The 53,843-nt window shown below is 37.7% G+C and overlaps 3 protein-coding genes across 4 annotated transcripts; 2 read left to right on the top strand and 1 right to left on the bottom strand.

Moving 5' to 3' along the window:
* Positions 1 to 1,618: 1,618 nt before the first annotated feature.
* c9h9orf85 (chromosome 9 C9orf85 homolog) lies at positions 1,619 to 6,650 on the bottom strand. Its single transcript, XM_004072473.3, has 4 exons — positions 6,427 to 6,650; positions 6,127 to 6,233; positions 5,115 to 5,228; positions 1,619 to 2,128 (listed from the first exon to the last, which is right to left on the bottom strand). Exons 1-4 carry the CDS (start codon positions 6,526 to 6,528, stop codon positions 1,894 to 1,896), a joined length of 558 nt encoding a protein of 185 aa, XP_004072521.1. The 5' UTR covers positions 6,529 to 6,650; the 3' UTR covers positions 1,619 to 1,893.
* Positions 6,651 to 6,964: 314 nt separating this feature from the next.
* Positions 6,965 to 24,652, top strand: abhd17b (abhydrolase domain containing 17B). 2 transcript variants are annotated; one of them, XM_004072472.4, is made up of 4 exons: positions 6,965 to 7,443; positions 9,578 to 10,054; positions 21,943 to 22,122; positions 22,463 to 24,652. In XM_004072472.4, the coding sequence occupies exons 2-4, from the start codon at positions 9,588 to 9,590 to the stop codon at positions 22,680 to 22,682; spliced, it is 867 nt and encodes a 288-aa protein (XP_004072520.1). In that variant the 5' UTR covers positions 6,965 to 7,443; positions 9,578 to 9,587; the 3' UTR covers positions 22,683 to 24,652. The 2 variants fall into 2 exon arrangements, with proteins under 2 accessions (XP_004072520.1, XP_020561690.1); XM_020706031.2 differs by lacking the exon at positions 6,965 to 7,443 and adding an exon at positions 7,930 to 8,066.
* A 1,595-nt stretch (positions 24,653 to 26,247) lies between these two features.
* tmem2 (transmembrane protein 2) lies at positions 26,248 to 52,875 on the top strand. The gene is made up of 24 exons (XM_004072659.4): positions 26,248 to 26,570; positions 29,153 to 29,499; positions 29,596 to 29,736; positions 30,181 to 30,748; positions 31,955 to 32,124; positions 34,510 to 34,701; positions 37,433 to 37,599; positions 38,789 to 39,001; positions 40,234 to 40,439; positions 41,645 to 41,714; positions 42,116 to 42,244; positions 42,878 to 42,966; positions 43,760 to 43,891; positions 44,755 to 44,790; positions 44,885 to 45,040; positions 46,425 to 46,602; positions 47,983 to 48,198; positions 48,287 to 48,498; positions 48,587 to 48,769; positions 48,994 to 49,213; positions 49,294 to 49,395; positions 49,510 to 49,655; positions 49,758 to 49,864; positions 49,966 to 52,875. The coding sequence occupies exons 2-24, from the start codon at positions 29,172 to 29,174 to the stop codon at positions 50,163 to 50,165; spliced, it is 4,161 nt and encodes a 1,386-aa protein (XP_004072707.1). The 5' UTR covers positions 26,248 to 26,570; positions 29,153 to 29,171; the 3' UTR covers positions 50,166 to 52,875.
* Positions 52,876 to 53,843: the final 968 nt, after the last annotated feature.

Raw genomic sequence — 53,843 nt, 5'->3', positions numbered from 1 at the left:
TTTTTAACAGGGAGACAGATTTTTAAAAATTAACTTTATGATATAGAATTCCCGACCATTAAATAATCTGTGAAATAATTAATAGATTTATGACCAAAGTTTAGGTGCTGGCTTCTCATTCATATACTTGATACCCTTTAGGTGATGTACTTTTAAAATGTATACAGGTTTAATTTAACAATCCAGCTTAAAAACATGTTAAATTCAAGATTTTAAGACGTCTTTATGAGGGTGCTTAGAGTATTTAGCTACATGTGTCCCTGTATGAATGGTTGTACCCTGCCTTCATCCAAAATGTAATAGTCACCTTTTAGTGTAATTGTACCCGTTTTTTCTTTTTCTATAAAAATGAACACGCTAACATTTTTAATGACTATGGAACATGAAATTCAGAGATTTTATAGAGGAAAAGATTCTTCTTTTTCAAATAATATTGTATATGCAGAAAACAAGCCCAGTGAGGTGCATTAACAAGGGAATGTGACCCCTCTGTGACCAACACATTCATATTTATGAGAAACACATTGAAGTTACAACATTGTTATATTTATAAAGTCCACATGACTAATGACATGAATTTATGATGATGCTAGCATGCACCAAAGGGATGATCTGCACAGAACTTATGGTTATCCTGTGACTTGATGCAGAAAAAGGAGAACTTTCTCTGACATTTCTTATTTCTGAGTAAAAGTTACTTCATGGAAAACATTACATCATTTTTTTGGAAGGTAAAAGTTATCTGACTTTATGTGGCTGAACTTTCAGCATGGCACCCAGTGGCACCCAACTATAGCTCAAAATCCCCTTCACTCACAAATCAAAGTCACATAAACGTTTCAATAGTTTCAACACCTGGGCAAAAATGGCAGACCAATTATTTAAAAAAAATGTAAGAAACCTTCCTAAATTAAGAGTAAGCATAAATCTATTTAGAACTTAAGTCTCCTGTTGCATCTTGGCAAAAATAAAAAAATTCCCCAAAATCTTAAGATTTCAGCAGCTCAGTAAATATTAATTTACAGCAATACAAATGGGACATTCATGACGTCCTTTTTGATGAAATGCATATGGATAGTTCTTGAACTGGGGTAAAAAATGTTGCACCACCTTAAACAGATTACCAGTGAGGCAGTTCCAGTAGGTAAAAGCCACCCAGTAAAGAAAAATGTACATCTGAGCATAACCTTTCCATAAAGGCAAAAACCACAGCTGTGGGAACATTTGGCCAAAAATCGTACAAACCTCACTATAAGGGATCCCTCTGATCTCGAGGCAAAGTCAAGTACCTGCTGAACATAAGCAGATGGTTTGAGAGCAAAAACAAATTGTGACTTTGTCCTAAGGCCAAAAAAGAAACACTACTGTACCAGACTACGCTAGTTTTTCCAAACACAAACGGTTTGCGTGCAGAAGCCGCAAACAATCAAGCTTCTATTGCAGTTTGGTACACAAAGTACGCTATGAGTAAACCCAGAGTTCATGAGTTTTTTGATGCAGTTAGTAACCTCAAAATGTCTGAGGTTTTTAAGCGAAAAATAATTATTTTTCCAAATTCTCTTAAAAAAATGTTTATTAGATCTAATTAGACTTAAAATAAATGATTTGACCATCAGGCTCCTTCTTAGAGACATTTTATTTTAAAATAAGGATTATTTGTCAAGGAGGGGATTGAATTGAAGTGTCCTGACTTCTCCCTAGAGGCACCATTGCCTCTAAGGTTAAGAGATTAAAATAATTTTTAAAAATCCCTCAAAAGGACAAGACAGTTACAAATAAGACACATTTTAAAAGCATTTCATTTCAAAGACATAACGACAAGCAGATATGTTTTAGTTATTGAATAGATTCTTGAAAAGTATTTCGAAATCAAACGTGTTTTGAATTGGATCCTTAATCTTTAATATCAAGCAGATTCACATCTGGGAGCACAAAAGATTTGTTCTTTGTCACTTCTGATTCTGAGCTGCAGTCCAAATCTTCATCGTTATCGTCGTCTAAGCTGTCAGCATCGTTATAATCATCATCATCGCTGTTAGAATCATCTTCGTCTTTCCTTCCTCGTCTGCATTTTCTGGTTTTCTGATCATCATCTTCTTGGTCTGTTGTTTCCAGGTGTGAGTTTACCCTACAAGACAATGGAGAAATGGTTCAAGTATCTGTAGCATATTGATTTTTTTTTAACAAAAAGGAACATTGTGTTTTTCATTTGGCATGTCTTAATTTTAATAGTAACTCTTTGTAACATAATTAAAAATACCATTTTGAAAGGAAAATGTATGTAAAAATTGTGCTTCATGCGCTGAACACAGTTTTCCACATGTTCTGGTTCTACTCAGTGTTGCTAATAATACTACAAAAAGGTCTAAGTATGTGGCAAGAATGGCAGGGCATCTTGCAGCAAATGAGGCCAGGGACCCAATATGTGGACTCTATTCAAGGCAGATAATGCCAACTATAATTATTTCATGCAAAACCCACCCTAATGCAGACATGTCACAATATTTGGTATTCTGTCAACAATGGTTAGTTTGCATACTGACCAAAAGACACACACAAAAATAAAAAATATGTCATTTTTATACACATTCTTAGTCAAAATGAGACCTTGTCATATAAATGTATAAATGCCAGTATGGTACTTTGATTTTTCTCTTCTTGTAACTTGAATAATTTCAAAATGAGCAGAAATGAGTGGAATTGAGTTTTAACTAAAGCTCGCTTTCCCTTGTCCCGCTTTGGGGACAGCAAAAAGACACAACATAAACAACGCAGCAATTTCTGCTTAAAACCAGTTTAAAATTATCCAGATCAGTTAAAACAATTCTGATTGTTGGTGCTAGAGATGGCCTGTTTGGCACGGACGCTGCGGCGCTTGTTTCACCTTTATGAAAAAGAGTGGTTCGGCACAATGTTTCGGGGCGTGTGTCAACTAGCGCAGATCACGTAGTTGATGACGTATAAGGTGCCAAATGCATCGTTTGGTCGAACCACGGTTCAGATGTCACTTTTGTTTGGACAGTTGGGCGTGCTATTCTCTGGAAATACAAATGAATCCCGAACGTTTCCCGAAAAGTTCTTTTATTTCCCCTGTATTGGAATCAGTGTCACTTCAATTTGGTGCTGTGCAAGGAATTGTGGGATACCATTCCCTTTGCCTGTCTGGACGGATTTGGGTACAAGTGTAAGTTTTTGTCTAAATATGTTTAGTTGTAGCTGTTTTACTGTTTTGTCGAGTTATTTTGTCCTGTTATGTTTAATTCTTTCTGAGTGAGAGGGAGAGGATGATGAGTTTATTTAGCAGCCCTAGTGCAACAGTATAGTAAAAGTACTTAAGTTACAGTCTGAGTCATGATAAATAAATGCCGGATATATAGACTGAATCCACATTGTTTCATTTATTTTAATTTTATTAAAATGAGAAAATCTGCAGCCTTTAACTTAGACAAATGAGAGTTCAAGAAGTACAAGAAATTAAGATGGAAAAACATTTAATTGAATTGGAGTAATATGACATTTAGTTAGATAAATATGTACATTTGAGTTGTAAAAAGAATTTTTGAGTTAGATAGACGTAAGAAATTAGGTTGAATAAATTTACTTGTTACCAATTGAATCAATTAATCTAAGTTTTATAAGTTGTATATATATATATATATATATATATATATAGATCAAAATGTAATTGGAAATAAGATCAAAAACTCGTGTGTTTACTTTGTCCGTTATTTTTCTCCAAGCATAAACTATTTCCATTGTTGATGCAGCCGTATTACTTTTTTGATGGGCGTATAATCTTCATACGCCGTTGTTAAAATCTTAGACTCCGTCACATTGAGGTATAGCGCTCTCTTTTTTTTCTCCACGCGTTTCCATGGTTATTCCGAAAATCGGCGATCTATCGAGAATGTCTTTATGTACAAGCCGTGCACGCGCAGTAACCCAGGGTTACCAAGTCGATATCCAGTGATATCCAGTCTTTTGGAACCGACATACCCAGAGTAAGCAAGTTCAGGCGGACTTCAGCCAGAGTTCAGGGTTTAAGTCAGGGTAGTTTAAACATGCTTCCTGGAATACCCCCCAGGATCGTTTCAACTCTGTTTCTCCTAATAAGACAATACACTATGAATGTTATTTATAAGGAAAATACTTCTACCAATTTGTGATGGCAAAAAGCCATTGGAATAGTAGAGATAGCTCAGTGGAATAGTCACGGTGTCTACATCCAGAGATCCTGGGTTTTATTTTCTTCATGTGATGGGTGCTTCTCACAGAAGATGTAACTCGTTGTTTTGTTTTATGTTTTTTCATCATCATTTTCACATTGAAGTGTTGCGAGGAGCTTAGTTGAAGCATACGATATACGTCCAGTCCGCCACCAGATGCCGCTGTTCTGTGTGGTTTCAAAGCCCTGAATGGTTGGTTCCTTTTCTCGGAACAATTACATGAACCCCTAGGAAAGCTTCATGGGGCTTCAATTCCCATCCCTAGTTGTTGCTGACTGCAGCAGACCAGTGCAGGAGGCCTGCGCTCACAGGTGATGACAATCAGGCACCAATCAGACACTTAACTATCTGCACCTGCCGATAAAAGCAAGGGTTAAAAAAAAAAAGCCTTTTTGACATTGATAAAAAATAAATTCCTTGATTTCGCATACCTAACTGTGCTGCTCCTCCCAGAAATACATGTTCCTTTACAACTAAGGAACCATCTAAAAGGAAATTAAACATGTCCCCCAATATTATAAGACGTACTGCCGCAGAACACGTTTGAATTAGGGGAAAAAAACGTTTAGACACAAGCTTTCTTACCATTTGTGTTTTACAATTATGATGTTTAATACTGTGAAACACTAAAAATATCAAAAACAGCAAGTGTGTTAGTAGATTACAGTACTTTGTTTCTACTACTTGCAACACATCATTTCATCCACAAGAGAGCAGTATTACAGTAGTATTTTTATAAACTAAACAGAGATGAAAATAAAAATAAAGTCTTAAATCATCATGAAATAATACCAAAATTATAACTGATAAGCTTTTCTTTTTACCCAGTCTGTGGACAAAATAATTAAAAACTATTTGCAGATTCTTTACGCGGATTTCTATACTTACGGAATAACGATCTCCTCCTTCTTCCCGCATTTGCAGCAGATCTCCAGCTGAAGTGAACAGGGCTTACAGACAATGTGATATGCATCTTTAACCGTCTTTTGAGAACATTTGACACTGTAAAAGAGAAAAAGGCAAACAAAAAATATCACTTTTCAGCACACATTAACATGTTTTTGTGGCATATATCGAGATAATTAAGATTAAAGCTGTGTTTCTGAGTATTTATTTATTCCAGTACTTGTCAATCAGGAGCAGATGAAAAACTGTCATTTGAAAAAGCTTGTAGCTGTTGGGTACAAATGACAACCGGCAGGCCATAAGCTCCCTGCTCTGCTCCATTCCTATTAATCTACTTTTAGAAAAAATAGATCCATTAAAGTCTTTGTTATCCTCATCTGAGCTGGCATCTGGCTCAAAACCGTACAGCTGGATAGCTTCAATATTGCTCACCATTTTTGTTGAACTGCTAATGTTAGCTGTTGTGAGGAGCTGTAATAGTAATGTAGTGGGAGAGTGTGTAAACAAAGGGCTGACGGAAACTGAGTGGTGGCTTGCTCCGTGCCAACTGTTTCTTGGCCCCAACTCTGAGACAGATTTCTGATGTACTACTACCGCTCTGCAGAAACTATGTCCTAGAAAACAAAATGAGTATTTTTTTAAATTTGGCTAAAAATTGTATAAATATAAAATTATTAATTACCACTGACATGTATACTGTCATTTATACTGCCAAGAAGCTTGATCAGAATCTGGGCGATAAAATGCTTTGTTAAAGGACAGAAGAAGTAAAAAATACAAACGTGGAGAATACTTACTGTGAAACTTTTACATAGTGTACACAAATTCAAATGTAATCAGTGCCTGCACGTATTTGTTTTAAGTACCAGTTAAATTGGATACTTTGTGAAACATAGTTTAATTCATTGTTTTAATTAACTGTTGAAGTCATGGAACAGTAAAGTTGTGCAGATCCCTGAACTTTACTAAATTGAAGCTCCACAGGTAAACTTACCATTTTTTGGGCTGTGTCAGTGGCTTATATTTGCTGTATTTGACTTTCCACTCCAGAACACCTTTACAATGTTGACAAAGGCCATCATGGACTTTAGCAATTGCCTTCTGCAAGTAATAGACCAGGAACAGAAAATGGGCATTAAACTCTCTTCTTAACGAACACACACTAAACACAAAGTCACCTTAAATACGCACAAATAGACAAACAATAAGACATGTATTTCTGAGTGTTTTTCCTCCCGTTTAAAATCAGTTTAGCAACACATGACATCATCAGGCTAGTTCACGGTGCACACACCTTCACTTGGACAGTTGCACCATACTTGTCGTTTTTGAAGGCGGTGACATTTTTATGCTTCTGGGGTCGCGATCGAGATATATTTCCTTTCTGAGAACTCATTTCAATGTTATTTAAAACAATAATCTTAGCTAAACAAACACAAACCTTAGGATTTGAGGGCTAAACACATGCTAGACAAGGCGAAGAGTTCTAACCCGGAAGAAAATACAACCACGTGATTAAAACGTCATGTGGTCAAAGGAGAAGTGATGAATGTTAATTAATTATTAATAAGTTGAAAAAAGTAGTGTCAAAATATTTGATATATAGAAAATAATAAGGGAAGAACATTTTAAATACTAAAAATGTACGTGTAATCTTAATAAACAGTTTACTTGATGATGTCATCAGCTTCCCTTTCTGGGATTGGTCATGTCCATTTCAATAGTAATTTTCGATTTGCGTCAACAAATGCCACTCAACGGGATTGGAGAGCCCCGCCTATTGATTTTATTACACTATTCAATTGGTCGCCAGAGCTGTCAATCATATGTATTCCCTCCCCCAAGAAAGAAAAAACAGGACTGAAACAGATGTATCGGTAGGTAGTGGAAAGGCTTGAGAATCAGTCAGACTCCAAAGCCCATATCTTCTGATTTATTTGACTTTATTGAACATACTCATGTCAACGTTCAACCGTATAGACTTAAATATTTTGGACACTGCAGTCTTGTCATCATTCGGGACCATATGCTGACAAAACCGAGGGCAAGAAAAAAAGAAAGGAAACGGCAGTTCTCGAGGTTGCCTGCGCCGGAAGACGTCGGGCTCGGGGGCCAGCTAATAGTAACTGGAGGATATTCACACTCAACGTGACAGTGCTGACTAATTAGACGCAGAAACTGAGGATAATCTCATCTGGCGCCACGGAAAGCCGAGACAATCTCCTGGGTGGAAGAAAGAAGGCTGGTGCGAAAACCCACTACGGCGACATTTGATTGAAAACCCGCGTGAATATCTACCCACAGCCCAGAGGTAACGTTATGATCCATCGATGTTACCCTGCAAGCATTTACCGTTGGCTAATTGTCACTGCACGGTTAGAAGTTTCTGACTGTATGGAATGGAACCACACATACACAAGCACAAAGACACACGGAATTCCATAAATCCAGCACTTTTTCCTTAAATTATTGATCTATGAGTGAATTGGTTTGGCGTGGCCTCTGTTTTCTTCATGGCTGCCTGAACATGTTGGTCTCATCCTGCTTTGTTCCTTCTTTGGTATGTTTTAGCATCACTGAACTACCAGTCATGGTATGATGATCTAGTTATCACTGATTATTTTTCCCTATAATTGTTAGTGGTTACAGTTTTTTTTTTTTTTTAGTATAGGAGGCAATTAGGTGAAGTTGATATCACCTGTGAACAATTAAACCTTTTGTATTTTCAGCTTGAATGGTCCTTATTTGTGAGGTCGAATAGTAGCTGCCAATTTAAAACCGCCCGAAAACTATATGAATGGGAGGAAAAAGGAAGTCCATTACAAGAGCGTTTAAAAATAACAATGAATATCCCAAGGCCTAAAAGCAGTTGAATGAAAGCAGCTGTAAATCTACCCATGGGAACCAGAAGAGTCCTGATGAGAGACTATTTAGGTCAGTAACAAAGTGCTTTTTCCCCATTGTAGTTCTTGGAACATCCTCTTTATGACCCTGGTCTATTCACGGAGGATGTGTCCAAGATGCACCTTGGTAGTGTCTTCACAATCCACCACAATTGGGTTAGCCATCAAAGTATGATGACAACTGGAGGATAACTCTGTGATGCCACTCTGAGAGACCTACAATTTGCTACAGAGATCCTAATGGAAATACACCCCTCCACACACACACCACCACCAATCACCACCTAGGTGTGACCTTGGGGGGGGGGGGGTCAGTAGAAGTTCACTGAGGCCAGACTTGGTCCTAACATCTGACTCGATTAAGCTGGTTGGTGCTGGAACTTACAGTAGGACAAGCAGATGGAGGAGATGCTTGAATGAAAGAAGGCCAAATACCTGGAGTTGGCTGAGGCGTGCAGAGAAAGTGGCTGGAGGCCTGTTGTGAGTCAAATGGGTGGATCAGGTATTCAAGCTCCTTGAGATTGGAAGGTCGGAGAGCAAGATTCAAAGTGGCTGTGAATTAAGAGGGGATATATTTGGAGTTACACAGTTCTTGGACACAAACTGGAGCCAACTCATTAAAAACGCCCTTTGGCCCTAGTTTCTTCTCTGAGGATGTGTCCAAAGAAGCTCCTTAAAGGTGTTCTGAAGATATATTTATTGAGCATTGTAAAATGCTTAGATTGATTAATTTATAAAAGATGAGTCAGAGCTGGGTGCCATAAACATTTTACATGTTCTGGAAGAGGGTTTTTTTTTTTGACAAAGAGCAATTTCATCTTTACATGCAATGATGTTCAACAAAAGTCTAATAAATGAGCTCATCATTTTTTAATCTTCCACTTTTCTTTTTCTTGCTACACTTTGGCATGACTTGACAAGCCAGTTCCTGCCATTTAAAATTGTGTGCGCATAAAGAAGTTGTCAAACAAGGGGCCGTGAGCCAGTTTTGAGAACAACTTCAGCATTTGTATTCCTTCAGGAGGTTCTCAGCATCAGGGCTGGATGTTCCTTTAAAGAGACTCTTCTGGTGCCTGTAGCTTTGACCGTTCCAATTATTCACCCGGTTTATAATAAGGCGCCTAAGGTGGCGATCCAGGTGCAGCAAGAAACAAAAAGGCTTTGTGATAACTGTGACTGATTTTTCAGCCCTGAGGAAGACTCAGGAAAAGCACTCCTCCCCCATCAATGATATTACACAGAACTGTCTAATGGGAGCTTCACATTTTGGGAAGAGGTTTGATGGTGTTTTTATTTTTATTTTTAACAGCAATCTATTTTTTATTTTTTTGTTTAGCATCGTCCTCCTGAAAGTCTCTGCCCAACAATTTAACATTTGTTTACTGCAGAAAGGAAGTGTCACTTTACTGTTTGGAGAAGTCTGTTCTATTTACATGTTTTTGTGATCTGTCTGAACAGGAATATGCTGTCATGGTTGTATGTCAATGTTCACTTTATTTCACAAATGTAATCTATTTCAATATCTGTCTCTCTTTCTTGCAGACTTTTAAGGATGAACCATTTGTCCTTTAGCGAGCTATGCTGCCTGTTCTGCTGTCCGCCGTGCCCCAGCAAAATCGCCTCCAAACTGGCCTTTTTGCCTCCAGAGCCAACCTACACCCTCATGTGTGATGACAGTGGCAGCAGATGGACCCTGCATCTCTCAGAGCGAGCTGACTGGCAATACTCGTCCCGGGAAAAGGACGCCATCGAGTGCTTTATGACACGCACCTCAAGAGGGAACCGCATTGCTTGCATGTTTGTCCGCTGCTCACCTAATGCCCGCTACACTTTACTGTTCTCTCATGGGAATGCGGTGGACTTGGGACAGATGAGCAGTTTCTACATTGGCCTGGGTTCACGCATCAACTGCAACATCTTTTCTTACGACTATTCTGGCTATGGAGCCAGTTCTGGAAAACCGTCAGAGAAGAACCTGTATGCAGATGTGGAAGCTGCATGGCATGCACTTAGGTCAAGGTAAGGAGAGGTACAGAAACGAATATGAAACTTGGGGTGTATTCAGACTGGAAAAATCCATTGATCTGGACTGAGTCACGATTGAGTCCTGAACCTTCCATTTGGTCTGTAATCAGACTGCCTTTCAACCGGACATTTGTGTTTCAACCAAAGCTCGTAAACAAAACTACGTGACTAAAGATCTTGTCAGACATTGACCAGAAATTATGAGTGCGGGTAAAAGCAATAAGAAAGAGAATAATGAAGGTCCTACGCTATGCAATCCTTGTCAAAATGGTTTACTTATTCAAACGCAGCAATTTTGAATGTCTGTATCAAGGTTGGGTACAAAACCTTTTACTTTAGTACGACAGAGGCATGATGCAAGGTGCTTACTGAACAGATTAAGTGTTTATGACATAGTCGGGTAAACAGTACGAGAAGTAATGTGTACTAAGTTTCAATACAACCAAATTATGAGTTGCTTTACTTCATTGCTGCCCTGCTGTTTACATCCCATAATGTCCGGCTACGGTGGCTGTTTGGTTAAATTGTTCGGAGCCTATGAAGATGGAGTAAACTGAGAGAACTGAAGCTGAAGTTTGTTTGGAAACGAACCGAGATCACCGCAAAAGATGGGTCAGAGAGCAGTTCCTGATCCTGTAACGGGGTCCGCTTTGGTCTATTCAGGCTGAAAATTTGTTGCAGATTATCAGGGGAAACAAACTGGTTCACTTTAAGAAGACTAGACGTGTCTGGAAAAAAACGGTTTAAATTTAAAGGTAACTTAAAAAAAACATTTGGGATTTTAAAAAAAAGTGTTTAAAAATATTAAAATCGATTTTATATAAAATGAAAGGATAAGACAATGCAGAGCGCTGCAGGAGCTTGGAAGAACTTTTTTTAAATGAGCTTGGATATTATGAATTGAAGTCAGTGATAATTGTTTTGTTTAAAAAAATTTTTTTTGAGACAAAGGCGCAGCAAATTTTGATTTGATATACCGATTCCCTGCATACACTTCTTCCCATCGACGATAGCAGACACTGAGCAGTGTTCTGTGGCTCCAATTTGACATCAAACTAGCTTATTTTGTCCTTCATGTTGGTGAAAATGGTTGAGAATTTAAGTTTCCAATAGAAGGAAAAAGCCATTAAGGGGCCTACATCATTATTTTATTTATTTGTATTTATTTTTTTGAAACATGAGTTGTTTTCGCGAGCTCATTTTACTACCAGGAAGTCAGACGACTTGATCTCTGAGGCACTGGCTTTCGCTCCGTTTGGGTGCTGCCCATTTCGTGGCTTATCCTGGAGCTGGCCTCTGCGGCGTGCCTGCATTTCTCCCACAAAAACAAACAACATTTGAACTGTTTCAAAGATGGTCAATGCTAGAATGACCGCATTTTACCGATTACCGCTAGCTCAGCGGAAAAAGTGTGTTTTAGCCTGGGGGCGGTGCTGGTAGTGCAGGCTCCTCCTGGAAGGGGCTGTTCTCACCGTTTTTACATATAGATGTGAGAACCCACTCGTTTTCGTGGATTGTGAGCGGCTGGTCTTCACTCAACAGGGTTTTAGAGGAATACTCAGAAATGTGTGAATGGATCAAAAATTCCGCTTTGGGGTTGTTTTTTTTGTGAGGAAGGAAGATTATGATACACTTATAAGATCAGAAAAGTTGATTTTGCACGATATACGTCTTCTAAGTCAGAGGCTTAAATGAGTGGATGAGAATTCTTTTCCCCTAAAATAATTTATTTTTAAAAAAATATTTGAAATGGTGAAATCAGCAATATGAGATTAATCTTAAGTTTTTTCTTTGAGAACTTAATAAACCTGTATTTATAGAAGATTTGTTCTGTTTTAACATAGTATTATAGATTTTATAAATTAAATATTGGGACTTAAAAAATGTTTTTAAACATAGTTAGACTCTACAATATTTATCGTGTATTTCTGGAGAAGTGCTTTTGGTGTGGCTTGGTGTGTGTGTTTGGATTTATGGTTAAAGTTCTCATATTTCCATTTTTGCAGACTGTAGTTTGGAAAATGCTGGATTCCATTTAAGTTTCTCTACTCGGAAAATAAAAGCTGAAGATAATAACCCTGAGAAATGCATTGCTTGCAGACTGGTACTTTTTTTATTTTTAAAAATGTGGCGTCTTTGATAATACAGAAAAATTAAAAAAACGTTGCTAGAAAACTCTAGATACCAAGAAAAGCAGAGCACCTAAAGGGTGTGGTTGTACTAATTTAGACACCTTATGAAAAAGACGAGGGTGTTTACACCTGAAAGGGAGAATTTTTTTTTTTCTTCTGTTCATTGAACAAAGACAAAAAAAAGTCTTGCATTTTTAAATGAATTGACGGAGAACAAAATGAGACTGAAAGGGTTTACTTACAGAAGCTAAAAATGGGCATGTGACAAATGTTTTGCTGATTGCTCGCACAGTTGATCTGGTGTTTGTTATTAACCAAGATGTAGAACTAACATGGTTTCAGTCCTTGAGTAACTGCTGCTGCACTGCCAACAAAAGTGCTCTGTTCCCATGCTGCTGACATTTGGAGTAAGTTGCTTACAGCATTTTCCAAGAATGAGTGTGCCTGTGTAAATAAAAAGCTTTTGCATACGGAAGCTGGCAAGTTAAACGGGAATCTCAAACATAAAGACTTTGTATATAATAACATGACCTATTACTGTGACAACGAACCTGTTTATCAGGTGCATACCCAACATGCACACACTTTGAAGGTATCATCTGCTGATGGCACTTGAATGAGTATTTAAGGTTGTTTTGCCTACTGATGTTCCCAAATTTTACTTAAAATGCTAATCTTTTTTGTTTGTTAAAGAATAGTTGGAATAGAATTTGATCCAACCCCTGATGGGATGTGCCAAAAGGTGAACAAAGAAACAAACCTTAAACTTAAACGAAAGGGAAATGGATACCAAGCCAGCCTAGCCACTAAAATCTTATCCTGCTGTAATTTCTTGAGCTACTGAACTTTTACACTTTATCAGATGAGCCCATAAGCTCACTGATGTAATTGCACTTGATAGAATAGAGATACGTTTCACAAAAACATCTCTGTTTTCTGCATGACTTAAATCAGCTGCTTGTCAGTAGAAACAGAAGAAATACGGAGCCTATAGTTCCACATACTTTGTCAAATGACTGAGCTTTTTATTCCTCTGGGGGAAATGACTCTATGATCGGTTGGGACTTTTTGTTTTTTGAAAACAAGGAAACAGGAGCATCAATGTTTTATAGGCACATGGTTGGCAGAAGCATTAGACTAAGTTTTTTGTTCTTGCAGCAAAAAAAAAAAAAAAATCTGTTAAATGACTTCAGAAGACTGATCACTATAGGCTTTGAACTTGTCTAGACTGGATACAAGGAATGTTTTTTTTTTTTTAAAGTCACAATATTCTGAGAGACTCTTTAATACCTCTTCACCTTGGTTGTTTATGGTTGTTATTACCGTAGATTTTTTTTCCTACTTTTAAAAGAACAATTTACTCCTTTTAATTGGAAGAAAAATACACCAAAATGTAAATCAGGTATTGCTAATATTATTATTATTATCATTATTATTACTATTACTCTCTCTTTTCTATCCATCTCACAAATGTCATTACCAAATAGATCTACTTCTCAATTACAAACTTGGATGCCACTTTTTTTAGTAAAATAGAGATAATGATTCTGTTAGTCATTGGAATTTGCACACGGGTCACGGTGTCAATTAAAGTTATGGCCAACAATGCTCACCAACGGCTTGTTTTATGGCCTATGTTATAGGCAGTTGTAAGGGAAGAGCATGTAATGAGGCGTTTGAAAGATGTTTTAAAAATGGATATATTACATGTTCGTCTTGTAGTCATATTTTTCTATATCAGACAAGTATTTCTGTAAAGAGTGTTGTCAAAATGTCCGTATTACCCACACTCATGTCCTCTACTACTAAGAGGTGTCGGTCTTCTGTCTGTCTTATCAGTTCAATTTAAATGAAGTTTGAATGTTTGGATTTGCTTGTGTTGACATTCATTTAAATTTTAGTTCCAAAACCTTCTGAACGTTTCAACTATGCTTTGTAAAAAAGGTCAGTGACAGTTTTACTGTCGAGGCTAAAATGTAAAAATAAATACAACTTTTTTTTTTTTAAATTTGTGGCAAGCCAACATTTATATTTTCACGACACATACTTTGCACTATGATTGACTGTGATTAGTCTTTACAGGGGAATTTATTTCCATTTAAAGATTTTAATACTGACTCATTAAATCTTTATCGATTGGTCTTTGTTTATTTTAATTTGCTGTTTTGCTGCATACTTTTGCAAAACTGTTTCCAATGTTGTGAGACTGTTTTTTTGCAAGATTATTGGTAACAACAGCAATAGTTATGTGAGAGGGCACAAAACAAAGCAAGAAATTTAACATTTTCTATTAGACCTGTGAGATTTGTTGCAGATTTTTGTGATGGAATTGTATGTGGATTGCTGGCTCTGGTTATAAAACTAAACTTGAGACATGTTTGAATTAAATGAGTATACAGGACTTTATCAGTGATACTTTGCTGTTGCTGGTAGTCATGAGACAAGCTGTTCACACCTTCATTCTCCTCAGCGTTCACGTCAGAGGCCGCCACCTGTCACTTTGCTGACAACGTAACCAGTAACAAAGAAAAACACCCTGTGTAGTTCACTCGCAGCGAGCACAGCACTCCCTACACCTGAGCAGGGAGTGCTGCAGGGTGCACTCATTGGATGAGTCAGAAGTCTTAGTCAGTCACTCACAAGACCTGCTACATCATTATAGTTTCTTGTTACATTTTATAGAAGAAATGTAGTCATTTCTTAGAATTGCTGGTATCTGGTATTTCAGTGAGTTTTTTGAATTTCAGAGCTGTGGTAAAAGATGATGTACTCATATTTAGTGAGCTGATTGAATTTTAACATTTTCTATGCAGTACTCAAATATTGATTCCTCTACTTTGGACATTGAACGTGATACTTCAATAGTTAACCATAGTAAGCTACTCGGAAACTACTTATTTTGAACTTATAAAACTTTTCAGCTTGACGTTTGGGCAGTGTCTTTGAACTTGCTCCTGAACTATCAAAATGGGTTTAGTTGACCTTGTGTGTTTGTCAGTTAAAAATGACAAAAAATACACAGTGAGGAAAAGGCATGCCACCAGTATGTTCAGCTAGTATTAGGGCTGCATGCTATGAGGAAAACTCGCGACATTCGATATTGGTGATTAATATTGCGATAACGATATAATTTGCAGTATATAAACAAATAGCAAAACAACGAAAAACATTATTTCCATTTCACTGCAACAGTTTAAAAATTATACTCCAAATGAACCTTGTCGACATAGGAGCAGGGCTCCAGACTAACTTTTTTCACTAGGAGCACAGTGGCCCCTAACTGAAAATTTTAGGGGCACAACCAGAAAATTTAGGGGCGCACACCGTAAATCAACATGCTAACCAAATCTATTAATTTCCACTGTATTACTAATAAATACTTTAATAATAGATGCAGAAATTAAAATGTGATGTTTCAAATTCAGTGTCACATTTTATTCTGCACTTTTGAAGATGCAGGTAAACTGACAAAAGCATCGCTGTCATGACAGTACAAATAAGTAAAGAAAACGGATGGAAATTTATCTTTGTGACACCAAATAGGTGCAGCCAGGATGCACAACAAGCGTGTTTGAGATCACCCAGGTGAACTCAACGCTGCGCAGATCACCTGGTGGGTGACATATATTTTTGTTTTTGCTCCAACATCACCTGTCAATCATCACAAAAATATCGGGAGAAAGGGGTGGGAGCAAGGCGCCAACCTACCCGGACACAGCTGGAAACTGAACTGACTGAAAGCTGCCCTACAGACTACAAAACAATGCATTATGGGACATGTGTCCTGATGGTTTTTGTAGTGGAGTGATTAATTAAAATAATTAAAAATACCAATTCATTAAAAAAGGCTACATACATCACAAAACATTAAAATAATCATAAAATATATAATAACACAGATCACACTAAGGGGGAGAAGAATATTAAAACTAAATTGAATGTTAAGGACAACTCCATCTTCCTGTCCTCCTTTAGTCTCGCTGCAGATTCGCCTTCATCTCACAGCCCCCCCCCCCCCCCCCCACCCCACCCCACCCCCGCCCAAACGATCCAGGCGAGCCGCCGGTTCATCTCAAACACGTCTATCGTTTGATTTTCCCCACGTATTTTCAGTGTGTCTAAAACGAATGTTGTTTTTGCTCGAGCGTGTTTAAAGTTCAAGCCCCGTTAGCTGTCACGCATGTAGGTGTGGGACATTCTCCTCAGCTGACCCGACTCCCGCGGGACGGGGGCGGTGTGCTGCCGTAACCCGTTTGATGCGCCGCCGTAACCGTCACCAAAACCTAAACCTTCCTCCGGGACTGTGCGGCCCAGAGAAAAGTTCAGCACGGACTGCATACACTAGCCGCAGGTGGGAAGAACGAATCAATAGTTCGCTTATTCATAGCTCAGACGCACATATCAGGTTGTGATGATTCCTTCCCACAGATGTTTACGCGCGCTCGATTATCTCTAGGCCCCTCCCCCTCCACGCATTTAGCCACTCACAGTGGCTTTCCCTATTCTTCTCACACGCAGTGGCCGCCTCACAGACGGGCATCACGCGAGTGTGTGCTCGTGTTTAATGAATATGTGCGCGAGTGTGTGTGTCTGCCTGCGTGCGTGTGCGCTCGCGTCTCATTGATTATTTCATTGACGTGCCCCTTCAACGTTTGATGTATAAAAAAATACGAAGGGTGGGGGAGGCAAATTTACTGGTCGCACATGTGCGACTGGATGTAAAATTCAGTCGCACACTCTCAAATTTTGGTCGCAAAATGCGACCATATGGTCGCAGTCTGGAGCCCTGCATAGGAGGCAAAAATCAAACATAAAAAAGGCTCATATGATTGATCAACAACGTAAACGGGTCCTTGCGATTGGTTAAATGCATAAAGGGATTTATTTCATTTGTTCAATATTTCAAGCTGCCATGAGTTTGTTTTAGCACATTTAAGGTAACCATTTATTGCGATTTTTCGCCGTCTTTTGCGTTATGAATATTGCACAGCTGAATGTCGCGATAACTATAAATTTGCGGTATATTGTGCAGGCCTAGCTAGTATAATATTAAGTGGTGGCCTATAGCAACAACTTTGGCTTGATCCTTCAGAGAGAAATTCCCTCGTTGTTGGCAGTAAAATTAAATCTAACAAAAGGTTGAGTCTTGGTGAATATTCACAGTATTCTAGTTCAAAATGTTATCTATTCTTCCTGGCATCAAACATTTGGAGGTAGAGTGGAGCTTTTCCAGTACTATTGATTTGTTTCTTGAATTGAGTGGAAGTCTACACAGCTGCTGTTTTGTCAGTGGGGTGTGATCTATTGTCTGACAGAGCACAATGGGATGACCTGATCTGAAAAGACTCCATCCGCCTCTCATGCTCTTCAATTCCCACTCCAATCATCTTTTGATTTACCGTTAAACTGTTCCAAGTGGTCTTTTAATTTTTAGGTCATTTTTGGCAAAATCAAAAATTCCCCTCTGAGTTGTGGGTGGGACTGTTGGTGCGAAGTAACTGTTCCCCCACTTCCTTTCATTTATTTATTATTCCAGCTGGCTTGCAGCCCCTCACAACGCCAACCTAACATTACTGGGGCAACAGAAATGGTGAGTGATATTGGAGCTATCCAGCCTTACAGCCCTGAGCCAGATGCCAGCTCAGATGAGGAAAACTAAGACATAAACTGATCTATTTGTCTGCAAGTGGATGCATCGGAATAGAGTGGGGCAGGGCCTGCTGATTGTAATTTGTATGTATAACGACAAACTTTTTTTTTCAATGGCAATGTTTTTGTCTGCTTCTAGATTCTCAACAATTTCAGTAAAGAAATATTCAGTCACTCAATTTTAATCTTAATTTTCTTTGTATATGCCCTACAGCATATGAAAAATGCAAAAATAAAACATGTTAAAAACACCAAAAACATGATCTTTAACAATCGATGACATGCCAGCTTATTTTAGTTATGCCAAAAAAAAATTGAAAGTGTAAAATGGAGCATTCTGTCTAAAGCTCTAAGTATCACAAAGTAAGTTTGTAATTTGTTTCAAAAATATCAATTTCTATCAATGTTTCAAAGATTTTTACTCATTAACTGATGGTTTTTCTTTCATGTTAAAGTAGTAAGGGGTGATGTTTATAGAGATACCAAGGTTTAGAGGAGGCTCTACCAAAGGTAGTACTGAAGGGTAATGAGTTCATTCCACAACGGTGAAAGATTTGATAACGCCTCAATTTCATCTGGAAGGGGAATCTAAAGGCAGCATTTAAACCATGCTTTATTAACTATGTGCCTCATGAAGTCAAAGACGAGTTGCTAATTCTAGAATTGACAATAGACATTGGGTATAAAGAGATAAAGTATGTTTGTTTCCACTGCCTTGTTGTCCTGTAGCTGGGTAATCGGTGGTTTCTGTACAGCCTCTTTATTGATATTGCATAACATTTGTTTAAAGACATCAGTGAGGAATGTATATCCTCTGATTGGTCTGGTTGCAGTGGGCTGATAAAGTTAGATCATTTACTGCACCCTTCTAAGATAAAGGTATCTTTGAAGACTTTGCTGGGTCCAGAAAGATTGATATTAAAATGGTAGAAGTGAAAATAATACTTAAATCTTTTCTTTGCTGGTAATATTCAGAATATGACTAACCAGTGTTACGAGTTCTTTAATCAGAAGGATTTAGAATTTTCATCATTAGTAGGTGTAAGACTTTTTGGTGTCATAACAAACAGGGTTCCTACATTGCAAATTCCTGCAGCTGTTGATCCTCCTGAAGTGTTGGTACATAGTTACATAATGTCTCACTGGACTTGATGGCAACTTCAGATTTTAACCTTTAAGATGGACCAAGAGTGTTTTATCATTATGATTCAGAAGGGTTAGTTTATCCTACATTTTTCAATTATTGATTAGTTACTGCAGGTCATGGAAAAATGGACTACATATTGTTTAGGGTCTTCTTAAAATCTAAGATGCTTGTTATTCATAATGAACTTCAAACTGTGATGACACATTACATCTATGTGGGTTTTAAATACCCTTTAACAATGTCAAAAAATATATTTTAATAGTGTTTAGTAGATTCACAAGTTATTGTCACGCCTTAAGGCCCGTACACACCGGGACGAATATTCGCCAGGCGTTATTCGCCAGCGTTTTTCGCCACGTTTTTTGTGTTCACACCCAGGCGATTTTCGCTGACGATGAGTGGAGTGAACATGCAATTTCATTCCCTGACATTAGATGGCGCTTAATGTAAAACCGAAATACTCCTGTACACAAGGTGGCGCTGCGCAACTTTACGCTTCTTAAAGTCGCTTTTCACTCAGAAGAAGAGAGCAAGTATTTACACGCTTGTCAGAATCAAACAAAGAAAACATGAATATTTCAAGCACCAGTAGCTCCAACTGGTGCTTGGTTCGGGGATGTTTTAGAATGTCCGTCATTATTGCTTCGCGGCTGTGTAGACGCTACTTGGCGTCTATCTTCTTCGCTGGTATGTGTGCTCAGCAAGGCAGTTTTGTTTGAGCGCCCCCAAGTTGTGTTTTACTGTAACTTCAGAAGCTCCAGACACGTGAGCAAAAGCGCCGTTCTCATTGGTCGAGTAGATTTCGACGCGACGCGTCGAAAAAAAAAAACGAACCCGAGGCGTTTTTTTTTTTTGACGCTTTAACGCCTGGCGTTTTTTCGCGTCGGTGTGCACACTCTCATTGGGGCCCTTTGTTTAGTCACGAGGCGTTAAACGTCGGCGAAAATCGCCGGCGAAATTCGTCCCGGTGTGAACAGGCCTTTAGACATATAAAAAGGTGCTCAATCTGTATTTTAATCTTCACAAAGAAAAATAGTTTTTCATTTTTCAAATTAATTTTTTTTTGTTTTGGTCCTTACTGGTTCTGGCACAAAATGTATTAATACAAAATGCTATCATTTTTATAGTCTGGCACTCTTTTAAATTGTGTGCATCTTTTTTATTTGGTTTTTTATTCTCTATTTCTTTTAGTTGGCCACATTGTCACTATTGATGTCGTTCAAATGTTTTAGTCTATTAAATTATCATCAGGAGATAAATTCTTTCTGTTTCTTCTTTATCGTAGTTTATCTGGTTTATTCTGAGACTCTAAACATGAACTGACCTAATGTGGCTAAACCATTATTCACCTTTTCCTCTCCTTTTTTTCTTTTCTTTGCTAGCGTTGGTCTATTCAAAGCGAGACGCAAAAGCAGGAGCCTGGCCATTCTGTCATGGGGTTATAGAGGGGTTTCATCCATCAATTTTTTTTTTTCTCATTTTATTGAATGCCTGTTTTTTTTCATATTCCCTCTCCTGATTAAATAAGTGGGTTCACTCAGCTGATGGATCAGCTGAAGACCTTTCTATAGTGATTTACTTCATCTTATGGATTTAGATTGAAGATGACATCAGTAATTATTAACTTTGAAGTGAGGGTTTTTTTGTTAAAGTTAAGTATTTAACAAACCTGACAATTTGGCATAATTGACATTTTTTTATTTGAGTAAAAATATTTCAACATGGCAAACTCAATATGTCTATTGTAAATTTGAGGGGATTGTTTTTCTGCGGCAGCTGCATCACATGCATAAACATTACTGTGTTCCATAGCTGAAGTAGGCTTTCATTGCACAAAATCCTAATAGTATTTAGCAAACATCCCATTAGGGAGTTCACCATCCTCTTCTCTGTTGGATTTCTGATAATGTGCCAGTATTTTCACCACTACTTTCTGCTCTTTCTGAAGACAAATGCACTTCAGCATTAAACTGTTCCTGTATTTCTGCCAAGTACTGTGTGAAAGCTAGACTGAATACATTTCCATGCTTCATCTGAATTATAAGGGGTCTTGCGGTTAAGTTAGGATGATGATACAGATGGTAATGTTGGTTCATAATCAATAACACAGGTTTGCACAGTGTGTCTGGGTAAAGCTGCTGGGATGGCTTAAGGCTGAGTAATATCAGTTCAACAGTGATGCAGTGTTCTCAGACTCTGTTCTAAGTCGTCAGCTGACTGGTAGCGAGTCACGTTAACCATAATCAGCTGTGGAATGTCTTCCACTGCTTTCATTTCCACAATCGCATTATATTCCTTCCCCTTAAACCAGTATCACTGTGGCGTTGGCCTTTTTTCTCTCGTTTTCCTATATACAGTCATGGGACTTCAGTGGATCTCTGTCTTTTTTTTTTTTTTTTTTGGTCAGATGCAAGACAATGAATCTGAACCAGTATCACTAAACCCTGCTTTGGATTTGTTTGTGGGCTGTTATTCCAAGAGCTTGTTGGATATGATGATGATGATCGCAAAATGTAAACCGAAAGATGATTTTTTTTTTTTTTTCAAAGATTTTTTTCCCTTCAGGAACTAAAAGACAAAGTTCTGCCGTCTTCCTCTTCTCATACAGTCATTTGAAGGTGCTCAATCACTGAACCACTGTGTTTTTGCTGATCATAAGGTATCAGTTTTCCTGTTGGCAAACTACCTTGTGTTTGGTTATAAGGCAACAAACAAATGAGAGGCTGGAGGGAGAATAATTGGCAGTTTGTATGGTATGAGATGCATAAACAGCCGTTAAATCTCTAGACTAAAATCAAGTTTTGTTGATTCCCCAATTTTTTTTTTAAACTCTTAATAAATGTGCTGTTTCTCTGCTAATATGGACTTAAGTAAAGGGAATATCTGTCTATATCTGCCAAGTACTTGTAAATATGCAACAAAAGACAACATCAAACAGTGATCCTCTCTCACAGATATGGCATCCGCCCAGAGAACGTGATCGTGTATGGACAAAGCATTGGCACTGTCCCCTCTGTGGATCTAGCATCCCGGTACGAGAGCGCCGCAGTCGTCCTCCATTCCCCGCTCACCTCTGGCATGAGAGTGGCTTTCCCTGACACCAAGAAGACCTACTGCTTTGATGCTTTTCCAAAGTGAGTGAACTGTCTAGCCTCTAGACAAATGAACTGTGTGTGAAAACCAGCTACTCTCATTGTACTGTCTATTTGTGTTGTTTTGCAAAGTTTAAAGTATGCCCTTATTCATGAAAAACACAACATTGCCCTAAAATATTTGAAAGAAAGGATTTGAATGTGGTACTTCAAACAAGATATATTTGTGGTTTAAAAAAAAGAAAAAAGAATTGTGGCTCATTCTCTGCTAGTTAATGGAATTTTTAGTCTTCTACATTTTCTTGTTAATAATTAAAGACATCTAAATTTAATCTTTCTTTTTCCTGCCTCGTTGTTTCCCTTTTTGTCTCTTATTCCAAAGCATTGACAAGATTTCCAAGGTCACATCACCAGTCCTTGTGATCCATGGTACAGAGGATGAGGTCATTGACTTCTCCCACGGCCTAGCTCTTTACGAACGCTGCCAGCGCCCAGTGGAGCCGCTCTGGGTTGAAGGAGCCGGACACAATGATGTGGAGCTGTATGGACAGTACCTGGAGAGACTCAAACAGTTTGTGGCTCATGAGCTCGTCAACTTGTAGTGGTTGGATATGAGAAGAAATGCAGGAAGAGTTCAAGATTAAGGATGGACATGGGGGGGTGACTTTTTTTTTCCTACTAAATGGTGGAGGAGGAGTTGGTGTTTGTCTGTGTAGAACTGATTTCAAAGGTGAATAAGAGCTGACTTGCTTCCTTGTCACACCAGTTTTCTTCTGGACCTGCCTGTCATCTGCTCCACACCCCACAGCTATTAATCCATTAAAGACCATCTTTTTTTTTTGTTTTTTTTACTTTTTTCTTTATGCTGATATGTGCAAGATGTTTAATATTTTGAGCTCCTTTTGGGGTGATTTTCTTTTTCTTTTCTTCCTGCTGCCTTTTTGAGAAGGATATGATGTACATTTGCATGCGATTAAGCTCTAGGGAGCTCATGAGGCTCCAGGAAACGGCCTTTCTGCAGACTACTTGGTTAGACAAACTGAAGTTTTGATTCAGCTTTGATTCTGCACACTTTTTTCCCCCTTTTTTTGACATCTATTTATACTAATTTTTAGTACAAAAATGCACACGTGTCTTGTTGCAGGAGAGCTGTTTAAGGCAGACTGAAACATTACTTAGCTGTGCCAGTGTTGCCAAATGTTTGTTATATCAGACATGCACACGAAGAAGTGCACTTTAACAATTGACATCTAAAAATATCGTCAAAGCTGTGTTGGGTCTACTCATTGTCAACATCTCTGTTTAGATTGTAAGTGTTACCTTCTGAAAGACTCTAAGGCTCCTGTAAAGACTTAACTATAAAGCCAGTAGAGTGTGGGTTTTCCCCTTAGACTGTTGAATAATCACCAGTTATTCTTGACATATTGTTGTAGAAATATTATCAGTGCACTGTAGTTGATGAACTGTCAGAAAATGCTGGGCACTTTTGCAGATGAAATATCTGACCCAATCAAATACAAGTATTTATGTAGGCATAGTGACAATTATTAAACCCTGTCTTATATCATTTTTACTTTCAGTCTAAAATATGAAGTAAAATCATCAATGTAACCATCATAAAAATGATCATCATGAATCCGACCTTTGTTGATGTCATTGATGAGATAAAAAGCAATTCTACTGTGGCAGCCATCTTGGAAAGAATAAAAACCCTTGATGCCAAACACGATGAGTGATCTTTAGGATCGCCTCTCATTTCAACTCAACTTTCAGCTCAGCTGTTTAAACAAATGTCAGTAATATTTGGAGTCATTTTATCTCTGTGTATTTGAACTGCAAAAGGAATTGGGTTTAGCTAGAGCCAACAGACCAGTGAGATGTATCCCTGAGCGCCTCAGAACTTTACTTTTTTTATACCCTTAACAGTTTTTTCAATAAGATGATGCATGTTTGTACCTCTGTATATTCAAGGAAAGAGAAAAAGTGGTTATACCAACTGTCCATGCTCCGAAATGTCAAATAATGACTTCCAGCTTATAAAATTATAGAATGTTATCGAAAATATCAATTTCCTGCTAATTTTATTATTTTTTAGTACCTTTAAAACTAACTTGCACCTGTGTCCACATAAAATGAAATACTTTAATACAAGTCGGCTGGTGCTGCTAAAAACCATTTCTGTTGTGCTGATTTGAAATAAGGAAAAATGCATTGCTGCTGATCTGGAGATCAAGAACAGGATTGGTAATTCCTGGTAACTCAGGTGATTGCTAGAAACTCTTTTGCCTTACATTTAAGTTATTCCTCAGTTATTAATGTTTTGACTTAAATATACACATAAACACTTTCATGATGAATAATTGTTTACAGGCTTTAAAAAACTCTTTTGGTTGAACAATTTGTCTCCTCTAAGGCTTATATCTCCAGTTATTTAGAACACACTTTGTACTGGCCACATCCAGTGTCATTTCAGATGGCTTTTATAGCATTATGCATTATGAAAGAACTATGTAATACAGCGTATCTCTAACCAACAAAAAATAAATAAAAATTGTATTGACAAACTGTTCAATTTGTGACAAATTTATTTTTGTTAGGATAAATCATACATGTATAAGAAAAAAGTTCATCCCAACATGGAAAAAGATTTGTACAAAGTTATTTCAAAGTGTTTTTTAAATTAATACATTAATACAGCTTTAAATGTCCCGTGACTTTGCCATAAACCAGATGATTCCATTTTATTCTTGTTTGTACCTTGCTTGCTGGGGGTTGAAATGCCCATCAGGTTAGGAAAGAGGGGGATAAGAATTCATATTCAATCATTTAATCCATTAAACAGCAGAAAACATTGAGTATTGTTTATTATTATCCTAATGTACTCTGTGAAAGTGTATTTTAGGAAAAATACACTCTTTCATCCCATATTTCATTCCTGTGGAATCATGTATTCCCCCCCCCCCCCCCCCCCCCGAGTTGAAGAGTTTACATTTAAAAAAAGACATGTTTGAGTCTGAGGTCAAGAGGTCACTTCTGTTGGTTCTATGAACGTTCATCACCAGGAAGGATGAAGCCATGACACGAAAGGTTGTGGGAAAGGACTCTTTGAAAACCACCCTGTGACTGGCACAAAATACAAGCTTGGCAAGTCAGTCATTTCTTTTTCTGCTCAGTTCTGTACTCATAGATGATATTCCATTTTACACCACCAGATGGAACTGTAGCTTGGATTTTTTTTTTCTTCATTGACTGTAAATACAAACTATGGACGTTTTTATTTTTAAGCATAAAAAGGGAAAGTCGTCAGTGGTAGCCTTTAGAATGACCTGCTAACGTTTTTTTTATTCTGAGAAACAATGGGTGATATTTCATCAATACAATGAATTTTATTAGATAATTTCTCTAAATATTGTGAACATTTACCTGTTAGTTTGTCTGCTCCTTGTTTTTACCATTTGTGCAGACAGGGTCACAAACCTTGCTTATTTTTTTCCCCACCTGATTTTTTTTTTTTTTTTTTTTAGAAGTTACAGTAATTTTACAAACATTTTAAAGATGCTTTTCAAGGGTTTTATTTCTAAAGGCTAAACTGATATACCAGTACTATTATTAGTAGTATTATTAATAACACATTTATTTAAATCACCAATTGACTAAACATGTTTTGTCTAACTAAAGAAGTAGGGACACATTTTTTTTTAAATTAAAACCAGCAAGGAAAACATGTTTCAGTGAACTAAAAAGGGAAAGAATAGTTTCAGAATAATTTTGAAATGCACAATACAAGACTTCAGCCATGAGGGTAAAGCATTGCAAATTTAGTGCTCCTGATATCAGTTACATAATTCATAATGCATGGTTAAAATTGTGCATATAGTAAGTATGCAGTTTATTAGTGGTCCCCGTCAGTCAGATAGGCTGTGAGTAACAATATGTTCAAAACTGTGATTAAAAAGGGGAAATTTGAAGGTCCAGCCTTTCATTAACCTCTTGCCCAGTGCTAACTTTGGTAGGATGCAACTTTTACGAGGGGAGTGTCATGAAGATAAATCTAAGCAAAGGATGGGCAAACAAAACATTGGACTGCATATAAAAAACGAGGATGTTTCATCCTTTACTGGGAACATTTCCGACGGTAAGTGAACGCATCACAACTTCCTCTGTCTGTAAGCCGCGCCTGTTTTCTCTCGGTGGGGCTGGAGGTTCCCCGACGGACCCGCGTCCACCTATCAGCAGAAAAAAACAAAACAAAACATGTGAAAGAAGGGAGTCTTATTAAAGCGGGGGGACTTGAAAAGCTTTAAATTGTCAAGGGGGGGAAACTTTTTCATTCGTGCGAAGTGCTCGTCAGGGAGCAAATGGACAGCGGTGGAGGAGCGTGGAAGTGGAAGCCTCTCCAACGGTAGACTGCACCGTCCGTCCGTCTGTCCGGGGGGCTGCTCGCACTTATTGTGTCCGTCAGCCATAGGAGGTTGAAGGGGATTCACCGGGTGAGCCTTTGCGTTTCACATTTGCTCAGAACGAGGGCTAACAGGTCTGCGTAGCGAAAAGGAACTAAGCTAATGAGTCACACTTGCACACAGCGTGTACTATCTTTAAAAATCAGTTTGAAATTTGGTTCATTTTAGCCTCCAAAAACAAAGACATCTATCACTCGAACGCGCCTTGTTGTTCAGCACTTTTAAGCTTTTCACTTTTGCCTCTAAGTCTAATGTGCTGGTTTGTTGTGCGCGCGCAGAATTTTGAGTTGACGTTGTAAACACACGCGGAAACGTCCATGTGCCACACACACATGCAGGGACGCACACACAGGCCTTTTAACACACTTATTTCTTCATTATATCTGCATGATTTTTCATAGTAATTCATGATATTTATTTATTCATTCATTTCATTTCTGTTTCTGAAATGCACCAGACGCATTCATTGCTCTGTGGAAAAACACTCTGACCAATTGGAGGTCAGTAGCAGAGCTGAGGTTCTATTTGTTTTGTGGCCTGAACAAATGCCAGAGACTTGACTTCCAGCCTCTGCTTGTGTCTCTTTGTTTTGATTTCAAGAGATTTTTTTTCTAAATTGCTCATGACTAAAATAATGACTATTTGGAATGACAAGACAATGGCCGATCTGTGAGTAGTGTGTCTGACTTCATGGGTTGGCAAGACAAGTGCTTCTCAAGGTTTTGTTATCCAACAATGCACCCTCTGTTAAAAAAGACAAAAAAAAAAGAAAAGAAAAAAGAGAAGAGTCAAGTACCACCTCAAAGGAAAACAAGAAGCTTTATTTATTGCACTGAGGTAATTCTGAAAGTGCTTCAGAGACAAAAAGCTTTGGCAGCATCAGGACCAAAATAAAACAAAACAAACAAAAGATTGACAGCAATAGAAATAATGAAAAAAAACCCAGATCGAATTATATTGTTTTCACAACTTAAACTGTGCAAAAAATCAATAGAATCAATAGTCTTTGATTGAATGTTATGAAAATATTTAAAAGATAATAATTTACGTATTTACAAATGCATAATGAATGACTTAAAAGTGAATAGACACTCTTATGCATAAATATAAATTATTAAACTGAGAGGAAATTGTTTAGAGCACAAAATATGTATCTTTTATTTGTGAAAATTGTTGTTGTTTTTTTTGTCTGTGTAGGGTAAACCAGCCACAAAGTGCACACAGCAACAGTGTAGCCTTTCTAGGACAAAAGTGTGTTATTTGGGCTTGATCTGTTGTTTTGTGTGAAAAATTTCTGTTGGACATATTTAAGATTAAAAAAAAACTTGAACTTTTCTTTTTACTTGTTTTACATTTGATTTTTTTTGTCATTGGAATTCCTTTAAAAACACACATTGTACAAAAGTAAATATTTAACTAAAGAAAAGGAGAAACCTTTCTACTCAAATAGAAATTTACAATGTCTTTGCATCTGATTCACCTGCACTGCTGCCCAAATAATTTTAGCAGAAATAATAACAATAATACCAAATAAGTCAGATCTTGAGTTTAAAGTTAACCCATGGTCATGTAAACACATTTTCTCACTCTGTAATTAGCATTGGAAGTATGAGAACATGTTTAGAACAAGCTGGTTGAAGCAGTGCAGCCATCAGGCTCAAACATGCTGGGTAGTAAAAAAAAATTCCCTGAATGATCTTGAGTTTCTTTCCAGATTTGCAAATCTGACCCCACTTCTTCCTAGCAACTCAAAGATGTGTGTTGTTCTGTAGTGATGTCACTTTCAAGTTGTGTGGTGGTCTGTGTCTCTGATGCATTGATCATACAACCCCACTTCTCTGTTAAAGTTACTGTAGGATAATACGTCCACAGAGACAGCAGAGACGGCGCTACACCAGCAGACAGTGTTGCAGAGTATCATTTTAAAGAAAAGTGCAATTGAAGCCTTTTTTTTCTGCAGTGTCATTTCCTTGCACACTTGCTCACCTTGGTTTAACAGACCTGCTCTGGTGTTGGCCATGCTTGGGTTGCACAATTCTAGACTTACATTAGTTTATTTTGTAGAAAACCCACATTTAATCCCTTTGTGTTGTTTTTCAACATTTCTGAAAAGTCAAGTGAACACAGACGGGAGGTAGAGCCATCTCTGCCTTCCCTACTGTAATTGGTGCCATGTGTTTGGCTGTGTTTAGGTCTAGGAATGTTATTCACAGTCTGTTGTTGACAAGAGGAACTACTGTCACCTTGCTCCAACACAGCCAGCTGTTGATAACTAATGTATGAATAGGCTATTTATTATTTGGTAATTGCCTTGTCTCACCCAAAATGGTGATTTTCTTTGTTCAGCTCGTGCTGCGTATTCCCTCTGCTTGAATTTTTTTGAGCTTGCCTGTTGTTATGTCACCCCTTTTTATTCACCCGCACTGGTTTAAAAAATACCTGACAAGAGTAAAAATATAAACATCTGAATAACAATCATAATTTATACATTTTTTTTTTTGTAAAGAAAAAAAACACAGTACAATAAAACACATTGTACTTATTATTTTTTATAAATTCCTTACCATTCTGTCTTGCATGTCTTTGAGAAGTGACAAACCGTGTCTCCTCAGGTAAGCAGATCCGTATACCATGCCTACAGGGGATGGCACCAGCCGCTTCCCTGTCTTCTTGGGCTCCTCTAACCACCCAAGATGTCCGGGTTATGTTCCCGGCCGAGTGGCTCCCGTCCGCTCGCCTCCGCCTGCCAAAGCCCCACCACCTCCACCGTCAAAACCTCGCGGCCTGCTGCTGGAACAACAGCCTACATCTAGTTTCTCAGAGGTGAACCAACGCAGGGAGCGCGTTCAAAACCTCCAGCGAAGAAAGAACACGCTGATCTGCTGCGGAATGTCACTGGGCGCCTTCTTCCTCACGCTCATTCTCGTCTTCTGTCTCAAGAGTAGAGATGTGTTGGATGGTTGGTAATAATATATAATGACTACCGGTATATACATGCGTGTAGTTTAAAAATACAAGTTATTTCCTTATGAATTCTGTTTATTTCTATCTACAGAAAACTGTCCGGACCACAACCTGTCCCTTAGTAGCTGGAATCCAGGCCATCAACCAGATATGGACGTCTTTGTCCGAAGGGGATATTTGCTAAGGCTGGAATCTTCTGCGACCATGCGTTCACTTACTATTCAGTCAGGAGGTAAACAGAGATTGTGTGGAATGAAAAATAGTCTGTTATGGTGAAGAACAGCCCTGCGTATTTGTGGGTTTAGTAACAGAACTCTGCAACTGGGAAGACACACGAGTTTTCCAAAGTCATCATTCGGTCAGGGTGTTTTGGTTTTTAGATACTGTCATGTTTACCATAATCTCCAGCAAACTCTTGTTTAGTTGGTGTCTAAGCTATCTAATTTAATGTGTTTTTTTTTGTTTATGTTTTTTTTACTGGGTAAGCTATCATTGATAAATGTCAGTAAAAGTATGATTCAATTTAACAATTATAATTTGTATTTGCTGATACGATTAATAGTAGATATTGGTTCACTTTGACTGATGCAATTCGATCTTAATAACTTTCCTAAAATCGATCCAGGACATCTTTTACCAAAAATTGAAGCGTGTTTTTCCTCCACCTTTTTTCCAGGTAGGGTAGTTTTTGCAGACAGCTCTGATGGCTCCAAAACCATCACCTTGAGAACACACTACATCCTCATTGAAGGAGGTGGATCTTTTCATATTGGCTCTCCCAAATGTCGCTACCGATCTCAAGCCACCATCGCCCTCATGGGCCGCTCAGATGATACGATCATCCCTGAGGTCCCCGGATTCGGTCGTAAATTTATGGGTGTAATGGGTGGTGGCACCCTAGAGCTACATGGCGCAGAGAGAATTTCTTGGTCTCTGCTGACTCGGACCATTCCGGCGTCCGGGTTGGCTGCAGGGGATTATTCTTTCCAGAGGAACTTCCACAGAGGCATCAATCTGCGTGTGGTGGACCAGGATACAGCTGCTATTGTGTTTTCGGAACGCTACGACACCTATGAGCTGCGTAATGACAGTCGACGGCTCACCCAGCTCCTCCGTTCTTTGCCTGCTGGTCGCATTGTTGCTGTAGCTGTTGGAGACTCTGCTGACAAAAATTTCTTAGATGAAACCAAGAAAGCCTTTGCAGAGATACTCGGCAGCAGATTTGCCCATAATCTCAAGTACAGGTAAGCACAGATTTTCAAGACACATTGTTAACAAATTAACAACTCTCCCGGTGCTAGTAAAGAACATTTGGTCTTTCTTTTTTATTTTTATTTTTTTATTTTATTAATAATGGTTCAAGTTCATAGAGGTCTCTGTGAATGACTGTACAATCCCATTGTTCTATGCTTGGCCTTGGATGAAGATGCCCTCTTATGTATCTTTTTATTTGCCAATTTCCTTGAATATTTCCGAGTCACTTTTCTTGCATCTGTGTCTTGTGTGTTTCTGCCATATCACTGTCCAGCAGAAAAGGAAGGACGTACAGGATGATGAGGCCATGGCCAGAGTTTCCAGGATTTGTGCAAAAACTGGCAATGCTGCAGCATTTATGTTCCCTGAAAGGCATTTGCTTTTCAGTGTGTAGAGACCAAACCCGAAGTCAAAGGGTCACTGGTTCTTTTCCCACATTCATTTCCGCTGACGAGGGCAGGAGTGCTGACACGACTTGTTTCTTATTTTTTGTAATATTGTTATTATTATTTTAAATCCACATAAGTTGTCCCTGCTTGATGTTGACATTTTTCAATCTTTTCATCCACCCAACTGTTTTTTAAGGCACAGTTGTGTTTGCTGACTATTTTTATGTTTTATGTTAATTTTATAGGTTTTATCTTGAAGGTTTTTTTTTTTTTGAAAATATCTTAAAAATTAAGATCCACTAAGAAGTAGATCAGTTTAAGATCACAAGGCATAAGTGTCTAATCTAGTTTTACCAGAGATTAGTAAATGCATCTCATAGACATTACATTATACAACGTAATGTCAATACAATTTAAAAAAATGAACAAGAAAGATGTGTGAAACGCCCAAAAACTGTTGAGCTGCTCTACAGGGCCATGTTTGGGATCATACACCCCTCCTAAATACTCATGGAATTCACCATCCACACCCTCTAGATTTTAGTCTGAAATGATTTCACCCCATTCTTTATTTAGTCATTGCCATTTTACAATAATGCTCTCATCATTTCTTCATTTTAAATGTTCTATCTGAATCGAGTTTTATTTATTTTATAAAACTACTATGAGTTATATTCAATGGGGTGCAATGTCTTCAGAGGAAATGGTGACAGTTTTTTCTGTCTTTTTCATTGTTTAAACAAAGATGAGCTTTTGAAGTCTATCCCTTCTTTTTACCATTAGTGGTAATTTCTTGGGTTGTTTCAGGGAAGCGTGGGCTTTGGTCTCTGTGGTTGGTGGGGATAATTCCTCGTGTTCAGAAGCTGTGAGGGAACACGAAAACCTCAACACCGGAGGCAGAGCGGTGGCAAGACGAAACTTCACCACTCCTGATGGAGTTCGCTTCTCCGTCACTGCTTACAGCGAATGGAAAACTGGTAAGGAGAGTTTTTTTTTTTTTTATAGATTCAATCAAACTTATTACGGTTTTTAAGGTATAATTTTTAGTGAAAATTTTGGTTTTACCGAATTGTGTCATTGTAAAAAGAAAAAATCAGTTTTTAGTCATGTTTGGTGTCATTATTGTGAATTATCCAGATGCTTAGACCGACGTTGGTGTAAAATGCCCATCAATTACTATTTTAGAAAAATACTTCTTTCTAATTTTGTATTTATTTATTTTAAATTTTTCACTAAACCTTGTTGTCACTTTTTTGTTGTTTTTTGTTGTGTATTGAATTTAAATGTCTTATTTTTAAAGTTTTTATCAATAATTTCCAAAATAAGCCATCCTGAAAATGAGGAAAAAAAGTGATTTGGTGATGTTATTGTAGTGATGAGAGGGAGTATACGCAAGTATAAATCAAATCTAATCAAACTTTATTTAAATAATACTTTTCCTATAAAAAAAAACAAATTGCTGTACATTAATACAAAACAACATAAATAAAATAAAAACAAGCACGAAAATTTAAAAAACAAGCACAAAAATTAAAAGAACAAGCACACAAATTTAAAGAGCCCCCTCCCCTTACCCAGAACCCCCCCCCCCCACCCCTTTTACACCTCCCACCCCCTAACTGATGGGGAAAGACTATGAGAAATAGGAAATAGGCTGAGCAAAAACAAAATGTTTGTTATTGAAAACGCTATTAATAATTGGAACCTCCATCTCTGTGAACAGCTGCATAACCAGCCAAGTGCAGCATCACAGGCGGGGCCGGCCTCACCACAGCTAAGCGGAGGTGCAGGCCCCCATCTAGAGCAGCAGCAGCGGCTGAACAGCAGCCGACCCAGAGGGAGACAATCCAACTGAAGAATCAACGGAAATGAAAATAAAAATGAGAATTAAAGAGTAAACGTACTGATAAAAGCAATAAACAATAAATCATTGAAATGAGGTAGATTAAAATAAATCATTAATAACCTAAAATTCATAAAACAAGATAAGATGGATAAATAAATACAAAATTAAAAATAAAGAAATAAATAAAACAATAGAAGTGTAAATGTACTAAATGTAAATTTAGTAAAAACAACGCCCAGGTTTCTGACTGTTTCTGAATGGCTTGATGAAAGTTCCGTTAGCTTTTTCTCTCTTACCTTCAGGGCCGATAGCTACAATTCCCGTTTTTTTTCCTGGTTAATCCATGATTCTACAGTTTAAAATACAGTTTAAAAGTGCTTCTATTGATCTTGTGTCATCAGGAGACATACACTAGCTATGTACAGCTGGGTATCGTTTGTATATCTATAAAAGCTGATGTTGCGACCTCTGATAACATTCCCTAGAGGAAGCATGTAAATATTGAAAAGCAAGGGGCCAAGGATGGAACCTTGAGGCACACCACAATTGATTTCATGGACCCCAGAAAAGTGTGTGTCCATGCTTACCATAAAGTTTCTCTCCATGAGATAAGAGTCAAACCACTTGATAACAGTCCCTGAAAGGCCAAGACTTTTAAGTCTGTTTACAATGATCAAGTGATCATCAGTATCAAAAGCTGAACTAAGATCTAGTAGAACCAGTACTGAGATCTGACCTGAATCCAGGGCACACCTGATATCATCAACTATTTTTAACAAGGCTGTCTCAGTACTGTGGTTTTTCTAAAGCCAGAGTGGTTTATCCCAAAGACATTGTTTTGCTAGAGAAGCTCATTAAGCTGAATAAAAACAAGTTTTTCTAAAACCTTGCTTAAAAATGGCAAGATGGACACAGGTCTGTAGTTATTAAAAACAGAAGGGTCTAAATTGGTTTGCTTTAGTAAGGGTTTCACCACTGCAGTTCTAAAGGCAGCAGGAAAAATACCCGTCTATAGAGAGGAGTTGATAATATTTGAAATCTCACTCTCAAAAGACCCGTAAAATTATTTCAAAAGTGATGTGGAGGTAGGATCTAAAAAAATCAGGTAGTTGGATTAACTTGGAAGAAATTTTGACCAAGTGTTGCAGCTTCAACCAGGTCAAAACTGTCCAGTTCTTCCTCAGGTAAAGTCCAGCCATCATTGCCATTAAAAATAATTTTCTGTTCATTTATGATGTTAGATCTCACAGAAGCCATCTTGCTCCTGAAGAGGTCTGCAAAGTCCTCAAACAATGAGGCAGCAGCTGGCATTGTGTATTTCTTTGTTACAGTTGATCAAAGATTAAATTGTGGTGGCGAGGACTCTGGGGTTATTTTTATTTACAGAGAGGATGTTTGAAGTATAAATTCCTGGTCTGTTTTACTGTTTGGTTATATAGCTTTAGCGGGTTTTGGTATATTTGATAGTTGTCGGCAATGGCTAAGCCCCCCCTTAATGCCTTGTTGAACTCACCAGGTTACCCCATCATGGGCTTCCAGGTGGATGCTGAAGATCAGGTGGTGCTAAACTTGCAGGATGAGGTAAAGCAGACCTGGCAACCAGGTGATAAAATTGTAATTGCTAGCACGGACTACTCCATGCACCAGGCTGAAGAGTTTACCCTGTTGCCCTGCCCCCATTGTACCAAGACACAAGTGAAAATAAAAGGTGAGTGAATGAATAGCTTTTTATGAATGAATAGCTTTTATTGTCACATGTACAGCTTTTACACCGACATACGAGATGAATCAACCCAGTAATTCTTTTTTTATTTTACATTCTTATTTTTTCCATGATTTATGTGAGCAACAGTTGTGCTTCACGAAGACAAATGACTTAATGGGGAAAACAAGGAATAAATATAGCAGTGGAGAATCTTAGAAGTTAGTCTGGAGGCTATAGAGATAAATAATTCTAACAACACTCCATCCTGCTTAAATTGTTTACCTAAGATAATTTTAGTATTTCTTTTTAATGAATGAATGAAGGGAATGAAGAGCATTTATTTGATTTTTGGCGGTCCAAAAGATACTACAGTAAACCCTTGTTTTTCGCGGTGGTTCCGTTCCAAAAAGAACCCGTGATAGGCAAAATCCGTGAAGTAGAAACCTCTATTTTTTTTACAATTATTATACAATTAAATACTCTATTATACATTGAAAAGAAAGAACAAACCATTTTACAGGCTCAAGCATTTGTTTCCCAAATAAAAGTACTTTAGAAACGTTTTTTTTCAACAAATAACTTCTGTACTGTACTGTCAAATAATAATTTCAATCATCAATGTGAACATAGGGCTTCAAATCGCGGAGATAAGCCCCGCCCACCCCGACCCGAGTATTGGATTAAACTGGAGAAAATTTAAAATGATTATGAAAATAATACAGTACATTCGGACAAATAGTGACTCAGGTGTATTTCACTGCTCTTCAGACTGAGCCGCTGCATCCTGACTCCACTCTGCAGTGTTTTCTTCATTTGAAGCCCGCGGTGCAGCTGTGTTTGTTCGGGGGAAGAACATAGTGATAGGCAGTTGTTGTCGCTCTTTTTTCTATGGGTTTTAGAGAAACTCGAAATTGCAAGATGATTTGCACGTACATGTTGTAAAATTGGCAAGCTGTTTTACAGACGTGTACATATTAAACTGCAACTTTATTGACGCACAGGTAGAGAAGAAGCGGAGTGACTTTTTAGCCAATCAGAATGCAGAACACAATGCACGACGCAAATCCGTGAAGTAGCGAAACCGTGAAAAGTAAACCGTGTTATAGCAAGGAATCACTGTATACGGTAGTTTTTGGGACTGTTCAAATACAGCTTTTTTGTCATGCTGTTTCTTGAATTGCTTTTTTTTTGTTTTTTAGAAAGCCCTTTCAAGCACGTTAAGTGTGGGATTTTTCTCTCTCTCATGTCCCTCAAAGTCTGAGGTTTTCCCTTTTTTTATAATTTTTTTAATGTGCAGTTCTTCTGAATTTTGCACAGGCTGACCTTTTGGTGGAACGCTCTGGATTGGAAAAGAAAAGATGATTATTTACAACTCAGAAAGTCTGAAATCACTCAGATCAAGTGTCAAGCATAGTCACAAGTCTCTATTGGGATGACTCACATGTTACCAGAGTCCACCTGTCATCAGTGTATTGACAGGAAATGAAATGACAAAAAAAACTGACATCATTTACCATAGTTTTTGAAATAAAATAGCTGTAGTTTAGGTTCGTTTTGTGAAGTCCTGGGGTCTTTAGACACATCTCTCAATAGCTTTCTTTCCAGTCTTTGACATCCTTTGCTGCCTACGTCTGCCAGCCTAGATCTGTTCTGTGTGGCTCTCATTGAATTTCTTGATACCTCTCACTCCAGTTATAGACACTTCAAAACACCTTGTAAATTCTTCTCCTGCTTTGTGAGCATCAATAATCCTTTTTCTCAAGTCTGATTTCTTTTGATTTTGGCATAATGCTTTTTCAAGGAGCAATTAAAAGCTGTACTTAGGATTTTAGACTGTGTGTAAAAAGAGAGAAAACCTTCAGGTTTGACTTGATTTTAGAAGCTTAGAACATGACAAAGGTAAAGCAAATCATTGCACAACAAGGGGTAATAATTTTGACCTTCTTTGTTTTTGTGTGAACTTATTTTTTTTATACATGCAAAGTAAAATAAAATAGGCATCCCAAATGAAGCTAGGATGTTATAAATAGATTTGTTAAAAATTATTTTCCCTGTTAGGTCACCAATCAAAGTTTTTCACTGTAGTCTTTAAGTGTGATCAGCAGATTTCATGTTTTTATTTTTGGCTCAGTGGAGCATCATTTCCTTTGCAGATGTTGCAATGATGTAAAATTTTTGGAAGAAACTAAGGAAATTAGGGTTTAACAATGTTTATAAGTTGTAGAGGTTTTTACTGGCACTCTTAGACTCGCATGTTTTTACTGTACATTCCTGTAATTTGGTTTTTCAGCCTCTTTTTTTTTAACTGTGAAATTCTCAACTGGAAACCTTTTTTGTTTGTGACAAATGCGCTGATTTCATCAGAGTTTTATGAGCTAACCTCTGAAGGAGCAGTTTGTTTTAGCATAGTTTTGTGTTGAAAACACGACTAAATTAGGACAAGCAGAGGAATCTGCTGCACATTGTTTTTGGCATTTGCACGCTTTTAGCAAATTGACTTTCCAACCTAATGCAGTCTTATTAATGATTGATCAAGAATGTCTGTTAATGCTTCAAATGTATTTGATTCGCTCTAGTTTTGCATGTATTCTTTTTTATTCATAATTCTTGAGATATTTGGATTTTGCAAACCAAACAGTCTCTCTGTGGAAAGTCTTTTTTTTTTTTTTTGTCTTCTCACTTTTGCACTTTGCTGTCACATTTGACCAGCCCTCTTCTCCTCTGTGCTCAATAGGGAAGCCTCAATACACCCATGTTGGAGAGGTAATCGATGGAGTGGACATGCGTGCTGAAGTCGCTCTGCTGTCCAGAAATATTCTAATCTATGGAGAAATGGAAAACTCGTGCTATGGAAATTTTTGCCAGTACTTTAACTATGACACTTTTGGGGGTCACATCAAGGTATGACTGTGGATGGGTGGTGGTCTTTTTAAAATACAGTCACTTTTTAAGTCTGGACTTGTGGAAATATTTCATAATTTATTTGTTGCTTTTTTTGACTGTTCTTATCTTGGAAAGTTTGGATTTTTCTGTATTTCTGAGTCAAAAATAGACTTTTAAGCCAAATTAGCAAAACCAAATGTCGCTTTTTCACCAATAGTTTTGAATTCTTTAAATAATGAATTGATAGGTATGAAATTAGCTACATCCCAAAGACTTTTTATGCCGTCAACACTTAATAATTTGGGTGAAATCCGTTGTACATACACTTTAACAAAATCTAAAATAAAGTTAAACCTGTTGAATCATACTTTATTTAAATAGTTTTGAATTGGGTTGAAGAACAATTTGGATTTTCATGTATAAAAGCTGAAGAGTTTTACTGTTAGTTAGCAACACATGAACGTGAAATGTGATTTACTTACTCAGACCAGAAACCACACTGTGATATGCTACTGACATTGGGAGGGCTCATTTGTTGAGAGACAGATTTAAGATTTATGTTTTTATTAGACAGCGGAGCAGGAGTTTGCTGGGAGTTAGTCCTTTGGAATAATCAAAAAACTTCAATGAAACAGAAAAAAACGTTTTCAGGAAAGGGTTATAAAAAACAACAGAAAAGAAAACTCCTGTTTTAGTCCTTCCTGCTGCCAGGAGAAATTTAAAATTTATGAACATTTTTTATTTGTAGCTTAAGCATGACAAAGTTCACAAAAAATACAAGAAAAGTGTAAAGTGTGAAATGAAGCATTTTAGCTTAATTCTTTTTAGGGAATTCTTTTTTTTTAATTTGTGGAATTTATTGCTTTGCTTCTATATTTGTAGGGTTTATAAAATGTGGACCCCTTTGAACCTTAGTCTGTCTTTAACATTTGCCAGGTTTTTCTTTTTCTTTTCATCACTGCATGATCAGACTTTTATAAAAGTTTCAAAGTAGAAAGTTATTTGAAATTGGTGAAGAATATCATGACAATTCAAACCCTGAATTTGGTCTATAGTTCAACCAGATGTTTTTGTGACTTAATCTGTGTACTACCCACAAGAAAACTAGTGCAATTTAAACAGGGCAGACTATATTTCTTTAGCAGTATAATGTAAGTTTAATGATTTAAAAAAGAATCAGTTTTTCACCTCTGCCCATCATTCGCAGGTGTTGCGTAACTTCTCGTCAGTACACCTGTCACACGTGGAGTTGAAGAACATGGGTCAGCAACGGGAAAAAGGCCGCTACCCCGTCCACTTTCACATGTGTGGTGATGTCGACCAGATGGGAGGATACTCGGAGCCCACCTATGTGGACGGACTGTCCATACATCACTCTTTCTCCCGATGTTTGACAATCCACACTACCAATGGGCTCCTGGTTAGTCATAGCCATGACATGGAAATGTGTATACCATTGCTCATCTTGTTACAGTAGATTACTATAAACTAGACCAAGAGGTATGCTTACAGATACCAAGCCTCTCATTACACAGCAGTGTTCCCCACCACCTCAGACACTCACACTCAGCAACTCTCTGCTGATCATGAAAAACTGACTCAAGGTCATATAAACAACAGTATGTGAGGTAATCCTCTTGGCTCAAAATTCCCCACACACTGACTGAATAATATTTGTGAGAGAAATCCCTGCCTGCACACACTCCACACAATAATCTATGTCTCTATGGCTCAGGAGCTTGTACCACATACTCCAGCGTACACTAGAATGATTTTTGTCAGGTATTTCATAATTGATAAGAACTCCTTAAGTGTCATCTTGACTTGAGCAACGACTCAAATTACACTGACGAGAATATTACTATCATTGGTTGGGTGCTTTGTTTCGTTATAGTAAAGTAGGTGTAGATATGCTCCTTCTAATGAGGATCACATGATGCTGATAGTCTATCTGAACTCTTAAATCACCAGATTATTGCTCAGTTTTTTTATGATAGGAGGGAGGTGATGGAAAACGTTTTGTTTTTTGTTTTTTTTACAATGGCATGTTTTAAAAACTCATAGAATTATTACTGTGAGGTATATTATTTAAATATATTATATTATATTAAACAATGTTTAGCAAGGTAAGGTTTTTGCGTCACGTCTGATATTAAAGGTATTCCTTTTTTGTTAGCAGCTGCTCGCTTTCATTAAGTTTTTTCCATCTTCTGCCGGCCAGCTGTTTAACGGAAAGGGAAAACCCTTAATACCGGAAGTGACGTAAACACTTTACCTTGCTAAACATTGTTGTTATTTTTATTGTAGCAATACTGTTTAAAAAATGCTTTTGGACTGTTTTATGTATTTATAATGTCCATATAAAGAAACCAGCAATAAACAACTTTTAAGAATCATACACAATTAGTTTTATATTACGTCCCTTTCTGTTAGAAGCAGTGTCTCCGCTTTCGTTGTTGTTTCTGAATTTTGTAATTTGTAGCGGAATTGTTTTTTGTCATTTGGCAATTTGTTCAGTGATTTGGTTTTGTGTTTCAGTATTTGTTCATTTGTACTAGGATGTGTTGTTGTCCCTTTAAAAAAAAAAAAGGCTTTAAACATCAGTCTTTCTTAACACTCTTATTTAACTTTCTCCATCCCTCTTTGACTTAGGTGAAGAACACTGTTGGTTACGACACATTGGGCCATTGTTTTTTCATGGAGGATGGGATAGAACAGCGAAACACTCTGTTTCACAACCTTGGCCTGTTGACTCGACCTGGGACTCTTCTGCCAACTGATCGCAATGAGACTGTTTGTGTCAGCATGAAGGAGAACGTTTACAAGGGCTACACTCCCTCCCCAAGTACAGAGTGCAAGTAAGAGCTTCTGATCAGTGTTTGCATAATTGAAGATTTAGGTTTTATAATAAGGGAATAAACACAACTTTTTGCAGGCTTGGTAGATTACTTTTCCAAGAGTTAAAAAATAAAGTATGGAAGTAATACAATTAACACGATTTCTTTGTGTTTGTGTTACTGGTATGTCTAGATGTAAAAAGAGTCGCATCTTGTAATGAAGATGTTTTAAATGTCAAGTTATTAAAAAGATGCAACAAAAAACGGGTTTCAGCAGGAAAACAGTCAATGCATTTAGAGCATGATACAACACATGGTGTGCAGCATTTTATCTGTGTAATCAAACATGTTTAGATCATGTTTGTTCACAGTGCAAAAGTATATTTAGAAAAACCATCTGATTTAGTAACTTGTAAACACTCTTAAATTCCCACTCCAATCATATTTTGAGTATGCAGGCAACAATGCAGCTTTCCTGTTTGAAAACCTTCACTTGTGGAACTTAAAAACTGACATGCTCGAAGACTTTGAAGATATTAACATTTATTAAAAAAAACAAACACTATTTTAAAACAATGGTTGTGGTATCCAGCCCTGGAAAAATGTCTCCACATTTGATTTTTTGTTCTCATAAATTGTTGGACTTCACAACAGTTTACAATTTCCTTATAGCTTATTTTAATTAGTAAATGTAAAACAAATATATTACACATAGCAATAAGAAAACTACTACTACCTTCCTATCATTCATGGTATTATTTCAGTTAACAAATACACAGCTTAATAAGCAGAGCAAAGTAGTTTTTATTAATCAAAGCTTTTACTATTGAGTCTGTATGTAAATGGTTGCAGACACACGTAAAAGAAAAGCTAATGATTCACATCCTCTTGACAGAAGTGCTGAACAAGAGATTGACTGAACAGAGGTAACTGTCTCTCCTGTTTGTTAGACAGTTTTATGTCAGGACTTAAAGAAATGGCTCTGCATAGATGCAGGAAGGCCTATCTGTGCTTTTTCTATGGGAGTTGTAGATCTTGGCCAGGATTTTTTTCTTTTCCTTCCAGGGAAGATCCTGGAAGGGGAGGATTGTTGAGAGAACCATACCAAAATCACGAGTGCCTTTGATGTGAACCCTCCTCCTTATGAGGCCCCGTGTCTGTTATTTTCTGTTCATGCGTGTGTTATCATTTCTTTGTCTGTGTGTGGTGGGGGGGGTGTTTTGCAGGGCAGTCTCAACATTCTGGATTGCCAACCCCAACAACAACCTCATCAGCAATGCAGCTGCTGGCTCTCAGGTAGTAGCAAAAAATAGTCTTTTTCTTACAAGTTAATAAATACAGAAAAGAGAAAGTGTTGTTGAAAGTTTAAAGTGGCTTTAGAGTGGAAAATGAAAGAATTTTGTAGACTTTACAAAGTGATCCATCAATAAAAATGGACTTAACAAGCTTTAGCGTTTGACGTAAGAGACACTCTTAAGTTTTCATATTGGAAAATATAATGTGTATTTTGGCACAAATAAATAGAGGTGTGACGGTGTCTTGGTTATTCGTCAGTAGGGGGTATTTTCAGTTGAACTTAAAATTCATGTCAGCACTGCAGAGAGACCTAAACATAAAGAGTAGTACGTGACGATAACAATTGGCACTGTTGCACATGAAACATTTCTCCATTTCTTTTTTTGTCCTTCTTTTTCCAGGATGCTGGCATATTTTTTGTGTTCCACAGTTCTTCTACAGGAGACTCTCATGGACTTGTACCAGAGACCAGGGCAGAGCTCACCCCTCTTGGAATTTTTTACAACAACCGTGTGCACTCCAACTTTAAGGTGGCATTAGTATTAGTGTACCTCTCGGCATAGCACTGGAAGCTGTTTTTCTTTGTGTTGTTTCTGCCCAAATGGTTCACACAGACCGAATGCAGTAGTTATAAAATATATATATATTGGTCATAATCCGTGAGTTTACCTTTTTCTTGCCAACATGCATGCATAAACACAGACCTATGAGTGAGCTCCACAATGGTGCTCTGTTGTGTAATGACAGGTAGAAGGCAGGTGAACTGTAAGCTCTTTGTTCTGTGTGACCACAGCAGCCCTCCATAAAGGAAAGAACCCTAAGGTTGAAGACTAGACTTTGCTTATACAAACTGTAAGGCCAGATTTGAGTTTGCTTAAGAAGGGCACACAAATCTTACTCTTGTCCTCTTTTTTTATTATTACAGCTCACATTTAAAAATATATATTTGGAAAAAAAAAGAGAACTTCCTGTTAAACTCTGTCCAGTAAAGTTCAGCTTAATTTAATTATAAACCTTACCGCATGGTACATCAATTTACTAGCATCACTACCACAATGCATTCAAGCAATAAAAAAAATCTATTTCAGTTTCCGTAGTTAAATGCAGTATCAAAGAAAGGGTTTTTATGTTGCAGTGATATTGTTGTTTTGTTGTTTTTGTAGGCAGGACTATTCATTGATAAAGGTGTGAAGACCACCAATGCAAGCGCTGCCGATCCACGGGAATACCTCTGCTTAGAGAACAGTGCCAGGTCTGTATGTGGGATCTGCAGCAAGTTTACCAACTTATTAAGACTACAACTAGATATTATATTTTATTACCACAACACTGTTTTCAGTGTTTTTTGAAAGTTTGTGTTATTGGACACCAAGTCTCATTTTTGTGTGTTGTATATTTCACATGTGGACTATGACAGAGTTTTGCGTGTTTTAATGTTGTGGTTTGTTCTCACATGCATCATGTTGTAAGTATGAAGCTATTTGTGGTTTACTAATGTTTGTTCAATGCCACTGTTAATAAATGTATCTGTTTATAGTCAGTGAAAGCTTTGCATTGTCTGTCCACGGGGATACAACCATTGACAGGGATAGACAGATGGATTTATGGCGTGTTCCTGGATTTTTGTGGAAATTGGTTAGGTCTGTGTTGACAGAGAAAATAAGGCTTCACTGATAGTTTCCACTGGAAGCCAATGCCGCCTTCAACTGGATGGAAAAAATGTTGGTGTCCGCTGAGAGTCCCGGGTGCACACACTAGCTGAATGCACACATACACTGTGTTAGTGTAAGGGTTTGTGCTCAAAAGAGGACAGAATTGAAATGCGTAACTGTTCTGTTATAGAGAGGGAATGTTGTGATTGCAGAGAATTCCATTGAAAGCGTTTTTGAGAGAATTATGAGGATGTGTAATAATTTGATGATACAAAACAGGAATAGTTAAATTTGTTTTGAGGAATTCTTCAGTCGTGGTTTTCATAAATCTGCGAGGATAAACATGTGAATTCAGATTTGGATTGTAACAAAATTCTGCTGCTTTTCCTCTAGATTCCGCCCTCATCTGAATGCCGACCCTAATCAGCCCCGGGTGGCGGCCGTCATCGACACTCTGATCTCTTTTAAAAACAATGACTTGGGGGCCTGGATAAGAGGAGGAGACATCATCATCCAGAACTCGGGGTGAGATGCGCTATGGTTGGGGTTCTGTTACACTGAGCTACAACACTGACTGTAGTTTCCAAAGTTAACCAAAGATTACTGGTTTAAGTTTAAAGACCTACTTCAATGAAAATCATGTTTTCTTTTGTTTTGCATTTCTTTATTCAAATTGTTGTGAACAGATGACAAAATGCTAAATGGCATATTTGTGACATAGAAAATGCATCAGGCGGGCCACAAGCTCCCTGCCCCGCTCCATTCGGATGCATTCAACTGCAGGTCCATGTGTGTTTTTGTTTTCCTGGTCTAAGCTGAAATCATCTGGCTAAAAACTGTACAGTTGGACAGCACCGATATCGCTCGCCATTTTTGTTGCACCGATAATGTTAGGTTGGGGCTGTAAGCTAGCAGGAAAATCTATAAACAGAACTCTCAGTAACGAGGAGGGGAAGAGGGGGCCGGGTTGCTTGGCGTCAATGGTCCTGTCCACAACTCGGGTGAATTTTTAAGGAACTACACCGCTCTGCAGGAAATGGCAAAAATGTTTTGCTTTTGGCTAAAAATGGCATAAATGGGATTGCTTTTAAAAAAGCTCAAAAAATGACCAGAGTGGGACTTTAAAGAAATAGTGAAAAAAATAAGAGCATCGGTTTTTGCTGCAAATAATTGAAGGTTCTGCTGCTTCTAAAGCTTGTTTTTCTAATTCACATTGTTTTATGCTACAGTCTATAGGTAGTATTCAAAGAGCAACTAACAAATGATATATAGTAACATAATTTAAAGTTTGTCTGTCTGGTTTTTATTTTTAAGTCGTTGATTCTTCCCAGTAACCAATAATGCAGGTACTGCTTGTTGATGCTAAACTTTTCTTTTTTCTTTTACAGCTTTGCTGACAATGGAGTTGGTCTGTCTTTTGCCAGGTGTGTCCTCCAAGTCATTAAGATTTTATATTACTTGAAAGCACACAAGAGCAGTCAAACATGTCTGACTGGATTCTGTTTCATTATCTCTCAGTGATGGCAGCTACCCGAAAGATGAAGGTTCAAGCCAGGAGGTGAAACAGTCCCTGTTTGTGGGTGAAAGTCGCAACCGAGGAAACAACGGGGGGCAAAATAAATACTGGGGACCAGGAGGGGTTGATGGAAAATTCAGAACACTGCCTAGAAACAGGTACGTTACACATATATATATATATACACATTCGGGCGGCCGTGGTGCAGCGGTAGGGCGGTCGTCCCATGATCGTAAGGTTGCAGGTTCGATTCCCGCCTTGCACGCCCATGAGTCGAAGTGTCCTTGGGCAAGACACTGAACCCCACCTTGCCTCTGGTGGTAGGCGGGCGCCTGTGTTTGGCAGCGGAGCGACCACCAGTGTGTGACTGTGTGTGTGAATGTGTGTGTGACTGGGTGAATGGGTCTGTGACTGTAAAGCGCTTTGTCCTTGTAGGAAGAAAGGCGCTATATAAGTATACGCCATTTACCATTTACATATTCGGAATAATATGCGAGTCTGAGAGAGAAACTAGGGAACTACAGTCATTTGATTTCTAGAATAGTGTTAAAAACCGAAACAGAGGCAAGTAAATCCTCATTAGGCCAAGAAAGGTTACAGCTGTTTCAAACTAAGAAAAACCTTTAAGAGGAAATTCTGTTTTGTCACTTCCTTCTTTTTTTAATTTTAAGACATTTAAAAAAAGCTGCAAGAATATGACTTCTAGCATCCTGGTAATGAAAAACTGTATTTTTATCTTTTCTCAGAAGCATCAGTGGCAGCTTGAGCTTCTCTGTTTACTGGCTTGCTCACCTATGTTTCTTTGCTTTTCTCATAATTTCTGCAGTTTCTCTTTGATAAGAGAAATTTCTGGCTTTTTATCCAGTTCTCATTATTTCCGATTTTGACCTTCGGACACTTCCCTATAATGATCATTTATTATTTGTGGGATTTTTAAAAGAAGGCATACCAGAACTTTCCTTGTGAACAGGCACACCAGACAGGAATTTTGGGCTGTTTTTCGGACATCTTTTCATTTAGAAAACATATTTTATACATTTAAAAAAAAAGTAAGGATACTGTTACACAAGGCAAGTGTAGTAGTAGTTTTATCTTTATGTGTTTTGCAATACTATCTTTTTTAGGCCCGTTTCGTTACTTTACAGATTTTGGTCTGGCATCTAGCTCAGTAAGCCCGTCTGGTGTCTCATTGTTTTCAGAATCATTTAACACTTTATTGTTCCTTTCTAGAAAGAATAGTTTTACTTGACCGGACACATGAAAAAAGTTAAAAAAACAAAAACAAGACTGCGTTGCAATATTTTTTTATGTAAAAGTATATTTAAGGATTGTACACAGATTTTTTTGTATTTTTGAGTTCCAAGTTGAATAAGAACCCCCCCCCCCCATCTAACTTGCTGCATTAAAAAATGTTATTTTTTTATCTAAACCATCATCTTATAGACAGTTTTCTGAAATGTTATCTTCCAAACAAGGGCCAACATAAAATCCTCCCTTCTTGCTTCAATAAACTAAACTGTTGGATCTGTTTCCATACTTCAGGACGTTTCCAATCAGAGGTTTCCAGATCTATGATGGCCCATTGAGGGTAATTCAGAGTACATTTCGTGGATTTATGCAAACACCAGAGCGTTTTACCAGTGCTGTAGGATTCAACTTAAAGAACACCTGGCAGCTCACTCCAAGAAACAACCTGTCTCAGCTCAGCTTCCACCCAGATGTGAGTAACCATTTGAGTTCAAAGATTTTCAAACATTGGTGTCAAAACTAGCACAAAAATTAAGAAAAAAACATTAAAATAAAAACACATTTTAATCAAAACAGCTAAGAGTGGCAATAGCTCTACAAAACTTGTGATGAACAGACTATTACTTCCACTGAAAAATAATTATTGCTGTTATTATAATTACATTTTTCTTTACCTTTTCTGAATCATACAAAATGGAAAAAAACAAGTTGTGCAGAGAGAAGAAAAAAAAAACATGAAAGTTCTCATCTTAAGTTGTGTGCTTTGCAAACGTTTATGATAACATATCAATTTACCTTTAAAGTCCTTACAAGTAATTTAGAGCTTTAACGTGTATGGAGGTACATGCATGTCTCATGCAGAAATGCAAACAAACAAGTCAACTAAAGTATTTTTTATAGACATCTTCAGATGCTTGTTTTAATTCTTTCATCCTTGTGAATCATTTAAACTCCAGCAAATGATTTTTAATTGGAAATCTTATCAGTAAACCTTTTGTTGAAAATGTATTCAATTTTCCAAAGTATGAGTTGGAAAAACAAACACGAAGAAACTTGATTCTGACAAAGCATTGTTCTTTTTTAATAGAAAATGAAATGTGTTTTTCTGTGTTTTTAAAAATATTTTTTTTTACCATCTTTACAAACAATTAGGATTTATGTATTCCTACAGTTTGTCAGTCTGTGCTGCTTGTGTATAGTGAAGCTCTCTAGTTCTAGTTCACATGTGATCATGTGATTGTCTCACGTTATAATTTTGAAGCAGTGGCGCCCTCTTGTGGAGGCACAGTAAAGTGCTCTTGTATATTTCTTTCTGGATTTTCAGCCAACAGTGTATTTTATGTTCTTTAACTCAACATCAGTGCTTTCACAGTTCCGTCTGGAGGTTTTGTTAAACCTCTCAACATTTACAAACTATTTGGTTTCACCAAAGCAACTCAACGATATAATTTTACCCTCTCTGTCTGCATAACTATTTAAAATGTCTGTTTTCATTAAATTTATACTAAAGAAAATAAACAGGGTTGGGGAACTACAGTGTTTGATTACCTTTCAGAGTAAAGGTGCTAAAGTTTCTTCCCCTGGTTCCTCCAGTTCATATAAAACTTTAGCTGTGTGAAGAACTGTATATTGACTAAAATATAAAAGCAGAATTTATTTTGGCATTACACCGGGTTCTTGGATTAACTTTTTAATGAAAAAACTTCTCAGAGGAATTGTACTTCATAAAGTTTTTATAAAAATCCTCAGCAGCTGAACTTAAAAGTGCATTTAAGCTCTCAAACTAAATTGTTGTACATCAATCAAGTCATTACGTGTTTATTGACTGTCTCCTAACAAATGATGTCATCAGGTAAAACTCCAGGCATTTTTTGGTCGTCCTGGACAGTGGTTTGAAGGGAATGACCTAGACGGGGACAAGAACTCAATTTTTCATGACGTGGACGGGTCAGTGACTGGTTATCCGGACACCTATGCTGGTCGAGCAGACAATTACCTCATCCAACATCCTGGTTGTGTGAAGCTTCTTCAGTGGAATGCAGTGACCTGCAGCGGCCGTTACTCTCAGGTTTGAGACACTGGAATCAAAACCCACCCCGCAGATCTTTTCTTCATCTGTGCCCTCATACTCCCTTTTATCCTTCCGTCTTCTGAAGGTGTTTATTCAGACACAGGGTGCTCCAAACCTCATGATATCCATCAGCAGAGACGAGTATCCTGATGCTCCTCTGGTACTGAGGGGGACTAACAGCCAGGGGGCGCTGTCTCAGCAGTACCAACCTGTACTAATGATGAGCAAGAGCTACACTCTGCACTGGAATGGACCAGCACCAAGAGAAACAGTTCTTTCCCTCATTAACTTTGATAAGTGAGTAACTGCATGAAAAATAGTGTGAAACCAAAGGTTTTTTCTCCAACTGTAGTTTAGCATTTTCTCCCTTTTCTCCATCTCTCAGAGAGGACTGGGTGTTGGTGGGACTCTGTTACCCATCAGACACCACATTCCAGATCATGTCTGACATCTACAACAGGCAGTTGAACACATTTGAAGACATTACAGACTACGGCACTGTGTCATCTCTCGCTCAACTGGAGGCGAGGCCGATGGAAAGAAAGTATTTCTTTGACCGCTCTGTTGGGTGAGAAAAGTCAAATTCAGTTTTTTTTTCAGTTTCGCTTTTTCTAATACAGTTAGCTTTCCTTCTTAATATAATTGTTTAGTTTAGCTTTAAATCCAATGGAACATAATTTGCAAACCACACGTTCAGTTGTCATTTAATACTTTTTTATCTGTAAAACTATAAACCCTTTTGATGGTTAATTTCACTCTCCCTATTTTCCCATGGGTCTGCATTGTGCCCAGCTTGTTGTGGTTCTACCTTCAGGCTCGATTTAATCGTGATGGTCACAGCTACTGTTCAACTAAAGGCTGTGAAAGAGTGAAAGTCATGGCCACAACCACGTCCAAACAGACATGTAATTGCACAGCCAAGGCCTACCCCAAGTACTCAAAGACCCCCTCTGCAGTGGTGCCTATGCCAACTCAAAACACTCTGCCATGCAAAGACTGCGGTGCTAAACAAGTTTGTGTTATATCCCTCTACGAATAACTATTAGTCTGTCTACAACGCCAGTGTTAGTAACTGTATTTTTTTTTCTTCAGCTTGTGTTTTCCAGTGAGCCATGGACCTCTTACCTCAAGACTCAAGTGAAATCCCTCGGCATAAAACAGCTGGAGAACTCTAATAACGTTTCATTTATTACTGTAAGTGTCTTGTTTTGCTGCTATATTAATTCCAAAGCATTTTCTGGTTTGTTGGAAAAAAGACCTTTGATGGGGATGTTCATTCTTTTTTTTTTTTCATCTTTTAACAAATAGGTAAATGAAATTACCCTGCCTTTCTCTAAGCCTGGGTTCTTCGTTGTGTCAGTGGATGCCTGTTCTGGAAAAGTCACCAAAAAGAATTCATTTGCAAGGATGGATTCCAAGATGGAGCAGTTCCTAAAAACAGGGATACCAAACCGGTAGAAATGACTGTTCTTCATTGTTTAGCATTTCCCACAATAAGGAATTGATGATCGACCTTTGCAGACTCGTGCATGATGTACTGTTACGTTTGCCTGCAGGTCAATCGTTCTTATGGCAACACAAGGTCAGCCTGAAGGCTTGAGGGATTTAGCACCTCATCTAGTCTCCTTTGGTTTGGCCAAAGCCCCTGACCTGCTCAACAAAGGTGAATGACTCATAAGAAAGTCACTCTTTTTTTATTTTTTATTATCTGTGTGCTTAATATATTTGTCTTCAAAAAACCTTATCGATTCCTTTTCCCACCAGAGAGTTTAGGGCTGTGGGGGTTCCAGGGGGATTCTCCATCCCCATCATGGGTTTCACTGCAAACTGGGGAGGGTGAGGATGTCTTGGAGCTGCAGGAGCGCTACATCCCCCTAAATTTGGAGGTTTATGGCTGTTTGCCCCCCACAGCTCATTCACGCAAAGACTTGGAGCTTCTCAGAAAATCCACAGGACTCCAATAACCAATGTGAACCGTACAACTTGCCTAATCAAAACAGTCTTGCACACAAACACAAAAGCCAGCTGATGAATGTGAACTGCTGAACCTTTAATTTATTAACAGTGAGAAAGGTGATTTGTCACTTTCACATGGAAAGAAAGTGTGTTTTAATGAGCAGGGTGAGTATTTCTTTGACCTTGTTTGTGTTGCCTTAGGGCTTTTTTTTAGTCAATGCACTTTTTTAGAGACTTGAGAAGTTGCCATTTAGTCAAAGTTTTCAGACTCATCTATACAGTGTATTAGCTTGCAGACCAAAAAAGCCAAAGTAACCCACAAGAGTTGCTTTTCACTATCAATGTTAATTCTGCAGTAAATGGTTACAGAATACATCAGATTCACTGCCAAAGTAGAAACAAAATGGATTAGATACACAGGGACCCAAGGTAATTATGAAAATAAATTGCATTGTACCTGAAAGATGGGTTTAATTGGAAATGAAAATGAAACGGCCATCAGAGATTTAATCTGCAATACTAAGCCAAAAAATGAACATTTGGCATCACAATTCAGAGTCGGTGTGTTAGCTGTGCTGCTGAATAATAGGTCAAACCAAATGGCATCCATATTAATGGATGCTTAGTCATAAAGACAAACTGTATGCAGTAAAATAAACCAAATTATTCTGAGAAATATTGAATGAGTCCCAACTAAATGCAGTTGGAAGACAAAGTGTGTGAACCCCTTATATCACTTTCTGCACAAACTGGGAACAAGGTGTGTTCTGTTCTATATCCCACAGTAGAAAAACAAAGTCTTACATCCGTAACCACACAAGCAAATTTCATCATTTGCATTTAGCCTGCATGTAAAAATGTACTGCAGAAGGTGGAACATGCATGAGAACTTTTGGGTTTAACGACTGGCTGACTCTTTTGGCAGCAATAACCTCAAGCAGACATTTTCTCTTTTCTTCTGGATCCGACCGGCGCAATCGTCAGGAGAGGTTTTGGACTATTCATCTTTACAAAATGTTTTCAGTGCAACAACATCCTTTGGATGTTGAGAGTGAATCATTCCCTTAAGGTCATGCCCCAGCTACTCCACCTGGTTGATGTCAGGACTCTAACTGGGCCACTTTCTTTTAGTGCAGACATTCTGGTCATTATCCATCACCCATTGTTTTGCTGCATTTTAGTTGGTAGGAAGGTGGCCTCAACTTTTCCTACAAAATGTCCTGATACACTTTGAAATTCATTTTTCCCTCGATGATGGCAATCTGTTCAGGCCCTCAGGCAGTAAACAAACCTCAACCCATGATGCTCCCTCCTCCGTATTTCAAAGGTGGAATAAGGTTTTGATGTTTGTGTGCTGTGCCTTTTCCCCCCTCCACATAGTTCTATTCAGTTCCTTCCACACATCACAAAAAACAACACAACTTTGGTTTCATATGTCCGTGAAATATGTTGCCACTATTCTTGTGGAAGATTAAGGAGCTCTTTTCTTTTTGGACAGGAGACACTTCCTACTTAGTGTCCTTCCATGATTTTGTAATGTTTCCAGCCTAATACAAGACATTTCTTGATCTTTGGTGCTGTGACAGAAGAATGGTTCACATCAGGCAATGCTTCTAGAGAGCAGCTACTCAATATTGACATGTTGACATGCAGGGTGGCTTTAACCAGAAACCCCTCCACATTGATTGAACTCCAGATTGCTCATTCTTGACTCCATTTGGCTCTTGGATCAGTCATTTTCCAAGAGATTCAGAACCTCCTCCTTGCGCTGTCAATTTTGTCATGTTTTACCAAAGAAAAAAAAAATATGACGACAATAAACATGTTTTTGTGGTTTAAATTTAAACAATACAGAAATCAGAACATTTCTTCTTTCCAGTTTATGCAGAAATCTAAACGGTTTAAAAGGATTCACATACTTTAAAAAAAGATTATTTTGTGTATTTCTGCTTCTAATATAAGTAAATCTTTAACTGGAAAACATCCTCTGATCATCGCGCAGCTGTTCAACACCTAATGCACCTTTTTTGGATCCTTCTGTGGATTCACTGGATCTCATGTTCATATTTAGCTGATCCCTCTGACAGCTTCATAGAAGCTGGTTACTTGTGCTGTAAAAATGATGGATTTTCTTTGTACTTCCTCAAAAAATTGAATGTTCTTCCTGTTTGCCTTATTTATATCGTTTATTTGCATTATTTCCAATACAGCATCTTCTGATGGAATTACCTGAGACTGTCTGTTTCAAGTGTAACTATGAACTGTGTAATACTAAAGATAGATCTTGTACCTGCTGGGATAGATACAGCTTTACTTCGAGAAAAAGTGTTTAAATGTGTAGAAATGAGCAGGGCTCCCCCACTGAGAGTTGATGCATTTAGGACTGTGTTAGTATATGACTGAAGGATGAGGGAGAATGTTGGGAGTGTGAGAACTTTGTGGCCTTTTAAACCACTTCACTGTAAAACAAAAAACAAAAAAAAAGTCTGTTCATTCTTGTCTTTCGCCTTTCATTCAGTGACTCTTAAGATGCACAACCTACGTTCAATTTTATTTTGAATTTTGTTTTGTAATGACCTTTTGTAAATAGTTATTTTAGACTGATTATAGACTTGTATTAGATGACTGGTAGGCCGTGTTATGTGTGTTTTTGTTTGGTGTCAGTTAAGTAGCAATTGGTTTCAAAATTGACTAATAAAAAAAATCTTTGTGTTCAAATCTATGCATCTATTTTGTATTATTTTGGGTTTATTTATTTATTTGTGTTGATAGTCTTCTGGTCAAATGTCACCAGTGCATTAGTAGCTACTGGTACATAAAATAGCGCTAAATTTCAATTTTGTTTGCTAGCCTGATGTCACTTTTTTAAAAATTCTTTAAAAAATATCACCAGACTTCAAATTGTCAAAATTTCTCTATCAATAAGGACAATCTTGCTGTTTATTGTGGTAACCTTTACGGTTGAAAAAAGCTCATTTAGATTAATATATTATTTTAAATTTGGTAGAATGAGAGCCAGCCAACACTGGGTGTGTATTTCCTGATGAAATACATTGGAGCAACACCGAAACAACACAAAGGAATCTTTCAAAGAGAGTGAAGATGATTTTCTCCACCTTTGATTTTTACTGGATTCTTACCAACTCAGTGTTATTATATTGACCTGGACACATTCAAGCTGGAGGCTTGATTTTCAGAAAAAGGAGAAAGCCTTTTTTTTTTGTTAACTGCAACAATCATTTTTCAGCTCTTCGTTTACTTAACGATTGTTTTCTGTTAGATTTCCCCCCAAAAAACGAACGTTTCTCCACAGCTAAGTTTTAATTATGTAATATTAAAGCTTATGCAGTATGCAAATACATTAAGACAAATGCCAAGGCTAAAAATATGACGCATGAGACCTGTGTGGGAGGAAGCCTTTAGTTTTATGCAATATATCTTCTTTTTTTTACAAGACAAAGAGAAGGGTCTTAAAAACATAATCTAAAATGTGAAACAATACTTATTGTGTCTGATATACCAGCTTTTTGTTTAAGTTTTATAATAATTTTGAGTTTCAATTTTGTTCTCATTTTAAGAACAATAAACACAAGTTGGAAAAGGTTTATTGTAACTGGTCAAAAGCAGGAAATTGATAGAATGAAAAGGCACATTTATTGTTAAAATGGTGGTTTATTTAAAAAGGC

The sequence above is a fragment of the Oryzias latipes genome, chromosome 9 (assembly GCF_002234675.1).
Source record: "Oryzias latipes chromosome 9, ASM223467v1".
Taxonomy (NCBI): Eukaryota; Metazoa; Chordata; class Actinopteri; order Beloniformes; family Adrianichthyidae; genus Oryzias; species Oryzias latipes.
The sequence above is the reverse complement of the archived record's forward strand: the minus strand, read 5'-3'. Positions and strand labels throughout refer to the sequence as shown.

Coding starts and splice junctions, on each gene's coding strand:
- c9h9orf85 (XM_004072473.3), bottom strand. CDS start 6,528: ATGAGTTCTCAGAAAGGAAATATATCTCGATCGCGACCCCAGAAGCAT. Junction 6,234..6,426: donor GTGCAACTGTCCAAGTGAAG/GTGTGTGCACCG, acceptor TATTACTTGCAG/AAGGCAATTGCTAAAGTCCA. Junction 5,229..6,126: donor CTGACACAGCCCAAAAAATG/GTAAGTTTACCT, acceptor TCTCTTTTACAG/TGTCAAATGTTCTCAAAAGA.
- abhd17b (XM_004072472.4), top strand. CDS start 9,588: ATGAACCATTTGTCCTTTAGCGAGCTATGCTGCCTGTTCTGCTGTCCG. Junction 10,055..21,942: donor TGGCATGCACTTAGGTCAAG/GTAAGGAGAGGT, acceptor CCTCTCTCACAG/ATATGGCATCCGCCCAGAGA. Junction 22,123..22,462: donor TGCTTTGATGCTTTTCCAAA/GTGAGTGAACTG, acceptor CTTATTCCAAAG/CATTGACAAGATTTCCAAGG.
- tmem2 (XM_004072659.4), top strand. CDS start 29,172: ATGCCTACAGGGGATGGCACCAGCCGCTTCCCTGTCTTCTTGGGCTCC. Junction 44,791..44,884: donor GTTGGTCTGTCTTTTGCCAG/GTGTGTCCTCCA, acceptor ATTATCTCTCAG/TGATGGCAGCTACCCGAAAG. Junction 49,396..49,509: donor ATAACGTTTCATTTATTACT/GTAAGTGTCTTG, acceptor TTTAACAAATAG/GTAAATGAAATTACCCTGCC.